Source organism: Delphinapterus leucas, chromosome 8, assembly GCF_059928025.1.
Source record: "Delphinapterus leucas isolate spDelLeu-1000000601 "Yukka" chromosome 8, BTC_Dleu_Yukka2, whole genome shotgun sequence".
Lineage (NCBI taxonomy): Eukaryota > Metazoa > Chordata > Mammalia > Artiodactyla > Monodontidae > Delphinapterus > Delphinapterus leucas.
Window position 1 is genome coordinate 8,456,408 of NC_143136.1, and position 71,236 is coordinate 8,527,643.

Below are 71,236 nucleotides of genomic sequence, written 5' to 3' on the forward strand. Positions count from 1 at the left end.
CCAGTCCTAATTACCCTCCTTGTGACAAAGACTGCTGGGAACTCAAAATGCCTGACAGAGGTGTCAGGAGGCAGAGTGACAGGCCAACCACAGAGGAAGTCACCAGAAACCCAGAGTCGACATCCTCTTCTCGAGAGCTTGTTAAAAAAAAAACACAAGGGTTTCCCTGGTGGCGCAGGGGTTGAGAGTCCGCCTGCCGATGCAGGGGACACGGGTTCGTGCCCCAGTCCGGGAAGATCCCACATGCCGCGGAGCGGCTGGGCCCGTGAGTCATGGCCACTGAGCCTGCGCATCCGGAGCCTGTGCTCCGCAGCGGGAGAGGCCACAGCGGAAACAAATGTTTCGTAGTGGAGCTCGGAGGGGGTCCTGGGCAGTCACCAAGATGGATCATTTGAGGATGTCGGCCTGGGCTGTCCATGGCTTCTGAAGAGGACCCAGGAAGCTCACGGTCACATACCTGCCTGTGATCTCCCTCATTAGGCTCCGCTCTCCAGGTTTTGTAGATTCCGGAATTCTCTCTGGCTGGGAAATTTGATCACTTGGAGTTTTAGGTTTAGGTGAAGATTTTTTTTTTCCTGGTAGAGCAGTCTAAATCCTGTCTTGAATTAACTCCTAATTACTCGATTAGAAATTAAGATATTGTTTCTTCAAAACAAAGTTTTTATTCTTCAGAAATGACATTCCACTAATTAGCTTCTTAAAATCACTTACCCCCTAATTTACCTCACGACCCTACATAGTTTTCTGCCACATGCACTTCTCAATGACTCTAGGACAGACCTTCCCAACCTTTAGTCTTATACTGGGAGCAGGTGGGTCGGAGACACCCATGCCACTGTGGTGCTTGTTATACGTGGCTTCATCTTACTGAGAAGTTGGTTAGGTACAATACAATGTAAGAAGCAAGGTGTAATGTAATGTAACATAAGACACCTTTGTGTGCGTCTGGCTGTGTGTTTGATGATGTGCACATAACTTTACAGTGGCGAGCTGGAGGTGGCTCTCATCCATCACCAATCGTGCGCATTTCTTGTCAACTCCACATTCACTGACATCACATTAGTAGCTTGACATCAGTGATGGTGGGAGTATTTATACCAGGAAAATTGGCAAATCAGGCCCTTCTGTAGGGTGGCCTGGGCGGTGGGGAGAGTAGTGCTTAAAAAATGTTTGGAAGAAACAAGAAACCCAAAATAGTTACCTCTGCAGGGTGGGATTGGAGAGCAAGGGTAGCAGAGAGAGTTTCTTTTTTGCTTTTCGAATTTTTTGTCATGTGCATCACTATTTTTTTAAAAGAGAATTTTCTTTCTTTTTTAACAATAAAGACTTCCTACAGTGTTTATTAATCCCATACCATCAGCTGGAAACTGTCTGGGCTGAGCTGTCTGGTTGAGGAAGAGATCAGAGCCTGGAGATGTGTCATCACAGTGGCCTCAGTGGAGCAACATCCTGGGGAATGGAGGAGAGGCAGGGCCCTGAGGATGGACAGTGTGGAGTGCACAGTCCTTCTAGAGCTTCATGCCAAGTCTGAGAGGGGACCCAAAGTAATGACAGGCCCACAGCCAAGATGTCAGGCCAAAATTCGGGTCATCAAATCCTAAGGATCAGAAAAATGGGTGTGAAGATAAGCCACCCCAGATGGTGCAGCTCCAGGGAGGATGGGGGAGGCGGAGACCTGGTAAAAAAGGATACAAGGTTCACAGGAGGAGCTTTTAGATTATGGGGCTGAGGGGCAACTTTTTAGGTCATTCCCAAGACCACTTCTCCTGCAGCTTAAGTTAAAAGGGGACATCAGCTCTGCCCAGGAGGGAAGGAAGGCAAACTGGGGCAGTGAGGAAACAAGTAGAGACAGGTTCCTCGACACTGGGGAAGAGGCTCCCACAGCTCCCTGGGGGAAGCTGCGGTAAACAAGTTCCAGGGAATGAAGCACAGCTCCAGGCGGATTCCAGGAACCTCGTCACACTGCAAAAAGGCCCCTAGAGGCCCCGGTCAGTGTCAGGAGGCGGGGTGGGGGAGTGGACGTTCCCACTGGAGGATTTTGCAGTGGCTTGGAAATTCTGAGCAGAGATAATGGAGGCCCCAGGTGCAAGGATGGGCCACAGGCAGGAAAATCCATCCGAGATGCAGCAAGAGGCAGGACCTGGTGGGCAGCCCTAGAAAAAGCTGGCAGGACCCTGCTGATGGGGGAACTTGAGGCAGCATCCCATCCTTCCCTGAGGGCCGGATACTTGGGAAAGGAGGCTCTCAGGAAACTGAGCACAAGGGGGCCATACATTGACTGCGATGGCCAGGAAATTAGGAGAGGGGCAGTGGGTGGATGGAGTGGGCTGCTCCCCGTGGCAACACCCGAATGCCACCGTCTGTGCCCTCCATGTTCCTGAGACATTTCCAAACTCCACCTGAGAGTGTGGGCAGGCAGCCCCTTTTGAAGTCTTCTCAAGTAGGTCTGCCACTAGTTACAAGGGAATTGAATATCCCACCTTATAAACACCTAAGGGTGGCAACAAGGACTAACAGGGCCACTACTTGGCCCCCTTTCTTTTTCTATTTTATTTACTTTATTTTATTTAATTAATTTATTTTTGGGTGCGTTGGGTCTTCGTTGCTGCCCACGGGCTTTCTCTAGTTGTGGCAAGAGGGGGCTACTCTTCGTTGCGGTGCACAGGCTTCTCATTGCAGTGGCTTCTCTTGTTGTGGAGCAAAGGCTCTAGGCATGCAGGCTTCAGTAGTTGTGGCTTGCGGGCTCCAGAGCGCAGGCTCAGTATTTGTGGCGCACAGGCTTATTGCTCCGTGGCATGTGGGATCTTCCCAGACCAGCGCTTGAACCCATGTCCCCTGCATTGGCAGGCAGATTCTTTATTTTTATTTTTTTTTGCGGTACGCAGGTCTCTCACTGTAGTGGCCTCTTCCCGTTGCGGAGCACAGGCTCCGGACGCGCAGGCTCAGCGGCCATGGCTCACGGGCTCAGCCGCTCCGCGGCATGTGGGATCTTCCCAGACCGGGGCACGAACCCGTGTCCCCTGCATCGGCAGGCGGACTCTCAACCACTGCGCCACCAGGGAAGTCCCTGGCCCTTTCTTTTTAACTTGCTGCTAAAGACCTTCATTTTTTGTTTTTAAAATTAATTTATTTAATTTTTGGCTGTGTTGGGTCTTCGTTGCTGTGTGCGGGCTTTCTCTAGTTGCGGCGAGCAGAGGCCACTCTTTGTTGCAGTGTGCGGGCTTCTCACTGCAGTGGCTTCTCTTGTTGCGGAGCACGGGCTTCAGTAGTTGCTGCACCTGGGCTCAGTAGTTGCAGCATGCGGGCCCTAGAGCGCTCAGGCTTCAGTAGTTGTGGCACACGAGCTCAGTAGTTGTGGCTCACGGGCTTTAGAGTGCAGGCCCAGTAGTTGTGGCACACGGGCTTAGTTGCTCCGTGGCATGTGGGATCTTCCCGGACCAGGGCTCGAACCCATGTCCCCTGCATTGGCCGGCAGATTCTCAACCACTGCATCACCAGGGAAGTCCCTTAAATTTATTTTTAATTAATTTATTTTTTTGGCTGCGCCATGAGGCTCATGGGATCTTAGTTCTCCGACTAGGGACTCAACCCAGGCCCTCGGCAGTGAGAGCACGGAGTCCTAACCGCTGGACCACCAGGGAATTCCCAAGACCTTCATTTTTTTAGATAAATTAGATGCATAAATCTCTTATCACTGGCACAGGGTGTTCCCTATCTCCTTCCGTACTGCTGAGAGCTGAGCAACCTTAAAATGCCGCTGAACCTACTGATTAATTACCATCAGCCCCAAAAGCCCCACATCAATTGCAGGTAAACTAAGTCAGTTTCTGCTGACATTCTCTGTCAACATGCTGAATGCTGAGTTCCCATGGGCATCACTAAATCATAATATCCAACAGCTTCATCTCTCTGGGGGCATATTTCATAGTTAACTCATCCCCCAAAGCCTGTCAAGAGGGGAGGCTGGCAATCCATCAGGAGATAATCAGAGGAAGACCTGCCTAGCCTCCGTCACTCACTTAACCAACATTGAGACTTGTGGCTGCTGTGTGCTGTGCTGAGCTCTAAGGATACAGAGAGGGCCTGGCCCTAAGTGGAAGAGCGGATGGGCCCATGACAGCCATGCCACCACCAGGCTGTAGGCCCCAAGGACAGCCCTGTGCTGTATTTGTGACTGTATCTCTTGCACCTAACAGGAGGCCTAACACTTGGTAGGTGCTCAATACATAATTAGAAATGAATAATATGACATAATGCCTCTGACAACAAACATTTGGGAAATCAGGAGGAAGCAGTTAATTCTGCTAGGGAACTGAAGAAGGCTTCACAGTAGAGGCCACAGGACCAAGCTGGTCCTTGAGTGTAGGAGTCAACAGGCAGAAAAGGGAGAAGGGCAGTCCGGGAAGAGGGTAGTGAATGGGAGGGCATGGTGTCCCAGGAGGTCAGGCAGGATGAAGAAGGATCTTGAACTAAAGGTAGGTCCAGACCCTACAGACTCTATGCTCTGGTCATAGATTCTACTGTTCCATAAGACAAATTCTGCTTAGAATCAGGAGCCACATGGCCTCTTCAGAAACATTACTTTCCTTTTGTCCAGTGGTGGAAACATGCTGGGTTTTCTTTATCACCTTGACTACCAGGAAGCTCCTGAAGTGCTGGGTTCCTTATACTTTTTCGTGCCCCTTAACAGTCCCATGGAGGACTCTTCACCCAGTAGATCATGTGTTAGTTCTCTGTTGCTGTATAACAACATAAACACAAACATAGCATCTTAAGACAGTACATATTTACTATTCAGTTTCTCACAGGAGTCTGAGCTCCTCTGCAGGGCTTCTGTGAAGGTGTTGGCCAGGGCTGAGGTCGCATCTGAGGCTTGACGGGAAGAATCTGCTTGCAAGCTCACGTGGTTGTTGGCAGAATTCAGTTCTTTACAGGTGTCAGTTCTTGCTTGGTGTCAGCTGGTATCTCAGTATCTTACCCTCTCTATAGGCAGTCCACAACATGGCAGCTCACTTCTTCAAAGCCAGCAAGGAAGAAGGTATCCTAGCAAGACGGTTGTTACAATCTTGTGTAACATAATCACATGCACACAATCACACCTCTCATCACCTTTGCCCTATTTTATTGGTTAGAACAAGTCCCACACGTACATGCCGCCCTCCCACATTCAGGGCATGAACCAGGAAGAAGGATTATGGAGCTACCTCCGATCTGTCCACCACAAGTCCTCATCAGATAGTAACCATTCGTTAATTGAACTGCTCCTTTTGGCAATTAAGGGTGTCATGTCACACAGACATACATACTGTTTTCCCAAGAAGACAGTGAAGTGAGCGTTTGTTCTGCTAAGAATGCTCCCCCTGCCTCCATGGCATCTCCTACAATGTTGGGCACGGACAAATTGATAAATATGAAATGACGAAACATTATAGGATTCACATTACTGCTGGAAAGACCTAGACTTTTCCCCCAGCAAGGTGATTATCTGATTGTCATAAATTTCTCAATTGACACACATAACTAAAAAAACTCATAAAACAAATTTAACTTCATAAAGTGGGAACTAGGTCAGACATTCCTGTTATGAATGTGGCCCTTCCCTGAAAAAATATCTCCTAACCCCCAGCAACTATTGTTTTCCCCTACGTTAGAGATGAGCTACGTATATTAATACTGTTTCCCGATTCTGTTAGGGCAAAATTTCACTAGCACAGTATGAGAGCCTAGGCTCTGAGATCAGGTGACCTGGGTTGGCATCAAGTTTAGCCACTGACTGTGTGACCTTGGACAAGTCGCTTAACATCCAATAACGATAGCAAATGTTTGTTTAGTATCTGCTATATGCCAGGCTCTTTACATACATGAAATTCATATAAATTCATTTAACCCATATAACCATTCTGGGGGGTAGGCACCATTATTAACCCCAGATTATAGATGGGAAAACTGAGGGATAATGGTTAAAACCAGGGCCTAAGATTCTCAACCTAAGCAAGAACATGGAGATTGAAGGGTCAGTGGTGGACAAGACAACTGAGGACAAAGGAAAAGCAAACAGAATGCTAGTGCTACAGGATTCTCTTTCTAACCTGCTGTCCCCACTGCCGACCCCCGCCAAGGACAGGTAGAAATCCTGTGGTGCAGGGCAAGGGGGCTCTGCCTCAGCTTCTGGAACTTTCTACCAACTCCACAAGGGCAAGGAAGGAGCCCAGGGACCAAGACTTCCTGGTACCGGGATGACTAGTGGGTAGGGGTGGGCAAAGTTCAGCCTCTGACAGTAGAGAAGAGGGGAAGGGGCTGGACAGAGGGAAAGAGCGGGCACAGCAGACAAAGACAAACCTGGAGAAAGCACCCTTGCAGAACAGCTGGGCTCCCCCTTGTCTGCTTAGGAAACAAGATAATGCACCAGGGAGGGGGGAAAGGAGTTGGCACTCAAAGGACTCTGGGGACGCTCCCTCTGGCTTTTGGCCTTCATGGATCTGGGGGTCCCTTACCCTGCACCCTTCTGCCACCCTTATCCCCTGATCTGTAGCCATGTGAGGCTGCCTCCTGCGGGGATGTGGGGAGGGGACCAGCCAGGGAGGCCAAAAACCCCACAGAGCCAGACACCCTCTTAATCCAGGACCACTTCCGCTGCCCAGACGCCCCCTCACCCCTGTACCCCAGCCTGGAGGCCACGCTGGGAGTCTGGCTTCTCTGGCAGGGCTTAGCAAGCCTCACTCGGAAGCAAACACCGTGTTTCTTACACTTTTCCCGCCAACATGTCAGGGTAATAGCTGGAAGGCTCCGCTGGTTCGCAGACACATACGAAATGAACGCAGCTCAGTGCAGGATCGGGCTGCAGACACACAGTCCCCACGGGGCACATGGAGGCTGCGTGCCTGTCCTCACTCCCTCGAACCCCACCCATCTCCCACCTCCCCTTTTCTGCCTATCTCCCCTTCCTTCCGGGGGGCGGGGAGGGGACGCCAGGAGCACAGAGTCCCCCGCGCTCTGGAGCGCGTACTGCCCGCGAGTGTGCCCATTTTCCCGTGGGGGCGGGCGCGTCTCTGCCCGGTAGCGGCCGGCGCGCGGGGGGACGGCGATCACACATGGCGACCTCAGGCTGTGACGGACCGTGTGCGCGCCCCTGGGTGCCCCTCTGCGCCGCCTGCCCCTTGGGAGAAATGTGAGGCCCTAACACAAGCTGGAGGCAGAGGCGGCCCGGCTCTGCAGACACCTGACCCTCGCCCCCCAACGTGAAGCCGGGGAGGGACTCGGGGCGCCAAGAGCGCCTCAAGAAGCGCGGCAGCGCCAAGACTGACGGTCAACTTTGCGCCCAAATACGGGGCTCATGGGCTGGGGGCCTTGGAGACGGGGACAGGACGGACGGAGCGGTGGGTCTGGAGAGAGCTCGGCTCCCTACAGGGGATCTCGGGGGCCGCAGCTCGGCCGGGGCGCCTGAGGCCGGGGGCGGGGAGGCGGCTCCACAGTGCTCCAGTTGAGCCCTGGAAAAACCCCGGCGCGCGGGAGAGAGGCGGACCAGCTCGCAGGGACGGCTGGGGATGGCGGGAACAAAGACGGCCCGGGGCCGGATGCAGTCATGGAAAAACCCATCGGGGCGCCGAGGCGGGGGCGGGGGCGGGGGCGGCAGGGAGGGGCGGAGCGCGCCCAGCAGCCCTGCCACCTTCGCCGGCCGGCTCGGGCGGGGCTGCTCTCGGACCCTGCCCCGGAGCGCTCCTCGCGGGCGGAGGGGAGGCCCGGGAAAACAGAAAATGCCAGGCGGGAAGGGGAGGCCAGGGGACCGAGAACCAGAAGCGCCCTGGCTCCGGGTGCTGCGCGCCAGCCTGCCAGCCAACACACCCCGTGCTCTCGGCCGGGACGGGAGGGTGGCGAGGCTGGTGCGCGCCGGGTACACGCGGCGCTGCGCACGGCCACTTCGCAGCTGCGGCAGCGGGTGATGGCCGGCCCCTAGGGGGCGCTCACAGACTCCCCCCCACCCGGCAATGGCGCGGACGCGTGTGTGGCGGCTCACACGCTCTGTACACATATGATCACTTACACGCCCGTGCTGCCAGACACGCGAGCTTCCCTAGCTCCCAGGACAGAGGGAAGGAAAGCGTCCTACCGAAGGGGGGCGGATTAGATGCTCGTTAGGCGGTGTCCAGGGCAGGTGACAGAACCTCAGGAGCTGGGGAAGAGGACCGTAGAAGAAGCCGAGGTTAGGGTCCCCCCTTCCCCCTACATTACAGGTGCGTGCCCAGGTCCCGTCTCAGGGCTGGAGTTTCCTTCCCGTTCAGGACGCTTCCCGCCCTGTCCTGGTCTTAGGAACCCGCCTGGAGACCGGGAGGCATACTTTTTTTTCCTCTTTAGAAAAGGAAAGTGTTGGCGCAAGTTGGACTCAGTGACTCCTGAGGCCTTTTCCAGTTATGACTTATTATGAAGAAGGAACTGGACCCAGAGGCCATAAAAGGAGTTGGTGGGAGCTGAGAAAAAACCTTGGTGCCTGGTTTGGCCCCAGCCACAGGCTCAAATGTCCACTTGTTTATTTGTGCTTCTGCCTGCTGTGGGGTGCCAGGGGGCAAAAGCTGAACCCATGGGGTCCCTGGCGTGGGGAGGGGATGTAAAATAGGACATACTTCTGGGGGCCCAGAGCCAGATTCTGGAGCAGAAGAGACCTCAGATTCTGCCTGAATGGGGAGGCTGCTCGGCTGGGGTGGCAGTTGAGGGTTCTTGAAGGCCAGAGGGCAATGAAGCAGGAGCCCACCACCTCAAAAAGTTCAAGTTCAAGAAGGCTGCCTTTATGAGGCCTGGCTGTTGTAATTGTGGGAATACAGTTGTGGTAGGATTTCTAGTCACCTCTCAGAACACAAGGTCAATAGAAGCAGGTACACCAACGACAGGACAGGGTCAAATGAGCTGGCATCTACCTGTGGTCCCCTTGGGAACTGAGGTTGGAATCAAATGACCCAGCTCGACCTCTACCTAACTTCCTGGTTTGGGGGATCTTATCTAACATCTTTGGGCCTCAAATTCCTCATCTGTAAAGTGGGAACAAGAGCTTCTCCATAGGGGTGTATTGGGATTGAAAGTGGTATAAGTACCCCTTCCATCTGCCTTCCCTCCTTTCCCAGTTCTCAAAGTCCTGGTGCTTGTTCACTAGGACTTCTTCCAAGTCCTAGTTTCCACACAGCAGGTGGGGTCCAGTGGGACGAAGGCTGGGGAGCAGCGCCCCCTGGTGGTCGATATCAGGAGCGCTCGGTTATTCCGTGAGGACACATCCGGGCTAACCTGCTTAGTGCCTGACGGTCTCTCGCAAGTTAGAGCCTTCGTGGGCTGATCCTGGGGCTCCACTTAGGGAGGCTTTTCCTTCTTGCCTCAGTTACCCCCTTGAGCAAGCAGAGAGAATTCTGCTTCCCCACATCATCTCCCCTCTCACAGTCCAGCTTCTCCATCTTTAACAGGCTTCTCTCACTTCTGCCCCGGAGGAATCCATTTGGCATTTATACTGTGCTTTACAGCTTACACAGCACTTTGACACACATTACTCGTCCCTGAGGTGTGCCGTTTCTGGGTGGTGACGGCACTAGATGGATAGAGGATGTTGGTTTGGAGCGTGGCTCCAGCACAGCGGGCTGATTTGGATCCTGCCTCTTCCGTCCAGCTGTGTAACCAGGGTGCCGTTCAAAACCTTGAATAACCAGTGGGACAGTCAGCGACCAATCAGAACAGACCCTGCCCTAAACACCAGGTACAGCCAAATGTGTGTACCTGCTGAAGATTCTGGAATAATCTCAACCGCACGGGGCCTCGGCTTCTCTATCTGCAGTATGGACACGATGATCCTAATAGTACCACGTTATAGGGCTGTTGTGGAGACTAAAGTAGTTATTGGCTGTAAAAGGTTGAGAAACCAGTGTCTGGCACATAGAAAGCACCCGAGAGTTAGCTTTATTACTGGTCCAGTCTCAGACTCAGTGACTCAGGGTGATCACCACTCTTAAGGGAGACTCCCCAGGTGAGCCCTCTATATGCACCCGAGCTCGCCTCCTGCCTCACTTCCGACTTCTCACACCTCCTCGTCTAGCCCTCTAGTTATTCTACTCGCCAGAAGTGCTTCTCAAACTTTACCATATATCTGAATTTCTGGGATATCTTGTTAAATTACAGATTATGATTGAGGAGGTGTGCGTGGGGTCTGGGATTGCATATTTCCTACTAGCTCCCAAGTGCTACTGATGCTGGTCTGAGAAGCAAGACTCCCAGAGATCACTGCAGAAACAGAAGTGTCAGCTAATTGCTATCTGTAAATATTTATTGAGCACCTACTCAGTGCAAAGCCATGCAAGGATCCAAACAGTCCAAGGGCTGGGTTCCAACCTCAAGCAGCAGACACGTTATCTCACACAACTACAGGTTAAAACTATCAGGCCGAAGGGTTAACATGTGCCCAACAGTAGGCGATGCATGTGGTGAATTCATTCTCTTCGCTGTAGCCAGAGGGATGCTTTAAACAGGTGAAGATCTTGGCTTTGGCCAAGGCATTTTCTTTTCTTCAGCAGAGGGGATCTCCAGAGAGGGCTGACAGCTGAGGGTCCTTGTGTCTGCAGCCTGTACTCCCAGCACGGGGGCACCCTACTCCTTCAGGGCTGCAGGGGACCTGGATGGTGCAGCACAGTGCCCACATGGGGGGACTCACTTTGGCAGGAGGGTAGGATTCAGAGAGGCTGGCAGAGGGAGCGGGGAGTCCAGCAGGGGCATTTGCAGGCCCTGATCCCAGGGTGGAGATGAAGCAGAGGGGCTGAGGCAGAAGTTCTCTCCCTTGGTTCCCTGAGGACAGAGTGGGATGAATCATGGGTGTGATGTAGACCTCAGGAGGCCACAAACACATCCTTGACTTCTGTTCTTGTATCCTGTTTTAGTGTTTACCAGTGCCAAATTATCATCAGTCAGCTGCTACACTTCGTACTTCATCGTCTTACGTAGATGACCCTCAGGTATTTTTTCAAGAGCAAGTGTTCTTCAGCTGAAAATAGAGAATCAAACATCCAGCATTTGCAGAAACGAGCATTTCTGGAACTGTTCTGTGGTTTTGGTCCTTTGATAAGAAAGCACTGGGGGACTTCCCTGGTGGCGCAGTGGTTAAGAATCCCCCTGCCAATGCAGGGGATACGGGTTCGAGCCCTGGTCCGGGAAGATCCCACATGCCGCGGAGCAACAAAGCCTGTGTGCCACAACTACTGAGCCTGCGCTCTAGAGCCCGCAAGCCACAACTACTGAAGCCCACGTGCTTAGAGCCCGTGCTCCACAACAAGAGAAGCCACCGCAATGAGAAGCCTCTGCACCACAACGAAGAGTAGCTCCCGCTCGCCGCAACTAGAGAAAACCCGCACGTGCAATGAAGACCCAATGCAGCCAAAAATAAATAAGTAAATAAATAAATTTATTTAAAAAAAAAAAAGAAAGCACTGGGTACATCTCCCCCCCCCCCCGCCACCCCATGTAATATCTTGTGGGGCTCTTTGAGGACCCTCTAGATGCCCACATTGTGTTGAATGGATGGTTAGGACAGCGGTCCTGGAAGCAGCCAGCGGCAGTGTGGGGAGAGGCCAACAGATGGACCATGAGAGAGGGAAGAGATGGGCTGTGCCCGGGAAGGAGGCTTGCTTGGTGTCTAGGACACACCAGCTGGCCTGGTTTTGTGAGCCTGCTATCTGTGCAGTCCCACAGGGCTCCGTGCTTGGTTTTATGCTTTGCTGTCCCTGTCCTGACATTCTTAATACTTTTTGAAGAAGGGGCCTTGCATTTTCATTTTCCACTTGGGCCCCATAAATTATGTAGCTGGTTCTGCTCCACAGCTTTGGTTCCTAGGCCCAGGGGCCATTCCCGAGGGGTCATCTGGGACACCAGGGAACCTGGGCGGTGGGGAGGTGGGCCTGGGTGAATCCTTGAACAGGTCCTATGTGTGAATCTGGGATCATGGAGCCTGCTTCACCCAGAGGGGAGGAGAAGATGAGGGCTGCAGGCTTTCTCAACTGAGAATCAGGCTGTGGAGATTCACTGCCCGCGAAAGCCAGCCCTGCGGCTGCTCTTTCAGAGATGCCAGATGCCTCCTGCCCTCTGAGCCCCCAGTCAGCTGTCAGACTGTTGACAAGAGACGTGAAGATTCACAGGGAAGGAGCAGATGCCTCGCTTGATGGGACAGGCAGAGTGTGCCCTGGCTCCTGGGTCAACAGCTGGTCTGGATGTCGATGCTTGGCTTGTTCTCTGTGGCCTGGGTTCATAAATCCATGTCCCTGAGTCCAGCCTGGCTTGGCCCATTGGACAGGGGGAGGTGGTAGTGTCTCCCTGGAGACAGATTGTGAGAGGCTTGGGTGTTACCGTTTTGACGGGTGCCATAACGAAGGAGGAGCCTGAGAGGCCTGGATAGACTGCGTCACTTAAGTCCCAAGACCCAGTTACAGTGCTGAGTTCTGAGGGGTCCCCCAGGCGGGCCTGGGCCAGCTCTCAGGCCCAAATTTAGGTCACTGCTTTGTCTTTACGCACCTGCTACTCTGTCTGCTCCTGTCGTGCCTTGTCCCCCACCTTCTGCCGCTCCAGGTTTGAACCTTATCCTCTCTCCTCTGTGACTGACGCCACCTGCCTCAGTTTACCCATGTGCTTGTCACTTTCACTCTCTTGCAGTTTACTCTCAGTGGGCAGCACTGGGGCCCGTTTCCTACCTTGTCCCACCGTCATTTTTGAACAAGGGGCCCCTCATTTTATTTTTGCATTGTGGCCCCCAAATTATGGAGCCGGTCTGCTGATCGGCTCACCAGGGCTCGAGATCAGAACCTGACAAGGGGTTCTGAGTGCTGGAAGCGTCTCGCAACTCTGAAAGGGGAGCGAACGTCCACAGTCCCATGGAGAGGCCGCGCTGAGAGCCCGCTGTGTGCCAGTGAGGGTGACAGTGCGGGCCGGGATGCTACAAACAGAAGCGCTTTACTTCAAGGAGTTTACCCAGCAGGGCGTTTATAAGTAGGACAAAGCCTGGCGGTCCAGGGGCCACCCGGGCAGGAGCGGGGGGGAAAAAACCCGAGCGGCAGGGAGCGGAGTTGGGGAGTCCGGCTTTGGGCGCACACCCCGCCCCGCCTGGGTCGCCAGTCTCCGAGAGCTGAAAGGGCCTCTGTGTTCCGTCTCCCGCCTGCCCGCGGGCCAGGAGCGCATTTCCTCAGCTGCGCCAGACCCCGGAGGCTCCGCAGACCCTCTGGGGACAGACACAAATAGTTCCGGGCCCAGCTGCCTGGTCAGTTACCTTGGGAACCAAACTCAATCGCCTGACGTCACTGGGCCGTTGCGCAGCAACCGGCAAAGACTCTCTCTGCAGCTCTCCCAGTCTCCGCGGTGAGGTAGCCGTCGCCATGGAGACGGCGGGGCTGGGCAGGGCGGTGGATGACCCCGCCCGGCCGCACGGTCCTCGTCGCCCCTCGCCCTCCTGGCCGCACCCTCCGTTCCGATCCGGTGCTGCTCCTCCCCGCGACGGAAGGGGACCAGCCCCAGACGAGGAAACAGCGCCGCCTGGCCTCGGGCCGGCCGGCGAGGGCCCCGTGGCGGCCTGAGTGAGCCCCGCGGCCAGCCGGGGTTTCTCCCCCAGAGAAGGGCCTTTGTTCGCCGTCGCCCATCTGACTGACCCCTTTTTGCTTCGTGTTTCTCACCAGGCGCCAGCCTGGGTTCCTGCTCTGGAAACAAGGAGCAGGTGGCAGCACGGGGCGTTTCCATTCCCCTCCCCTCCAGCCGCCTAGGACATCTCAGCCGCGCTAGGCCATCTGCCTTGGCGGAGGACACACTGGGCCCTGCTCACGCCACTCTGCTCCCATCCTTGGTTCCCTCCTCCACTCCTGCGCCTTCCCCTGGCGTCTGTGCCGAGGCATTCACTTCCGTGCCTGCTGTGCTGGGTGCGGTTTGGCCAGGCCACCCCTGGGTGGGGGGAGTGGGGAGGGAGGGACCTACCTGAGCACTTCGCGGAGTTTCTGGCATGGGTGTCGTTCCGAGGCTGCTGCATCTCCCTGCCCATCTCCATTTCACACCGTAGCAGATTATAAAGTGCTGAATCCCCAAGTGCAGACTGGGAGATGAGGCCCAGAATCGTTCAGGGGCCATCAAAAACTGCATTTTGACAAGCACTCATAAAATACAGGTGGTCAGAAACAAAACCATGTGTTTTAGGTGAATCCTATTTTCTCATTGATTGATATTTAAAATTCAGAGATCCAAAGGAATAATTTTCAATCCATGGAGCTGGAGGGAGAACACTTCACAATGCCTCAGATCTTTCCAAAGCACATGGTTAAGGGAAAGTTCTGATTGTGGGCAGAACATTCACAGACAAACTCATATGTAGCGGTGGGCGCTCTGCAGGGCTTAGAACCTAAGACTGGGCTCTGTGTGGTCTTGTGCAAAGAGCTGATCTCATCCGGAGTGCCAGCCTGGTTTTGTGGGAAAAGTGACTATTATTTACCGGGAGGGCTTTCAGATGCAGGTGCGGAGGGAGGTCAGGGCTGTGCCACCTGCTGTGGGGAACCCAGGCGGGCCAGGAGAGGACACGTTGCCTGGCTCCCTCGTTTTGTCTCTGGGAGGGGCGTGGCTCAGGGTGCCCAGAACTGCCTGCTCAGAGAGGTACCACAGGCACTGGCTGAGGAAGGCCTTTCCAACATGTGATCCAGCCTGGGCCAACCAGAGTCCTTCCCCTTGGGAAATATCAGACTGGAGCAGGGAACCAGACCTTTCCTCTTGGTCTGGAAAGCGCAAGGTTGTGGGCCCAGAGCCTCCAGGAACCTCATTCCCCACGAGAAGCAGAAGCTTGGGGGAGGGGCAGAGTTGCCATGGAGGCAGAGGACATAACAATGGAGGCGTTCTGCTAGCTTTGAGTCCCTGACACCAGGCATTTTGAAAGCCGGTTCCTTCTCAGCCCTTCTCTGCCCAGTCCACCAAATCCATGGGTTTTTGTCACTTTCCGTTAAGAGACTCCTGCCCAATATACAGACAATGCAGAAAACCACAAGGAAGGAAGAAAACTAACGTGTCACATGCCTACTGTTAAATGCTATTTTTTGTTTTTTGTTTTTTTATATGCGTTCTTGACCACAGCATCCCTGTGAGGCATTTTGTAGATGAGGAAATGGTCCATCTTCTAGGACCGCAGTGCCCACTTGAGGACTCCACAGGGAGGGCCAGTGCAAGTTCAGTGGATACTGCCCATCCAAAGACTCCTCGGCCAAGCCCTACCCTTGAAGCCACAGTGTTCCTCTGCTATCTCCCAGGACTTGTCGGTTTCCTTCTGTTAGCCATGCCCCAGCCAGGCTCAGAGGTTAGGATGTTGTGCCTGTCCCATGGCTCTTAGGTCAGCCTAAATGTTTCTTTAAGCAGAACCTCTGCTTACTGGCCAATCTCTCAGTGGCAGAACATACAACCAAAACGACTGTTGTTGATCCTAGAGAAACGCTGGTGGCTGTCAGGTGTTAACCCTAACATATAAACCAGAAGGGGTGCGGAGGCACCAGCTTTGTTGGGGTGAATTTATAACTTGGTTGTGCCTCAATTCTCAACACCAAAGAGTACCCTACACACAGCCACCCTGTTATTCTGACGACCGCTCATTCTTTTTCCCCTTACACACCACCTCTGTCTCTACTGACTGCCTCTCCCCAATTGTTCAATAGTTGTTCAGTTTTTATTCATCCAACACGGTGGGCTCACAGGCTCGTGATGGGCTGGGTCACCCCCACTTGCTCATTGCTCCTGTGTCTCATGAATTGCTTCCTCTTGCCTATAAAACGGGGCATTTCTCCAAGCTCCTGCCTCTGGGCCTTTGCTTTCTCGCTCTGGCGAGAGCTGAGGTGCACCCACTTCTCTCCAAGTTGGATTCCTCAGCCCTGAGTGCACAGCCCTGACCTTTGGCCCAGGTACAGTAGCACCTGGCTACCTGCAGGTCCCACCTGCAGAGAAGATGCATTGTCAGGCATATTTGACAACACAATTGTTAATCCCACCGCAAAGAGGAAGGCCAGGAACAAGCAGGGAAATTCCGTTCTTAGTACACAGCTCCACGGAACCCTTCTGTCCTAATAATCACAATGATCGCTGACACTTATATTGCACTCAACTATGTGCCAGGAACCTTTCCAAGCACCTGACTCATTTAATCCTCACAGCAGCCTGACGCGGTAGGTGTACTGTCATTTGACGGATGAGGAAACCAAAGCACGGGGGGATGAAAGTAACACAGCTAGAAGGAGGTAGAGCCAGGATTCAAGGTAGCCTGACCCCCAAAGCCATGCTCTTCACAACTCTATTGGCTTTCACACACAAAATGTTGTCGGTCCAGCAGCCCTTCCTGTGGGGAACCCCCATTTCTGGACTGACCCTGGCCTCAGAGGTGGACATGAGACCCAGGCCAGGTAACGAGGTATTTCACTCCCACAGCCTCAGTGATTGGTTCAGCAGAGAGCATGGGAGCCAAGCCAGGCCTGGCAGTGTCCTCACCTGGGAGTCTCCTGCCAGATCCAGTGGAAACAAGGGCCTCTCTCTTTCCAGGAAGGTGGCTGAGTGCCTGAAAATGGAGCCAGCACAGAGGGGCTGAACTGGAAAGACAGAGCCCTGAGGACACGGCTGAGCCCTGGGTCCAGACACGCCCGCACTTGGCAGTTGTGCTAGTTGGCTCAGCCCTTCCCCTGACCTGGGTTGAGCCTGGTTTCAATCTTTCATTCACCTTTGCAGTCTCAGTATCTAGCAGTGCCTGGCGTATAGTGGCACTTACCTGGTTCAGAAAATATTTGTTGAAAGCATTTGAGGTCCACTCTGGCAGCTCTGTCTCCCGCGCTCTGCTCTGGGCTCCAGGCAGGTTGAGCTGCTCAGCCGCCCTCCCCCACCAAGCCCCCATCACGCCTGCCTCGACTTTTGCTGTCCATGCCTCTGTCAGGGACACCATCTCTCCTCTCTTTTTAGGTCTGACTCAAGGAGGCCCTGATACTGGGATCTGAACTGACAATCTCCCTCCTCTGAATTCTTTGCTTTCACTACATGGGGACAGTTCACGTCTCATCTACAGAAAGTGGCAGCTCCTTGAGGGAAGGGGATAGACACACCTGGTTGTCTTCTTGTCCCCTTGGGGCCTGGCATCAGACTTCCTCACAGGAGCCATCTGCCGGGTAGGGGTGGTAGGGTAGTAGACGCATGCCTCTGGGGATCAGGCAGGCGACTCAGTACTGACATAGGCCAGGTAGTTCCCTCTAAAGTAGGCAGCTCAGCTGCCAGTTGCCCAGAAGAAATAAGGCCCCTAGGTTTCTCAAGAGAAGCAGAAATCCATGTTTTTATTTAAAATCTCCTGGCTTTTAAATGTTAGCAACTAATTCCCAATTTAAGAAACACTGTGTAGGGGGACTTCCCTGGAGGTCCAGTGGTTAAGACTCTGCTCTCCCAATGCAGGGGGCCCAGGTTTGATCCGTGGTCAGGGAACTAGATCCCGCATGCTGCAACTAAAGAGCCCACATGCCGCAACGAAGATCCCGCAAGCGGCGACAAAGATCCTGCGTGCCGCAACTAAGACCCGGGGCAGCCAAATAAATATATAAATAAATATTAAAAAGAAAAGAAACACTGTGTAGGGCAAATCCATCAGTGGGCTGGTTTCAGCCAAGGTCTCCCATTTGGAGACTCTGCTGGGAATGAGGGATGGATGAATGAAGGAATCCACAGCCAGGGCTGCAGCATGAAGGTGTGTGGGTTGTGATCTGTATAAGGCACCCAGCCAAGGGCAGGAGTCGGGGCTGACGTCCAGCCAGATCTTCACTCACCAAGTCATGTGGCTGGCATGGCACTGTGTCAAGCCAGAGGGTGTGCTGCTGGCTTTCCACAACTCCTGAAGCCCGCGCGCCCTAGAGCCCGTGTGCCACAACTACTGAACCCATGTGCTGCAACTACGGAAGCCCATGCGTCTAGAGCCCGTGCTCCGAAACAAAAGAAGTCACCGCAATGAGAAGCTCGCACACCGCAACGAAGAGTAACCCCTGCTCGTCACAACTAGAGGAAGCCATGCACAGCAACAAAGACCCAACACAGCCAAAAAAAAAACCACGGAAAGAGACCCTGGTCTAGGGTGACCAACTTATCCTGGTTTTTGCCTGGGGTTTTCTTGGTTTTAAATCTGAAAGTCCCATATCCCAGGAACCCCAGGCAAACCGGGGTGGTTGGTCACCCTACATAGATCCCTGAATCCCACTGTGTCCCCAGCCTGCTGGAGGATAATAATCATGGCAGCTGAAGTGTGTGAGCTTACTAAGTGCCAGACATCATGCCTTAGGACCTGTGTTGTTTCCCTTACATCCCATAACATCTTCATGGTGTGGGCTCGTTATTTGTTCTACAGAGGAGAGTTGCAGGTTCAGAGGGTGGAGGGATTGGCCCGTGGCCAGCTACCACGCTGGGGTCTGAGCCCACACTGGTCTCATTCCTGGCTCTCAACCCCACACTCTCAATCCCACGATCAGAGAGCCTGGCTGGGCGCCCTGAGCCTGCTAAGCCAGTAGGCCCTGGGGAAAGACCAGATCTTACTTCCTCAGAAATGCACTTACCTGGTTAGAGGTCCAGCCAAGATCAATTTTTTCAGGTCTGAGCCCTGCAATGCCTGGCCTCCCAGGCCTGCCCAGGCCCTTCTCTTTCTGCACTTTGACCCCCAGCCCATGAATGGGACAACCCGAGAAGCCCTCAGGGGACACCTTTCTGTTTCCAGAACACCCTAGCCCCCTCCTGTCCCTCCACCCTGTGCCCGCTGCACAGACAAGGTATGAGGCTGGCGCTTGGAGAATAAACGCTCGCCAGTGATTTATTGCCCGGTCTGGGGAGAGCCGTCCAGGGTAGGGATGCGTGAGAGAGTAGGGCATGTGTGCTCCCGGGGTCTCGGGAGGCTGCAGAGCGCGGGGCCTCGTCCAAGTTGGGGCCGGCATGGGCCTGGTGTGGGGCGAGGTGGCTGGTTAGGTAGTGCATGGCCGAGAGGATGCCCTCTACGGTCCTCCGCTCCACTGGTTCCAGCATGTGGGTGATGGAGTGCAGGGCCGACTGGTCCCCACTGCCAGCCCAGAGGATGAGGCAGAGCTGGCACTCCCCAGGATGCTGGAGATGGAGCGCAGGCTGGGCCCCCGTGTTGTGCAGCACGTCTGTCACGGAGCCGTGGCCGGAGGCCAGGGTGCCTGTGGCCATGCCCATGGCAGTATCAGACCACACCAGGATGTCTGCCAGGGAGCTGATGGACCCCTCACCCCCGCCCAGCAAGCTGGTCATGGAGCGCACGTAGTTGTTCTCACTGGCTGTGGAGTCCAGGGCGCTCCTCTCCACGGCTGCCACTCGGGGGCCCGGCGAGGCAGGGGCTGATGGCAAGGCATCAGTGCCAGGGTTCAAGGCCTCCTGACCCTCAGGTTTCTCCTCAACAGCTTCTGCAGTGTCAGCAGCCCGAGTGTCAAGCTGGTCATTGGCATCTGCTGTGCTCACGACGGGCTGAGCCTCTGCATTTTGCGGGGACTGTACCGCAGCGCTTGGGGTAGATGGAGCTAGTTCCTGTTCCCTGTCTGGGACGCCTGCCGCTTGTGGTGTCTCTTCCTTAATCAGGGAGTAAAGTTGGAAAATCTGAGGATTCTGAGTCGTACTCGACTCTTGCACCAGCACTTTTTGCACTAGGTTCTGGAAGCCCCTGGACCTTTGCAGGGCACCTGGGGCCAGGGGGGCAAGCAGCGCTGTGGGCTCCTGGGCTCCTGGGCATGCCCCGCGGCAGCCTCATGCTTGTCCTTATCCCCAGACGCTGACGTGGCCCCCAAGGTGGCTGGCTTGGAAGCCTGACCTACATCCTGCTGTTCAGCCGATGCTGCAGTGTCGTGAGCCGTTGGGACATCTGCAAGGAGGGGGACCTGACTTTGGGACCGCACTGTTGGGATGTCTGTACACCTGCTGTCACCATGTGTGGGGATGCTGGAGGCTCTGGCCTCTCCCGAGGGCATGGTGGTCATCTAGGCCCTCTGTCACTTGTGCTGGTTGAGGGAGTGGCCATGGCCCCACTGGGCTGAGTTGTCCAGGTGGTGAGGTCACAGGGGGCTGTTGAAGCTGGCGATGTCACAGGCACCTGCAGAGCAAGGGTCCTGCGCCTCCGGAGTGGCTGCCCTAGCAGGCTGAGTCTATGGGACTATTCGTAGCCAAGTCTGCGGGTATCTAAGGAGAGAGAGGCAAATGTCTTGGAAAAGCATGGAGGTTATATACAGGTACAGGGCCCACAAGGAATCCGGATGGCTGTGACTCTGATGAAAGAGAATGGGATGCAGGTGTTGATTTATAATAAATGTTATAAGGGACAACTCCCAGCACCTCTCTGTCCACGCTGGTGACTGATTTGGCCAGTCTTTCTGCAGAGACAGTTTCGCAGCAGTGGTGAGTAGGAACAAGTGAAGGCTAAGGGCCTGGGCAGCTCCCAGCCCTGACTGTCTTTGGTTGTGGGGAGCTACAGACTGAATGTTTGTGTCCCACCCCAAAATTTATATGTTGAAAGCTAATCCGCAACGTAATAGTATTTGGAGGTGGGGCCTTTGGGAAGTGATTAAGTCATAAGGATAGAGCCCTCATGAATGGGATTAACACCCTTATAAAAGGGACAACACAGAGCTCCCTGGCCCCCTCCTCCATGTGAAATACAGCGAGAAGACTGCTATCTTTTAACCGGGAAGCAGGTCCTCACTGGACACTGAATCTGCAGCCCAAATGAGCTAAGACAGAGTTTTACCCTGTGACTCAGGATAAACAGTCTCCATCTTCTCCCTGTTTAACTAGGCTGGGAGGGCAGAGAACAACAAAAGATCTGTAAACCCTCGAGTATTCTTCGGAAACCTGTAGACCCAGATAAACCTACTTGTGCTCTTCGTTAAGAAGGTGGTTGGAGTGAAGTTTCTAGTCTGTTGTGTCTGTGCTTCCCTTGGGGGTTATCAGCTAACATTTCGTGCCTGCTTATCACGGGCAGGAGAAGGAGCTAAACATCTAATCCTTCCAACTACCCCGTCGTCTCTAGGTAGGTGTGGATCCATTATTATGTCCATTTTATACATGGGGAAGCTTAGCCTCAGAGGGAATAAGTGACTTATTCAAAGGCACACTATTAGTAAGCACTGAATCTGGGATTTGAACCTTGTCTGGCTTCAGAAGTCAAGCTCTCCAGCACTATTTTACACCCAGAAGGGATATTAAAATATTGAATGACTGGTGTGCTAAGGATACTGGCTAATGCAGAGAGAGGCCTGCCATAATCCCGCCACATCAGTAGGTAACAGTTGCTGTCACTTCTCCCAGCACCAGGCTCAATGCTCAATAAGCATTTCTTCTCCCCATGTATACTCTGTGGCCATCTCAGAGGTCACAGGCAAACCCAATTTTGTTGGGGTGGGACAACCCTGTACTTTGTGAAAGAATCATGGAGAAGACTGCTCGTTGCTCATTTGAGTAGCCCTTCTTCTTTAGGATCAGAAACCCAGTTTTATTCAGGGTGGCTATGTGCTTTGACAAAGAATATACTTCCCAGTCTCTCTTGCAGCTAGCTAAGATCTTCTGGCCGATGAGATGTAAGCAGAAAGTATTGAGAGGAACTTTAGAAAGGGTCCTTCAAAGATCAGAACACCTTTTTGCTCTTTCCCCTTTGTCATCCTGTTATCAAGAATGTGAAGGCTGGAGCACCAGCAGCCATCTTGATACATGAGGTAACCTTGAGGTTGCAGGGACACACGAAGTGCCACACAATTTGTGGAGCACAAAGATAGAAGGAATCTGGGCCCCATGGTTAGAGATGCCACACCAGGCACCAGACTCTTGCTGTCCTCCAGAATTCCTTTACATGAGGGAAAATAATCACATATATGCTCAAACTATTGTTCTTTTGGGTCTTCTATTATATGCAGCTAAAGTTAATCCTTATCCAGTTCCCAGTTATGAGATTCCTGTCAGGTGGTTGTTCAGTGTTTTTTTTGGATATCTTCTTGTCCTAAAAATCAAGGTCGGCATATTCCATTGAGTACCTGGCACTGTACAGGTGTTATTCTCCCACTTTTCAGGTGAGGAAACTGAGACTTAGAGAAACTAAGTACACAGCAAGTTCTTGATGTCACCTAATGGACAGCCTGTGACCCGCTACAACCATCAGGCACTCTTTTTTTTTTTTGGCAGTACGCGGGCCTCTCACTGTTGTGGCCCTTCCCGTTGCGGAGCACAGGCTCCGGACACGCAGGCTCAGCGGCCATGGCTTCACAGGCCCAGCCGCTCCACGGCATGTGGGATCTTCCCGGACCGGGGCACGAACCGGTGTCCCCTGCATCAGCAGGCGGGCTCTCAACCACTGCGCCACCAGCGAAGCCCCATCAGGCACTCTTCATAGGCACTTAAGTCAAACTCCTTGTCCTCACCTGCCATTTGGAATTCGGCTTTTGATTCTACATGTTGCACTTTACACTTACCCTTGTTAAGTTTCACATGTCTTAAAAATCTGTGCTGAGGAAAGACAGAGGAGAATAAAGAGGGATTCATGTCAGAAAGCAGAGAGGATTATTAAAATTTGGGGACAAAAATATTGTCTGTTTATAAATAAATATTAAATAATATTGGTGTAGAACATAATGTATATTCTGTTGTTACCTGAAATATACATATATACACACAGTTATAAAAGAAACTATATCTAAAAGAGCTTTTTTCTTAGTTCAGTTCAAAAATTGCCAGCCTTTGTTACGTAGCGTTTGGAAGAGGAAATTCGTCTCAAAAAATTTGTCTTTGATTTCTTTTCAACTCCTGTCTCATAGAGACAATGACGCTCCTATTAAATAGACATTCTTATTTTAGGGTAAACCCAGCTTATGGAGTATTATGTCACTGTATAAAGCTTACATAGACACATGGCAAAATGCTTGTATATAATGTCACCCTAAACACAGGATATAATATTTAATGTGCACTGTGTAGATGTGTTAGTACTCTCAGCTGGAAGGAACGGAAATCAACTCAAACTGGTGTGAGCAAAAATAGTCCAAATAAAGAAATTTCTTGGTTCACAGAAACCTAAAGTCTAAGGGAAAGTTTCTGCGCAGAGTTCAGTGATGCTGTCAAGATTCAGTCTTCTCTCTCCCTCTCTTGGTTCTCCTTTCTCACCGATGTCTAGAGTTTTGGGAAGATTCCTCCGGGCGCAGGCTGCTAGCAGCTTCAGGCCAGTGCAGACACCTTGGTCCTCACTAGTTACGGCAGACCTCAGGCCCTGAGTCTCATGGGTTCCCGTGGCCTTCTCTGAAGAAATCTATACAGCTTGGGACCAAACCCTGGTTGGTCAGGCCTGGAATGGGGCATGGGGTCAGCTCCACTGAAACATAAGGCCTGTAAGTGGTAGTCAAGTTGGTCCCCAAAGGAAATTGGGGTGCTGTTACCAAAAGAAGGCAAAATGGATGCTGGGCAGGAAACACAGACAAAACCTGCTCCATGATGAGTACAGATATTTAAAGAAAATCTATTTATTGGGGAAAAGCATGGCAGGAAATAAAGCCCAGAAGAGATTCTGATTATTGTAACAAATCAGAAAATACATATAAGCAAAAATAAGTAAATAACGGAGTTCCCTGGTGGTCCAGTGGTTAAGACTGCATGCTTCCACTGCAGGGGGCGTGGGTTCGATCCCTTGTCGGGGGACTAATATCCCACATAATGCGTGGCCAAAAAAATATTAAAGAAAAAATGTAAATAACAGTAAAAATAAAAATCACCCTAAGTAATACGGTGGACCGAATGAGTGAGAAGCCTGTTACCCCAGCACACTCACATTTATACACACACACACACACACACTCACACACACATTCATATACACTCCCATCCTTCTAACACATGGAAATGCTGGGTAATAACGCAGCCCACAGTGGGTTAAATGGATAGCTAAGCTACAAAACATGGGAGGTTCCCAGGCTCCAGAAAGGATAGAAGGACTGGGCTGGATGTAGGGTGAGGTCAGGGGTCGAGGACTTTCTAATGTCCTTGTCAGGACTGCCGCTGTGGCCCTGGGCAGGCCTCCCCATCAGTGGGGCGGGCTCCTACAAAGCTCTGCCCATGAGCCAGAGACAATCAAGGCTGCCTGCTCAGCCCAGCTCTGAGTGGGCGTTAAACTCACACCATAGGAGGAAGCTTCTACCTGACGTGTGTCCGGGCGTCCTGCAGTCAGTGCAGGACAGGCCAACCCAGCACATCTCTTCCCAACTCCACACTCAGTGACGGTAGATTGGTAGCTTAACATCTGCCCGGGGGGGATTTTTAAAAATTTTTTATTGGAGTATAGTTGATTTACAGTGTTGCGTTAGTTTCAGGTGTACGGCAAAGTGAATCAGTTATATATATATCTCCATTCTTTTTCAGATTCTTTTCCCATATAGGTTATTACAGAATATTGAGTAGAGTTCCCTGTCCTATACAGTAGGTCTCTGTTAGTTATCTATTTTATACATACTTTACATGTATTTTATACTATATTTTATATATAGTGTGTATATGTTAATCTCAATCTCCCAATCCATTACTTTCCTGGGTGGGATTATTTACACCACAGAAAGTGGCTACAAATCCGGGCTTTGTTTCTCTGCAGTAAATTGGTTGTTTACCCGCATCCCCACTGTACCTGATTACGCTCTGTTTCCCCGACAGGGAGGCTGTCTGCCCTGCCTTCTGATGGGAGCTACACTTAGGATTCCTTTCAAGGCCACGCTCCATGATTCCCCAGAGTCCCACACAGCAAGGCAACTGGTGTGGAGCTGGAGCTGAGCTGCCCGGGTTCAAATCCTGCTGTTGCTATACCTAGCTGTGTAACCTATGGCAAGTTACTTAACACCTGTTCCTCGGTTCCCCCATCTGGGAAATGGGGATAATAAGAGTCCTTACCTGTGGTATAATGAAAAATATATACTTGCTCCTTGTCCTAGGTTTCTGGCACAGAGCTCCTGAAACCTTTGGAATATCCCGATAGGAGTGACTTGTGTTATTCATAACTTTTGACCATACCTGAGTTTATGCTAATGAGGTGACTAAGTAGCTTCAGGATGGGATCTGGTCACCAGAGGAGCCAGTCATGTAGTTACAGGGTTGGAACTTTCAGCCCCATCCCCACAACTCTGAGCAGGGAGAGGGGCTGGAGGTGGAGTGAATTAATCATCAATGATTGAGTCAATCCTACCTACATAATGAAACTTTAAAAAAAATTTATTTAATTTATTTATTTTTGGCTGCGCTGGGTCTTTGTTGCTGCGCGTGGGCTTTCTCTAGTTGCATCGAGCGGGGGCTACTCTTTGTTGTGGTGTGCGGGCTTCTCACTGCAGTGGCTTTTCGTTGCGGAGCACGGGCTCTAGGCACGCGGGCTTCAGTAGTTGCAACACGCGGGCTCAGTAGTTGTGGCACACAGGCTTAGTTGCTCCACGGCATGTGGGATCTTCCCAGACCAGGGATCGAACCTGTGACCCCTGCATTGGCAAGCGGATTCTTAACCACTGAGCCACCAGGGAAGTCCCCATAATGAAACTTTGATAAAAAACAACACGATGGGGCTTCCCTGGTGGCGCAGTGGTTAAGAATCTGCCTGCTGATGCAGGGGACGCGGGTTCGTGCCCCGGTCCGGGAAGATCCCACATGCCGCGGAGCGGCTGGGCCCGTGAGCCATGGCTGCTGGGCCTGCGCGTCCGGAGCCTGTGCTCCGCAACGGGAGAGGCCACAACAGTGAGAGGCCCACGTACCGCAAAAAAAAAAAAAAAAAAAACAACAAGACCAAGGAAGGTCCTGGTTTGGTGAACACATCCGTGCACAGCGAGTGTGAGCATCCTGACTCCACAGGGACAGGAGCTCCCACACTCGGGAGCCTTCCTGACCTCACCCTATGCACCTTCATCTGGCTGTTCATTTGTGTTTTTTGTAATAAATCTAGTCCTAAGTGCAACGTTTTCCTAAGTTCTGTGAGTCGTTCTATTGAACCTGAGGTGGGCCTGGCAGAAGTGCAGTAGTCTGGGGACCCCGTTTGCAGCTGGTGCCTGAAATGGGGGCAGTCTCGCAGGATTGAGCCCCTAACACATGGGGTCAGTGTTGACTCTGGTTAGTGTCAGAACTGAACTGAATTCGTGGCCATCCAGTTGGGGTCGGCCCAACAGCACTGGTGCCCGAATGTGGGGAGGTAACAGAGATACAGCTCTTGGGCAGTACGGTCTGGGGAGTGTTAGACAGCGTGCATGATGGCAGTGATGCCTTCTGTTTTCGACAAGCTGCTTGCTGTCAGGGGCTCATGGGTCATTTGCCCTTTCAAGGGTCTCTTCACCAAGTGAGCCCAAGATTCCCTTGGAGGGGACAACTGCCTACGGTGACCCCCAAGTCATTTCCCAGACTTCACTCACTAGAAATTCAGCCCCTGCCCCATGAGTAATGTTATTGTAGTTGCTGCAGTGAATGAATAATTCACTTGCTGGTGGGGCACCCGCAAGAGTGCTCCAGGGCAATGGCCCTTTCACCAGGTTCCCGGGGGATTCTGGCAGTGTCTCCCAGTGCCTGTCCCCTTTGAGACTGGCTCGCCCTAGACCCTCTGCTGCACTAGCATGTGGGTGATGGGAAGCATCGATCTGGAGTACCCATAGTTAGGAGGATGCATAGTGGGGTTGAGGGTCCGGCCCCAGTCCAGCTCTGAGATTGGGTCCTGATGGTCTAAGCCATTTCCCTGAGGGGTCACTGGATCAGGCACAGGCCTTCCTGCAATGCTGGCCATGGAGTCATGAGAGCCAGTGATCTGCCAGGACCTCTGGGAGGTTCTCATTAAGAGACACAGGAAGGGGCTTCCCTGGTGGCGCAGTGGTTGAGAGTCCACCTGCCGATGCAGGGGACGCGGGTTCGTGCCCTGGTCCGGGAAGATCCCACGTGCCGTGGAGCGGCTGGACCCGTGAGCCATGGTCGCTGAGCCTGCGCGTCCGGAGTCTGTGCTCCACAACGGGAGAGGCCACAACAGTGAGAGGCCCGCGTACCGCAAAAAAAAAAAGAGACACAGGAAGATGTGGTCCTGCTCTGCTCTTGTACGTGAACATATTTAGTTGGGCCTCTTAGGACCACGAGGGCACCTGGCCTGAGAAAAATCCTCACACAGAGAATGGTAGAGTCGGGATCAAAGGAAAGTAGGGCAAAGCGTTGATCAAACTGTACCTGCAGTCACTCAGCCACCAGATTTCCTGTGATGGGAGGTGATTTGTTTCCAAGTTGTTTCAGCAAATTGAGTCAGAGCTTTCCATTACAAACAACCGAAGGTACCTTAAGGAATAGCAGCCTATTCCTTAAGGTAAGTCATCCAGGGCACTTGAGCCATGGAGGCCCCACCATCCTATCCCTTCAGAGCACCCTGGATCCTCTGACCACGATGGCCACTGCTCCTGTGTCACCTCCCTCGTGCCTGGGCTTCAAACCTCTCCATCGTAAGCAGAAATCACTCCACAGGGTCCCTCCTACACCCTCCCTTGGATTCCTCCCTGGCACTGGCACTCAGCTAAAGCTGTCACAGTGGAGGAAGCACTGCAGGGCTTCTCATCAAAAGAAGCAAAAATTGGGACTTCCCTGGTGGTCCAGTGGCTAAGACCCTGCGTTCCCAAAGCAGGGGACCAGGCTTTGATCCCTGTCAGGGAACTAGATCCCACATGCATGCCTCAACTAAAGATTCCGCATGCCACAACCAAGACCCAGCACAGCCAGATAAATAAATAAATATTTAAAACAACCACAAAAAAAGCAAAAGTTGTTTTTTCTCCCCTAGAGTCTACACTAATGAGCAGATGGGAATTCCCTGGCAGTCCAGTGGTTAGGACTCTGTGCTTTCACTGCTGTGGGCCTGGGGTTCAATCCCTGGTTGGGGAACTAAGATCCTGCAAGCCTTGCTGCAGGGGCAAAAAAACAAACAAACAAAAAAAACAGAGAGAGAGAGATACACTAATGAGCAGAAAGCTATAAACAAATCCAGCCAATGGGCATCTGTAGTGGGATGAATTGTGACCCCACCCCCCAAAAGATGTCTATATCTTAACCTCTGGAGCCTTTGAATGTGATCTTATTTGGAAGAGTCTTTGCAGACATAATTTATGGTCTTGAGATCATCTGGAATTAGGGTGGCTCCTAAGTCCAATGATTAGTGTCTTTATAAGAGAGGAGGAGTGTCTTAATTGTGTTTTCTTAGATTCTGTGTGTCTATTTGGCATCCATTCATCACCAGGCCAAACTATCGACCAAAGAATTTACCTCTCTCCTGCAAGTCAGCTTGCCTGGGACTCTCCTCTCCTAGCAGGCGGGCTGATTCAAAGCCTCTTATCTGACTCTCACACAGCAAGCCCATGTTGCCCCTTCCCTAAGTCATCCCAGGGCCAGGTACCAGGCAGCTATAGACCACCCCTGCAGCCGAAAGCCCGCTGGAATTATTCACACCAGCCAATCCTAAACTGTTAACTCTGCCTCGCCTTCCGCACAGGAACTCCAGTAAAGGCTCTGCCCGGGGCTTCCCCTCACTCCTTGCCTTCTGCGTGCCGACACGCTGACATTTCCAGTGTGTCCTGTGTGGTGGGGCAGGCCCCTTCCCTCAGGACGTGTAATACATTCTTCTTTCAATGACGTGGACCTCTCGGTGTCACCATTCAGTCACTTCCGTAAATTCAAATCCCGTGGGTATGAATGACACAATGAGGGAGAAGGAGAAGGGAGAGGACGCAGATACAGGGAAGAGGGCCACGTGAAGATGGAGGCAGAGAAAGTCAAGGAAGGCCTGGCGACCCCAGAAAGGAAGAGGCCCTCGCCCGGAGCCTTCGGGGGGAATGCGGCCCGGCTGACACCTTGATTTCAGACTTGGGCCCTCCGAAACTATGAGAGAATAACCCTCTGTGGTTGTCAGGCACGCAGTACTGTTACCCCATTATACAGATGAGGAAACTGCAGCTCAGACAGGGGAAGAGCTGGGGTGTGAGCCAGGCTTTCTGGCCCAAGCCCACGCTCTTAACCACTGCATGATCGTGACATTGAGGAGCCACCGCCCCGGTCTGCTCTGAACAGAGCAGGTCAGAACTTTGTTCCCACAAATCTGTGTGATCATATCTGGGGCAGCACCCCTCACCCACTGCCCCTGTACCTGATGTTGCCACTGGCTTTCTTGCTTGCTTGCTTGCTTTTTATAAAATCACCTTTATTTATTTGGCTGCGCCGGGTCTTAGTTGTGGCAAGCAGGCTCTAGTTCCCTGACCAGGGATGGAACTCAGGCCCTCTGCATTGGGAGCGCTCAGTCTTAACCACTGGACCCCCAGGGACGTCCCCTACTGGCTTTCTACACTTGCGGTAATGAGCACGCGTTAGCATGGTCACTGCTCTAGCTGCTGCCACCTTGTGGTGGCCACTGGGATTGGGCCAGCCTTCCGCAGCTGCTCCCCAGCCTTCCGCAGCTGCTCCCGGGAGCGTGTGCCTGGAGTCTTCCGGAGCCCTGCAGCCCTGCGTACACATGTACCCCGGAGCCCTGTGCAGGATGAGCGTGGTGCCCCTGGCCTCTGCCCGCCAGTGAGACCATTTGGGCCTGAGTCTTTGACGGCTGCTCCTCGGGCGGGGTGCTCCGTGCCAGCTCTCACTCCCAGGGCAGCCCCTCTAAGGGGAGACTCCAGATTCTGTGTCTTCCCAGAGCTCCGGCTTCCTCCATTCAAGACAGTTAAGGACTCAGTGCAACCTGGGCTCCGTTAGCAGGTGGCATGGGATTCTACTTAGAAGCTACACTGGATTCGCTTGGGAGAAGCAGGTTAATAAGGCCCATGGGGTGGGGGCTGAGACCCCAAAGACATTCTCAAATGACAAAGGATGTTGCTACCCTGCTTTCTAGGAGGTGGATGCTGTTACCCAGAGAGGAGAGCCTGAGTCTGGAAAGAGCTGGGCTTGGGCCAGGGGCCCTACAGCCCAGCTGCTCTGCGGGAGAGAAGGGGTAAGGCGTTGGAGGTTCCTCGGCTGCAGTGAGAAGGGGAGAAAGGTCAGGTCTCTCTGGAGGTGGAGCGGATGAGGCTTGGGGTGAACAGAAATATCTAGAGGGAATTTTTAAATTGTTTGTGTTGAGGTCTCCAAGGTAAAGCCCTCACCTCCACATCAAAAATCCCACCTTGTTTGCTAGTGGTTTTGTGTGAATTCTGGCAGCCAGGGAACTGCAGCCCCGGGGAAGGGTTTTCTCCTGTAGGTTGACTTGGAGCAGACTGCCCTGGGGACAGTGCAGGACACTGTGGAGGGCTGAGTTACAAAATGGCGCTGGGACAATTGGTTAACTGCTGGAAAAACATTGGGTTAGTTTCTCAGTTTCACTTAAAGAGGTAAATACAAAGAAAGGAAGACAGAGAGAGAGGTCATAAGTAAACTGAAAATACTTGATTTGGGGAAGAAGTACTTTCTTTTTTTTTTTTTTTTAAATTTTATTTATTTATTTATTTTTGGCTGTGTTGGGTCTTCATTGCTGCACCGGGCTTTCTCTAGTTGCGGTGTGCAGGGGCTACTCTTCGTTGCAGTGCGCGGACTTCTCATTGCGGTGGCTTCTCTTGTTGCGGAGCACGGGGTCTAGGTGCACGAGCTTCAGTCGTTGTGGCTCGCGGGCTCTAGCGCGCAGGCCCAGTAGTTGTGGCTCACGGGCTTAGTTGCTCCACAGCATATGGGATCTTCTCGGACCAGGGATCGAACCCGTGTTCCCCGCACTGGCAGGTGGATTCTTAACCACTGCACCACCAGGGAAGTCCCAAGAAGTACTTTCTAAATATAAAAGCCAGTAAAGAAATTCCAAGGTGGAAAAATCGACGTAGGTCAAAAAACAATCTAAAAATTTTAAGAACCACAAACGGAAAAAAAGTTTGCTACAGATACCACAGAGGGTTATATAAAGATCCCAAACAGATTGATAAGACACCATTGTATTCCAAATAACACAGACCATTCACCAAAGAAACGTAAATAGCTAATAACCATGGGACAGTATTCAAAAGTACTAGTGGTCGAAGAAATACAATATAAAGAAAACAAGGTAGGGACTTCCCTGGTGGTCCAGTGGTTAAGACTCCACGCTCCCAATGCAGGGGGCCCAGGTTCGATCTCTGGTCAGGTAACTAGACCCCGCATGCCACAACTAAAGATCCCACACGCGGCAACTAAGATCCTTCCTGCCGCAGCAAAACCCGGCGCAGACAAATAAATATAAAAAAACCCCCAAACAAACAAGGTATCTTTTGGTAGTGGGATTATAAGTGACTTAAATTTTTTTTTTTTTTTGGCCAACTGCATTTTCTGGTGTTTCTCTAGTAACATTTAGTACTTGCATTAAGAAAAGATTCTAAAAGTTAAAAGCACATGGTTCGGCTAAATAACAAATGAGCAGCCAGTATCAGAGGCTTTCAGTTGTGGTGGGTCATGAGCAAGTTTTTTCTTTCAAGCTTTTGTGCATTTTAAAATTTGTACAATTCACTTGACCTTTCAACAAAGAGTAAACATTACTTGATGCATTAGAACAAATTTGCAAGTTAAAGTAAATTCCTTCTCCCTAACCTTCCAGAAGCCTGGGCCCTGTATGCAAATAGGATTCCTGGGGCCACCCAAACACCCACTCTGAGTGGGAAGGCAACTGACCTGAGAGGGCATCTCTCCCACCTCCATCTCCAAAACAAAGGGGTGCTTCAGCCCCCCACACACCACACACTCCCCCCTTGGACTGCCCCAGCCCTTTGGATGCCTTTTCTAGTCCAGCCCCCCTCTTCAGGGTCCACCCTGGTGTCTCCCCACCCTCAGGTTTGGCCTGCTGGCTGCTATGAGAGGACACAAGCCCCTCAGAGGCCTGGTTGGTGGCAGTGCAGTGGCCTAAGGGACTCTGGGGCAGACCAGCATCGAGAGGCTGGAATTCAAACCATTATCCCTCTGCCCATGTGTCCTTCCATCCATCCTTCTTATATTACTCCTGGGTGTCTGTACTTCAGAATGTGACTATATTAGGAGATTGGGCCTTTAAAGAGGTCATTAAGTTAGCAGGGGATCATTAGGGTGAGCCTTAACTCAATATGACGGGTGTCCTTTTAAGAAGAGGAAATGTGGACCCAGACACACATACTGGGAGAACGCCATGCGAATGTGAAGACAGCCATCCACAAACCAAGGAGAGCAGCTGGGGACAGTGCCTTTCTTCACAACCCTCAGATGGAGTAAACACTGCCAACATCTTGATTTCTGACTTTTGCCTCCAGAACTGTGAGAAAACACGCTTCTGTTGTTTAAGCGCCCCCAAATCTGTGTACTGTGTTCTGGCAGCCTGAGCGGCTGGATACAGTGCTCTCGAGCACAGGATTCGACCCTCGAATAGAATCACAAAGAGGTAAAAGACAGGTGTCTACCTGCAGAAAATGTACCATCCCATATGTGAGACAAGTCACAAATCTGTTGTCACAACGTGGCCTGGTGTGCCCAATGCACATTCCGCAAAGTGTGTGAGTTCCCAGGATTTGGAAGGACTAAACAGGGCCGCTAGAGGCCAAACCATGGCGGTGGGGCCACGGGGTTTTGCCCTCAGGTTCCCCAGCTCCCTCCCAGCTCCTGAGATCTGCTAGTCACCTATGGTGTGTCGGGGGGGCGGTGGTAGGGTGGGCGCTGGCGTGGGTGCAGAGCCTTGGGCACCCCCTGCTCGCAGCTGTGACTCTGCACGGAGCCAGCTTTGCTCCGTCCCTGGGTCATCCTGCGGATGGTTGACCCGTTTGGATGGTCTGTGCGTCCCAGGGCTGGGACTCACTGCTGTTCCTTCTCTCCTCCCACCAGGGCCCCCTCAACACAAGAAAGAGTGGGGAGAGGGGTTCTTCCACCTCAGGTGGGTTTCCAGAAAGTTATTTCTCTAAGGAAGTTACTCACTGAGCCTTAGCTCTGAACTAGAGGTTTTAACATCCTTAGTCAGGAAGGAACAATTTGGAGAAGTGATGAAAGGTTTGGGCCCTTCCCCAGAAAACTGCACATGCACAGGTGCCCTGAGCCCCACCTCTAAGATTGGAGCTGTGTCTGGTTTTTGCATTCCAGGGACCAGCAGACCCCTAAAATTCACCTGCCAAGTGGCTTGTAGGTCCAGAGTTGTGCACAAGTGGAGAGGAGGGTGGTCAGGGATGCAATCCAGGTGGAAGACACCAAGGCAGCAAGAGGACGCCCTGTGGGGAAGCAGTGGGAACACCCTGGCTCATCCCAGAAGGAAGGCCCTCCCTGGAGGCAGAAGGTGTCACTTTCTCCTGGAGGACGAGGAAGTGGTGGCGGGTTCTGGGCAGGAGACAGGCATGGAGGAAGTGGGCTTTGGAAAGGTTTGGGGAGGAAGCCTCTAGAAGCACAGCCCTGTAAGAGCCTGTCTGCCACATTGCTGCGTGAATGAGCACTGCGTTGTGCAAACATTCCCCAGAAAGACAGGCTCTGTCTTCCAGAACAAAGCAGGAAAGGCAGAGCCGGAGGCCCAGTCGGGTTTGTGCTTAAACAACAGAAAGGAAAGTCTCCACCTGTCCCAGACAGGAATGTATTCACGGAGGACGGTCAGCAAGGAGTTTAGGAAACGAGGATTTGGTGCGCCAGCGTTATCAAGGGGAGAGCGTGATGCATCCCCTGGAGGGGAGGGACCGCCAGCTTGCGGGTACCTAGACGGGTCCCACTCGCCCCGACTCCATGTCCACACTCAGCCAGCTACCTTGGGTGTCCCTTAGCTTCTGTAGTGGATTGAACTGTGGCCCCCAAAAGACACGTCCACTTGCAACCTCAGAATGTTACCTTATTTAGAATTTGCAGATATAATTAAGTTAAGGATCTCTTGATGAGATCATCCTGGATTTAGGGTGGGCCCTAAATCCAAAGACTGGGTCCTTATAAGACCAAGTGGAAGATGTTAAGAACAAGACACAGAGGGGGAGGCCATGTGAAGATGGAGGGGAGATGGGAGAGAGAACACTAAGGGTCCCCAGCAGCGAGCAGAGGCTAGGAGAGAGGCATGGAACAGATTCTCCCTCAGGGCCTCTAGAAGGAACCCATTCCTGCTGACACCTTGATTTCTAACTTTAGGTTTCTAGAACTGTGAGAGAATAAGTTCATCAAGTTTGTGGTAGTTTGTTATGACAATCCTAGAAATAAGTACACCTTCCCATGGTGATCATAGGTGTTGGGGAAGGATCTCATGTTTAAATAAATTTGGGAAACACTGTGTTAAACTAGAAGTTTCTTTGCTGAGGAACTTCTCAGAGCCTTTAATAGGCTACAGAGCCCTATGAATTTTCAAGGAGGGGGATCAGTATTGAACACACATTTCCCAAACGTATTTAACCAAGGAACACTTGTGTATTAGTCAGCTTGGGCTGTCGTAATAGAATACCACAGACTGAGTGGCTTAAACGACAGACATTTGTTTTCTACAGTCTGGAGGCTCCAAGTCCAAGATCAAGGTGTCAGCAAGGTTGGCTCTGGTGAGGTCTCTTTTCCTGGCTTGCAGATGGCTGCCTTCTCACTGTGTCCTCACATGGTCTCCTCTCTGTGCATACACGCAGAGAGAGAGAGAGAGAGAGAGAGTGCTGTAGTGTCTCTTCCTTTTCTTGTAAGGACATGAGTCCTAATGGACTAGGGTCCTATGCTTTTGACCTCATTTAACCTCGATTACCTCTGTAAAGGTATCTCTAAGTACAGTCACATTAGAGCTTCAATATATGAATTTCCGGGAGTGGAGGGGACACAATTTAGTCCAAACATCTTACTTCGTGAGACTGGTTTTCCCCCAGATCTGGGGAGATGTGGATTTAATTGCCTTGAACTTGAGCCCAGGGATACAGGGTGGCAGGGAGCACTGTCAGTTGGCAGGTGGCTGTCATTCATCCCTGCCTGTATAAGGATGTCCTTGGTATGACAGGAGAGGAGAAAGAAGATGTGGTAGATAATTTCTGAAGGTCACAACATTTTGCAGCTCCTCCTGTCAAAAGAAGGAGTCTATTTTCTCTAGCCCCTGAATCAGGGCTTGGCCATGTGACTTGCATTAGTCAAGGGGATAGTAGGAAACATGACACAAGCAGAAGCTTTAACGGTGTTTGTGCATTGGGGCTTGGCTTCTCTTACTCCTTTTGGAGCCCAGCTGCCAAGCGAAGAAGCCTGGCCGGCTCGATAATGAGATTCATGTGGCCCAGTTGCCTTTATCACCCCAGCCAAATGCCAGACATGTGAGTGGGGCTGTCTGGGATCTGGACCTTTCAGCCCCCAGCCCACCTGCCTACTGACTGCAGCCACGTAGTGTACCCAGGTGAGACCAGCAGAAGAACTACCCAGGGGACTGCCCTGGTGGCGCAGTGGTTAAGAATCCGCCTGCCAGTGCAGGGGACACGGATTCGAGCCCTGGTCCGGGAAGATCCCACATGCCGTGGAGCAACTAAGCCCGTGTGCCACAACTACTGAGCCCACGTGTGACAACTACTGAAACCCGTGCACCCAGAGCCCGTGCTCCGCAACAAGAGAAGCCACCGCAATGAGAAGCCCACGCACCGCAACGAAGAGCAGCCCCTGCTCTCCACAACTAGAGAGAAGCCCGCGCGCAGCAACGAAGACCCAACGCAGCCATAAATAAATAAATAAATAAATACTCCCCCCCCCGCAAAGAACTACCCAGCTGAGCCCAGCCCAAATAATAATAATAATAAATAATAACAACAATAACATTTTCTTTAAACTTCTTGGTTTTGAGGTGTTTTCTTTCATAGCAGTAAAGCCACCTTAGAAAAGAAATATGACTGTCACTGCTTTATAAGGAATAGCCTTCTCAGGGCACTGCTCCCTGTACCAGGTTAACCTTCTCAGTACTGTGGGGAAGCATCTTTACCACCAGTCTTGCTATTAAAGTTTTCTAGTCTTATCAGCATGATGAATATCAGGTGAAAAATCTTAAACGGACACACCACAAAAACAGGATGTGAGTTTTATTAGTTCAGTCCCTGAAATTAGCCATGGACTGGCTACAGAGAAATCGGAAACATGTTTCAGATGATGGAATGTATCAAACATGTAAAAACTGACCTATCTTGAATGTTCTTGAATATCCCACTGGAAGGAGTTGGTGAAAAACATAGGTTTGCTTGCAAAACAATTTCCTCTTGAGAAATGGCACCATCTTCTGAAAATCAAGCTGAAACGACTGCCGTGGTTAGTCTTGGTGTCTTGGGAGAGTCAGGGGCAGGGGAATCGGGGAGAGAAAGCAGTGGATGTGCGGCAGCTCCCAGGTGCCATCTCTGCTTGAGCTGGCTCTCTGCTGCCACCCAGTGCTGATTCTGCGGCATTGCAGGAGGCTCTCCATCCCTTATTCAGGCCCCTGGCTCCGCAGGCGGCACCTCTCCCAGCCATGTGACAGCATGAGGAAGAGGTCTGTGCTCCACACCTCACTCCTACCCCCACTCTAAAAGCTACACATTCACTGTTACTCCACAAGGTGTCCAGTGACAGGAGAATACGGATCATTACCAACCATTGCCTATTCTGGGGCAATTTTATTTTGGGGTCCCACTCACATTATATTAGATACACTAAGGCCATCCAAATTCCACATCAAATGTGAGTTCCATATAATCACAGAAGGCTTGACTTTCATTGAAGTTGAGGGTTCTTTTCCCCCCAGCGGTCAAATACACATAACACAAAATTTACCATTTGAACCATTTGAAAGTGTACAATTTAGCGGCATTAAGTACATTCACAACATAATATGACTATCACCACAATCCAGTTCCAGAACTTTTTCATCACCTCAAATGGCAACTTGTACCCATTAAGCAGTCACTGCACTGAACTTTTTGATGCGTGGTTACAATTTTTAGACATTTAAACATTTATTAACTTTTATTATTAACATTTACTAACCCAGAAATCACACTTTTATTTTTATATTTGGAGCCAAATAATCTGTTTTTAAAAAGTTGCACATATTCTCATAGGACATTAAAAGCTGCTAGGTTTGGGCTTCCCTGGTGGCGCAGTGGTCGGGAGTCCGCCTGCCGATGCAGGGGACACGGGTTCGTGCCCCGGTCTGGGAGGATCCCACATGCCGCGGAGCGGCTAGGTCCGTGAGCCATGGCCGCTGAACCTGCGCGTCTGGAGCCTGTGCTCTGCAACGGGAGAGGCCACAGCAGTGGGAAGCCCGCGTACCGCAAAAAAAAAAAAAAAAGCTGCTAGGTTTAAGCCTGTGCATGGGGTGCCTGGGTATAAGGAGACCATGAGAAGTCTCCCTCCACTCCCACCTCTGTGCCCCTCCAGGACCTACTGGGACCCTGAGCCCTCCTGCCTTCCCAGGGCTCCCTGCCCTCCATACCGCCGTTGGCTATGGATTCTTTTAAACATACCTGTACTATTTATCTAAATTATAAAAGCGTGACACATCATTATGGATGAGTTGGAAAGTGCAGATGAGCATAAAGGAGAATAACCACCCTTCCTAATTCTACCACCCTGAGATAATCACTGTTAACATTTAGGTGTCTTCCCCCCCCCACCCAATCCTTTTGTTTCTAGGCAAAATTACCACCCAACTTACCTCAAGCAATATATACAAGATATATTTTTATTTACAAAGTTGGGATCCTGTACTTTCAGTTTGAAACTTTGCCTTTGTTCCCTTATTAAAAATGATACTTTGAGAAATTTCCTATATTCTTAAATTTAATATTAATAGCTGAATATATTTAAATATAAATTTTAATTGAAAATATAACTACATTTAATAGCTGCATTACCATCATTAAGACACACCATACTTTATTTAGCCAGGCACCTCTTGTAGGATGGTTTTAGTCAGTTTTCACTAGGTATAGCTGCAGTAACAACGCATCCCCACATCTCAGTAGCTCATGGCCATCAAGGCTCGTTTCTTGGCCCTCTTACATTTCCTTCACAGCTTGGCTGTGGCTTGGCACCTTTTGGCTGTGGGTCAGCTGTGACTGTAATTCTCCTTTGTTCAAGCTGAAGGAACAGCCCCCGGGGGGACATGTCAGCCTTGTGGCAGAGGACAAGAGCAAGCGAGCGGGTGGAAAAAAGCAATGGCTCTTAAAGTCTCTGCTCTGATGTGCTACAGGTCCTGTCTACACACAGGCCGTTTGCAAACGCAGTCATGGGGTCAAGGCCAAAGTCAGTGGGGCTGGGCGAATAGTTCTTCTCCAGGAGGCACCACAGGTCACACGGCAGTGGGTGGGGTTGTATGATACTCTTTCAGGACGGGAGAGTGAATAATTGGAAATAATAATACAATTGTCTACAGATGTTTCCATTTTTAAACTATTAAAGTGTTTTGGGCTCTTTTTTAGTGATATTAAAAGAGATATGCAATTTTTAATGCAATTTTAAAAATTAAACTTTCATTTTAACCAAGGTTGCACAGGTACATGTTTTTAAAAGTCAAATAATTCTTTAAGGCTTACAAAAAACAACCCCCCCCAAAATAGCAGCTTCCTTCCAGCCAAATTCCCACACCTCAACAAATTGAAAGAGAACTTTTCCCTGGTCTTATTACGTGCCAGGAATTGTGCTAAATAATTTACCCAGGTTATCTCAACTTGATCCATACAACCACCTCAGGAGGTAAATATATTTTTTTATCTCTCTAGTAGAGAAGAAATTTAGGCTGCAGAAGCAATTTCTTTGGCCTAAGGGGCCACTTGCCAGCAGGGGGCAGATCTGCCATTGGAACCCAGGTTGCCCGAGACGCCAGAATCCCGGGAGCCAGACTTCCGCATAAGCGCTTCTCAAGGCGCGGTCCTCACCCGCAGCATCCGCCTCTCCTGGGACCTTGTTAGAAATGCACATTTCTTGGGCCCCACCGCACCCCTGCTGGCTCAGAAACTCTGGGGTTACAATCAACAGTTCGGTGACTCTGATGGGTACAGAAGACTGCCAGCTGGTCTCCACGCTGATCCTCCCCACGCCGGCTTCAGTCATTTGGGGCTATTAAAAACGTTGCTTTGCAGGCAGACTTAGGAGCCCCTGGCCATCCGTGGTCCTCCCCACTGCGCCCGCTTCCCCCCAACACACACACCTCCACCTCCAGCCAGACGCAGAGCCGAGTGAGGAGGGTGCCCCTCTTTCCCCTTTGGGGGGCGAAGGTGTGCATGTGTGGCTTGGGGGCCTGGCTGGTTGCTCGGGGAGGTCTCTGCAGCCCTAACCTGGACTCAGAGCTGCCTGATGTCTGGTCTGGAACCAGATAGAGGCGTCTTTGCACTTTTCATCTAGGAAATAAGTGGAAAAAAACCAAACCAACCAAGCCTATGAATGTCAGAAATCTCCAAAACAAGTTCATCGCTGAGCTTTAGAGCATATAACGCTCAGACTACTTGCTTAGTTTCTGCCCCCAGCCCCCATGCTGATGGGTTTCACCTCAGCCCTTTGCAGGGGCACCCTCTCCCACTCCATTGCCTCCGCACACCATTCCACAGAGCTGAGGCCAGGGTGGGAGAGAAGAGGGTCGAGAACCCACCCTGTGTCTGCAAGACTCCTTTTGTCTCTCTGTTGAACCCTGGAGGGTGGCTGCTCCCCACAGCTTGGGGCTGCCCTTGGGCTTGGTCTCTTACCTGATGCTGCCCCGGGGCCCTCGTCCTGGGGGCACCTGGCTAGTGGCATCCCTCTCTTGGTCTTGCCGCTCCCCAGGGGCACTGCCGGGACACAGGAGATGGGAGCCCCTCTGCCCTCAGACCCACTGACCTCCTCTCTCCCCTCCCCTCTCTGCCCATCTCTCCCTCCCGTCCTCTAATTGGGGGAGGGGGAAACCTTGCCCTCTTTATAGCTGTTACTCTGCCCTTCTTCCCTTTTACTTCCTCAGCAAACCCTCCAGGTTCTGCTAAGAAGGGCCTTCAGGAGAGAAGGGGCCCTGCCCGAGCGGGTCCCCAGGGGTGGAGTGGAAGGGCCCACAAGGGAGATAGTTTGAAGGCTGAATCAACAGGATCTGGTGGCTGATGGATGGTGAGCGCAGGGAGAGGTCAAAGCCCAGCCATGCTGGAAGAACAGGCCTAGTCCCCAGAGATGGAGATGTGAACAATTTGTTCATGTTAAAGACGATGGAAGCACCAGACAGTGGACAGGTCCGGAAGGCCATTTAGAAGGGCTGAGCCTGGATTCTGTCCACGGAGGGTATGGGAGACCTTGGTAAGGACCACTGCTAGGGAGTGAGGTGGCGATCATGCACAGGGAGGGCAGAGGATCAGCTGGCAAGGTGGAGATGGATTTATTTAGGGGACTGAGGTAGAGGAGGATGGAACGTTTACAAACAGCTACTGGGGACCAGCTGGCCCACAGCCCCACCACAGGCCAAGCAGAGCAGTCAGCAGAAAAGGGAAGCAGGCAGGCCTGAGAATCAGGCATCAGTGTATCCAGTGGGCCTGGTGCATAATAGGTGCTCAGTATGTGTGTTTCTGACTGGAGTGTATTAGTTTCCTGCCGCTGCCATAACAAAGTACCAGAGGCTGGGTGGCTTAAACAACAGATGTTAAATTTCTCACAGTTCTGAGGTCTGGAAGCACAAGATCAAGGTGTCATCAGGGTTGGTTTCTTCTGAGGCCTCTCCCCTTGGCTTGCAGATGGCCATCTTCTCACTGTGTCTTTGGCACAGCCTTCCCTCTGTGTCCTAATCTCATCTTCTTATAAGGACACCAGTCATATTGGATTAGGGCCCACCCCAATGATCTCATTTAACCTTAATTATGTCTTTAAATATCCTATCTCCATACATAGTCATGCTAACTGGAGGTTAGGATTTCAACACATGAATTTTGTGGGGACACCATTCAGTTTGTAACAGGGAGCAACTACATACAGTTGCGGAGATAAAATATACACACTGAAGTAATGGACAAAATGGTGCACAATTGTTAAATTGTGTGCTAGAGAGGAACAAGAAAATAAGACTGTATATAAGAAATGACTAAAAGTTCTAGAGAACCGACTCCCTCTTGCGAGAGCACCAGAATCGCAACTAACTGCTGAACAATTATCGACAGGAAGACGCTGGAACTCACCAAAAAAGATACCCCACATCCAAAGACAAAGGAGAAGCCACAATGGGATGATAGGAGGGGCGCAATCACAATAAAATCAAATCCCATAACTGCTGGGTGGGTGACTCACAAACTGGAGAACACTTATACCACAGAAGTCCACCGACTGGAGTGAAGGTTCTGAGCCCCACGTCAGGCTTCCCAACCTGGGGGTCCGGCAATGGGAGGAGGAATTCCTAGAGAGTCAGACTTTGAAGTCTAGCGGGATTTGATTGCAGGACTTTGACAGGACTGGGGGAAACAGAGACTCCACTCTTGGAGGGCACACACAAAGCAGTGTGCACATCGGGACCCCAGGGGAAGAAGCAGTGGCCCCATAGGAGACTGAACCAGACCTACCTGCTAGTGTTGGAGGGTCTCCTGCAGAGGTGGGGGGTGGCTGTGTCTCACTGTGAGGACAAGGACACTGGCAGCAGAAGTTCTGGGAAGTACTCCTTGGTGTGAGCCCTCCCAGAGTCTGCCGTTAGCCCCACCAAAGAGCCCGGATAGGCTCCAGTGTCGGGTTGACTCAGGCCAAACAACCAACAGGGAGGGAACCCAGCCCACCCCCACCTCCCATCAGCAGACAAGTGGATTAAAGTTTTACTGAGCTCTGCCCACAACAGCCAGCTCTACCCACCACCAGTCCCTCCCATCAGGAAACTTGCACAAGCCTCTTAGATAGCCTCATCCACCAGAGGGCAGACAGCAGAAGCAAGAAGAACTACAATCCTGCAGCCTGTGGAGCAAAAACCACATTCACAGAAAGATAGACAAGGTGAAAAGGCAGAGGGCTATGTACCAGATGAAGGAACAAGATAAAACCCCAGAAAAACAACTAAATGAAGTGGAGATAGGCAACCTTCCAGAAAAAAGATTCAGAATAATGACAGTGAAGATGATCCAGGACCTCGGAAAAGAATGGAGGCAAAGATCAAGAAGATGCAAGACATGTTTAACAAAGACCTAGAAGAATTAAAGAACAAACAAACAGAGATGAACAATACAATAACTGAAATGAAAGCTACACTAGAAGGAATCAACAGCAGAATAACTGAGGCAGAAGAACGGATAAGTGACCTGGAAAACAGAAAGGTGGAACTCAGTGGTGCAGAACAGAGTAAAGAAAAAAGAATGAAAAGAAATGAAGACAGCCTAAGAGACCTCTGGGACAACATTAAACGCAACAACCTTCACATTATAGGGGTCCCAGAAGGAGAAGAGAGAGAGAAAGGACCCGAGAAAATATTTGAAGAGATTATAGTCGAAAACTTCCCTAATATGGGAAAGGAAACAGGCACCCAAGTCCAGGAAGCGCAGAGAGTCCCATACAGGATAAACCCAAGGAGAAACATGCTGAGACACATAGTAATCAAATTGGCGAAAATTAAAGCAAAGAAAAACTATTAAAAGCAAGGGAAAAACAACAAATAAGGTACAAGGGAACTCCCATAAGGTTAACAGCTGATTTCTCAGCAGAAACTCTACAAGCCAGAAGGGAGTGGCATGACATATTTAAAGTGATGAAAGGGAAGAACCTACAACCAAGATTACTCTACCCAGCAAGGATCTCATTCAGATTCGATGGAGAAATCAAAAGCTTTACAGACAAGCAAAAGCTAAGAAAATTCAGCACCACCAAACCAGCTCTACAACAAATGGTAAAGGAACTTCTCTAAGTGGGAAACACAAGAGAAGAAAAGGACCTACAAAAACAAACCCCAAACAATTAAGAAAATGGTAATAGGAGCATACATATTGATAAGTACCTTAAACGTGAATAGATTAAATGTTCCAACCAAAAGACAAAGGCTTGCTGAATGGATACAAAAACAAGACCCAAATATATGCTGTCTACAAGAGACCCACTTCAGACCTAGGTACACATACAGACTGAAAGTGAGGGGATGGAAAAAGATATTCCATGCAAATGGAAATCAAAAGAAAGCTGGAGTAGCAATACTCATATTAGATAAAATAGACTTTAAAACAAAGACTATTACAAGAGACAAGGAAGGACACTACATAATGATCAAGGGATCAATCCAAGAAGAAGATATAACAATTATAAGTATATATGCACCCAGCATAGGAGCACCTCAATACATAAGGAAAATGCTAACAGCTATAAAAGAGGAAATAGACAGTAACACAGTAATAGTGGGGGACTTTAACACCTCACTTATGCCAATGGACAGATCATCCAGACAGAAAATTAATAAGGAAGCATAAGCTTTAAATGACACAACAGACCAGATAGATTTAATTGATATTTATAGGACATTCCATCCAAAAACAGCAGGTTACACTTTCTTCTCAAGTGCGCACGGAACATTCTCCAGGATAGATCACATCTTGGGTCACAAATCAAGCCTCAGTAAATTTAAGAAAATTGAAGTCATATCAAGCATCTTTTCTGACCACAACACTATGAGATTAGAAATCAGTTACAGGGAAAAAAACGTAAAAAGCACAAAAACAAGGAGGCTAAACAATACGTTACTTAAAAAACCAAGAGATCACAGAAGAAATCAAAGAGGAAATCAAAAAATACCTAGAGACAAATGATAATGAAAACACGACGATCCAAAACCTATGGGATGCAGCAAAAGCAGTTCTAAGAGGGAAGTTTATAGCAAACAATCCTACCTCAAGAAACAACAAACACCTCAAATAAACAACCTAATCTTACACCTAAAGGAACTAGAGAAAGAAGAACAAACAAAACCCAAAGTTAGTAGAAGGAAAGAAATTATAAAGATCAGAGCAGAAATAAATGAAATAGAAACAAAGAAAACAGTAGCAAAGATCAATAAAACCAAAAGCTGGTTCTTTGAGAAGATACACAAAATTGATAAACCATTAGCCAGACTCATCAAGAAAAAGAGGGAGAGGACTCAAATCAATAGAATTAGAAATGAAAAAGGAGTTTCTGTAAAAGATGTCAGTAAAAGAAGTTACAACAGACACCACAGAAATACAGAGCATCCTAAGAGACTACTACGAGCAACTCTATGCCAATAAAATGGACAACCTGGAAGAAATGGACAAATTCTTAGAAAGGTATAACCTTCCAAGACAACCAGGAAGAAATAGAAAATATGAACAGACCAATCACAAGTAATGAAATTGAAACTGTGATTAAAAATCTTCCAGGGGCTTCCCTGGTGGTGCAGTGGTTGAGAGTCTGCCTGCCGATGCAGGGGACACGGGTTCGTGCCCCGGTCCGGGAAGATCCCACATGCCATGGAGCGGTTGGGCCCGTGAGCCATGGCCGCTGAGCCTGTGCGTCCGGAGCCTGTGCTCTGCAACGAGAGGGGCCACAACAGTGAGAGGCCCGCGTACCGCAAAAGAAAAAAAAATATCTACAAACAACAAATGCTGGAGAGGGTGTCGAGAAAAGGGAACCCTCTTGCACTGTTGGTGGGAATGTAAACTGATACAGCCACTATGGAGAAAAGAATGGAGGTTCCTTAAAAGACTAAAATAGAATTACCATATGACCCAGCAATCCCACTACTGGGCATTTACCCAGAGAAAACCATAATTCAAAAAGGCACATGCACCCCAATGTTCATTGCAGCACTATTCACAATAGCCAGGTCATGGAAGCAACCTAAATGCCCATCGACAGATGAATGGATAAAGAAGATGTGGTACATGCATACAATGGAGTATTACTCAGCCGTAAAAAGGAACCAAATTGAGTCATTTGTAGAGACGTGGATGGATCTAGAGACTGTCATACAGAGTGAAGTACGTCAGAAAGAGAAAAACAAATATCTTATATTAACGCATATATGTGGAACCTAGAAAAACGGTACAGATGAACCAGTTTGCAGGGCAGAAATAGAGGCACAGATGTAAACAACATACATATGGACACAAAGGGGGGAAAGTGGTGGGTGGGGGTGGTGGTGGGATGAATTGGGAGATTGGGACTGACATATATACACTAATATGTATAAAATAGATAACTAATAAGAACCTGCTCGGGCTTCCCTGGTGGCGCAGTGGTTGAGAGTCCGCCTGCCGATGCAGGGGACACGGGTTTGTGACCCGGTCCGGGAAGATCCCACATGCCGCCGAGCGGCTGGGCCCGTGAGCCATGGCCGCTGAGCCTGCGCGTCCGGAGCCTGTGCTCCGCAACGGGAGAGGCCACAACAGTGAGAGGCCTACGTACCGCAAAAAAAAAAAAAAAAAAAAAAAAAAGAACCTGCTCTATAAAGAAATAAATAAAATAAAATACAACAACAACAAAAAAAAAGATCCCGCATTCTGCATGGCATGGCCAAAAAGAATTTTCTCATAAGTCCCACTCAACAATTTCTATTGAACAGTATCTCCTGTTTGGGAAATGTAATTATTTAGCTGGATACATACTGTATAAAGGGTCACTTGGAAAAGCAAAGAAACTAGGATCTGGGAGTGAGGAAAGAGCGAGAAAGGAGAATGGATATTAGGTGGGCAGCTTGCGTCTCTGTTGCAGGTCCCAACCCAAATCCCCTCTATCTCTTACAGTCCGGCCTCCACCTAGCAGTCAGAGCAATTGTTTTTTTGCTTAAATTTTAAGGCAGTACCTTTACAGAGTGGAAAAAAAAAAAAATCTAGCAGTGTAGCTGATACTGCTAGGTACTGCTAGATACTGTACTGATACTGCTAGTGTAGCTGATACTATAGTAAAAAATGTCCCTCTCTCACCCCTACTCCCCACTCCCTCAGTCCAGAAACAATCTCTGAATTTTCAACATGTGAACCAGACCATAGCATTTTCCTACTGAAGACCCTTCCCTGGATCCCAGAGTCTGCTCTCAGGCCCTGCCCTCCTTTCTGCCCTCAGCTCACGCGGCTCTCCTCCTGGCTCATAGCGGGAGGTCCTCTGGCTTCCAGTCAGTTGCTGAGGGCACTGCCCGACAGCACTTCCCCTGTTGTTCTGTCCGCCTGGAACACTCTTCAGGGCTCATTTCAGTTCCATCTTGTTTGGCAGCAAGTTTTTCTCTTTAGGTCCAACCCTGTTCAAGGTATCCAAGTCCTGTACCCTCCAGTGAGGGGCCCAAACCCCTGCACAGCTGAATTCCATGGCTGTACTGTCAACAACCAAGGGACATGATGGGGCTGGTCCAGGGCACTGTGGGAAGGGGGTAAGGGCTCCTGACCAAACATGGATGAGCTTAGGAGCTGAGGGATCATTCATTTATTGAATATGTATCAGGGGAATTCCCTGGTGGTCCAGTGGTTAGGACCCAGTGCTTCCACTGCAATGGGTATTGGTTCGATCTCTGGTCAGGGAATTAAGATCCTATAAGCTGTGTGGCATGGCCAAAAAAAAAAAAGAATACGTATCAGGTGCTGTCTCCTATGACCTGGTATTGGGAAGATACAAGAGAATGAGATGAGCATGTTCTCCTGGGCCCTCTAGACAGATCGAGGAGGCGCAATAAACAAGAAGACGAACAAATAAGATCGTTCCAGGCTGTAATAAGTTCCATGAAGGGCATAAACAGGGGATGTAGCAGAAGGTTTGGGAGTAGAGGAGGGCATGCCAGAATGTGTGGTCAGGGAAGCCACCTCAGAGCTCTGAGGATGAGAAGATGCCAGGGAAAGAGCCAGGGGAAGCTAGGACGAGCAGAGCAAGCAGCATGTGCAAAGGCCCTGAGGTGGCAGAGAGTGGTCTGGCCAAGCACAGGGAAGCAGAAGGTGAACAGAGTTAGGCAAGGCTGAGCTGCAGGCTGACTTAAGCTGGGGTTTATTCTAGGAGCCTTGGGAGGATTTTCAGGAGGACAGTGACATGATCAAGCTGGCTATGGGACCTGAACTTCATGAGTCCTTTGAGTGGTTTCTGTAATTTTCCGTTTGCAGCGCTGTCTTGGGATAGCATTATGGGGGTTATTTTTGGTTTTCTGGCCAGCTTGGTTAAACCAACAGCAGGATGCATTTTATGAGTGCAGAGCAGCAGGGCAAGTCTCAGCAAATCTCCTACCTGCTTTTCTATGACCTTGGGGGTTGTCTCCCCAGGAGTGACACTCGTGCCCCCTGAATGGTGTACCCTTATCTTTGACATCCCGCCACTCAGCACCTCTCCGTCTTGCCTTCCACTGAGAGTAGATACATCAATCAGGGCTCTCTAGAAAAACAGAACCAATAGGAGATAGGTGATAGATAAATAGATAGGTAGGTAAGTAGATAGATGGATGGATGGATAGATAGATAGATAGATAGATAGATGGATAATGAAACCTTTGAGCCAACCTGGGCTCTTTGGCTCTGTTGCTCTGGGCAACTCTGTGTATGTTGGGAATATTAACATCCACCAACTATCTTTTGCTTGACGATGAAGGCATTTGACTCGGGCTGAGCATGTCTGAATTTGGGAAGGAATAAAGTTCTGGGCACCTGGTTCCCAATCTGGGCCTGGAGGCTGGAGTGAGAAGCCTGGTTGAGCCCAAACCTCTCCCCTCTGCTGTTTGACTCTCAGCCTTTGCTCAGTGGCTGTTGGTAAAGTTCACTGCCAAAGTAACCTGAGACTCGCTGGGCAGGAGATGCCTCACCACAATGGTCCCTTTGCCTGGGGGACCTCAAGAGGTGTTCCTGTCTCCCTAATTGCAAATCTTGGCTGTGCAATCTTTGCTTTTTCTTAATCAGATACCTCAAGATCACACTCGAAGGGTCTGACCCTTCCCACAGAGTCTGTTGAACTCTGACCCCACAGCCTTTCATAACCTCCTGCTTCTCTGTCTTGGTGGTTTGTGTGGTCAGATAACGCCCAGCCACAGAGACAGGAAAAATAAGCCCAAGGGGAAATGAACACGTCCCACATATCCCATCTCGGATAAAGCGCTGAGGCAGGCCCTGGTTGTTTAATGGTCCCACCACTGTTCCCAGGCCTGAAAGTGTGTGTGTGTGTGTGTGTGTGTGTGTTAGCATGTGTGCAAATCACACCAGGCTCACGTCACGCATGCTGTGGGGATGGCCAGCTCTGTGACTATTTTGGACTTTGGTTCAAGCCTTTGCCCTGGACAGTCAGCCAGTGGGCAGTCCCCCCAGCTGAGATCCGTATGGATGGGGCTCAGAATCAGCCCCACCCCGGATGACCTTGACTCTCAACCTGAAGAACATGCTCGCTTTCGTTTGGGTTCCCTCAAAAGTGAACCTTGAGACAAGAATTGGGTTAAGTAGTTTATTTGAGATGTGATCCCCAAAAGCGTGGGGTGGAGGAGTGAGACAATGATGAGAGGAAAGAAAATCCAGTGTTTATTAACAGACCAGCTCTGGCTTTGGGCAACTAGTGTTCACTCCTACTGGGGACCCTCTGAGAGGCTCTGTGGAACATGCCTCAGAGGTGCTCCACCAGGGGGAAAGGAAGCTGTGGTGTATTCGTCATCTGTTTTTTTTTAAAATAAGTTTTATTACGATATAACTGTCAGGACTTCCCTGGTGGCGCAGTGGTTAAGAATCCGCCTGCCAATGCAGGGGACACGGGTTCGAGTCCTGGGCTGGGAAGATCCCACATGCCGCAGAGCAACTAAGCCCGTGTGCCACAACTACTGAGCCTGTGCTCTAGAGCCCTTGAGGCACAACTACTGAGCCTGTGTGCTACAACTACTGAAGCCCACGTGCCTAAAGCCCGTGCTCCGTAACAAGAGAAGCCACCGCAATGAGAAGCCCGTGCACCACAATGAAGAGTAGCCCCTGCTCACCACAGCTAGAGAAAGCCTGCACGCAGCAATGAAGACCCAACGCAGCCAAAAATATAAATAAATAAATAAATTTATTAATTAAATATAAAAATGATATAACTGCCATACCATACAATTCACCCATTAAAAGTATACAATTCAATGTTTTTTTTGTATATTTACAGACATGTGCAACCATCACCAACCATAGTCAATTTTAGAAGACTTTCATAGCCTCAGAAAGAAATCCCACACGTTTAACTGTCACCCCTATCCACCACCACCCCACCTCAACCTAAGCAGCCACTAATCTACTTTCTGTATCTATAGATTTGCCTATTCTGGCCATTTCATATGAATAGAATCATATAATACACGGATTTTTGTGACCAGCTTCTATCACTTTTCAAGGTTCAGTCAAGCTATAGCATGTACTTCTTTGATTTTTATGGCCGAATAATATTCCATTGTATGAATATACCACATTTTGTTTCTCCATTTGTCCATTGATGGACATTTGGGTTGTTTCCACCTTTTGACTATCATGAATAATGCTGTAGCATGTATCTGTACTTCTTTCCTTTTTATGGCCGAATAATATTCCATTGTATGGATATACCACATTTTGTTTCTCCATTTGTCCATTGATGGACATTTGGGTTGTTTCCACCTTTTGACTCTCATGAATAATGCTGCTATAAACATTTGTGTACAAGTTTTTGTGTAAACAAATGTTTTCATTTCTCTTGGGAATATACATAGGAGTGGAATTGCTGAATCATATGTAACTCTATATTCAATCATTTGAGGAACCACCTAACTGTTTTCCAAGGTGGCTGTTCTGTTTTACATTCCTACCAGGAGTGTATGAGACTATCAGTTAGCTATTGCTGCATAACAAATTACTCCAGAACTTAGCAGCTTAAAAAAATAAACATTTACATAACACACTTTTTTCAAGGGTCAGGAATCCAGGAGCAGCTGAATTGGTGGTTCTGGCTCAGGGTTCTAGCTACTGTCTCTCATGAGACTGGAATTATCTGAAGGTTTGACTGGGACTGGAGGATCCCCTTCCAAGGGGGCTCGCTTGCTTGCCTGACAAGTTAGTGCTGGTTGTTGGCAGGAGTCCTTAGTTCCTCACCCCATACACCTTCTCCTGTGCTGCTTCAGTATCCTCATAACATGGCAGGTGGCTTCCACCAAGAGCAAGTGATCCAAAAGACAGAAGGGCAGAAGCCTCAATGCTTTTATGATCTAGCCTTGGATGTCACACACCATCATTTCTGCAGTTGCATAGTTCAACCCTACTCAGTGTGGGAGGGAGCTACACAGGGTGTGAATACCAGGAAGCGAGGCTCATTGGAGGCCATCTTGGAAGCTGCCTACCATGTGGGGCATTTATCCATCCATTCCCATCCCTCCATAGGAGGGTTGTTTCTGGGGAGTTAAGTCCCTGGCACTTTTGGCCTAAACCAGAAAACCCTGAAGACACTACCATGCTAAAGAACACCCTCAGGCAGAGAGAGAGGTTCAGGAAACTGTCACTGTGTATGAGCTGTATTTGTAGATGTTTACAGGAGATAAGGGCAGGGTGCTGACTTCACCTGTCATAGTGGTCAGACCCGTCCCACGTCAGGTCTCCTGTGTCCTCCTTCCTTGCTGAAAGGCCCACCACCACCCAACACTTGCCCTCGTGCTAACATCCCTCCCCTCCCCTGCCTGTGCATTCTTATCTGTTCCTCCCTTACTTGGTCAACAGCTGTTTCAGCAGATTCCACAGACTTCTTTAACTATTTATTTGATTTTTGTTTGTTTTATGATTATACAAGCGATACACATTGCTGAAAATACAAACAACACAAAAATATATTACTTAGGAAGTAGAAGTCCCTTATAATCCCACTCTCTAGAAACGATCACTGTTGCCTGATTGTTGTATGTTCTTCAACAATTTCCTGAGCATAAAAACCTACCCTAGTTTTTTTTTAAAAAAACAACAACCTAGTAATATACATGCCTGGGATCCAACCCTTCCTGCTGCTATGTTTCTTACAGGCTCTTCTTGGCAACATATCTTGTCTGGGTGCCTTTCTAGGGCAACATGTGTAGATCAGCCTCCATCTTTCACATGCATGCACAGTGCAAATTAATATGCGTGTTCCACCATTTATTGTGCCCATTCCCTATTGACAGAGATAGCAGATGTCTTTGGGGTCCCCTGTCTCCTCCCCTTGGCCTGACTCTGATTTCAGCCTCAGCTGGGGAGGGAGGGTCCCTGCTCAGGCACATGCTTTGCATCTTCCTCTTTCTACTCCAAGACCTTCTCCGGCACACAGGAGCCCTCTGGACTCTTGTACAAACACAGTCAGGAAGTACAGGGGGAGCTAAGAGCTCCGGAGAGTGTCAATTAGAAACCAGCTGTCTGGTCCTACAGGCAGATGACTCTGGGAGACATACAGGGTACTCTGCTTTCAGGAGCTAAGATAAAGAAAATTTAAGTTGTCTCCAATTTTTCATTATTACAGACAAAGTTATAACTCGTACCCTCTTACACTTATCTCTGTATTTTAGCTACTATTCTTTCCCATAAATTTTTGGAGGTAAAGTTGCAGGGCCAAAGGGATAAATCTCAATACTTTGGTAGCTATTGCCAATTTGTCCTCCAGAAATGCTGTAATACTCAACCATGGCGAGGGAGCCTGTTTCCCTCTATCTTGGAGGCTGAGTGCAGTGAGGAGGGTGTCCTGCATGCTTCTCAGCTAGAGGAGGGGAGGGGGCAGGGACAGCTCAGAGCTAGACTTGAGTGGGTGAGGAGGGGTTGGCAAGATTGGTTACATACTGAGGGGGGTCCGCCTAGTAAGCCAATATGCTGAAAATAACAGAAGGCACATTTCTCGCTGTCAGGGAGGGATAGTAAAGGATGAATGCTGTGGCGTTGGATTGGAATTAGGGGTACTGATGTCCGTTCATGTTTTTCAATGTTTATGGCTAGATATACAAATAAATATTGATGTGTGCATATATGTATGTTATGTTTATCTACATGTATATTTATGTTTATACATGTATTCCCTAGTTGGGCTTCCTGAGAGGGCCTGGGGACAGCAACACTCTAGTAGTAATGAGCATACATGCCACCCAGATCTTGGTTTCTAAACTGCAGTCTCTGCTAAAAAGAACCAGAGCTCCTTGGAAAATGGCTGATTCCAGACTGGTGCAGGGAAATACATGATGAGCCTGGAATATCTGACTGTGCCAGAAAACACAGAAATATTTATGATGAAGACATGTGAAAAGGATATAGCAGGCAACTTGAAGAGGTTCCCACTGGCCAAATCTGGGACAATTTAAACATGATAAATAATGATAATGGATTATTATTCATTGAATACAGTAAGAAATCCTGAGTCCACAGGGATATAAATAGTGAGAGGAAAATTTTTTATCTTACTAATCAATGAAGGAATGATAGAATTAGAATTACCATTTGGCAACCAATAATTAATTCATCTAAGAATCATAAATGAATGCTAAAATTAGTGGGTAAGAGTCTGATGAGAAATGGGATATTTACACAATCTCAAAGTATCCTCCACAAAATACAAACTAATCCCAAAAGGAAACGTAGTAGCTTTCCAGAGGAGAAACCTGGCAGGTACCACCTTAATCAAGGGAATACAATTACCATTTTCAGTAACAGCGCCAATCAAAGCTGGGTGCTACCTCATAGGATGCGATGAAAAGGGCAGATCTCCCTTTCTATGATATTCCCGCCCAAAATGTATAACCTGAATGTACCGTAAGGAGACATCAGCAAGCCCTAATTGAGAGAAATCCTACTAAATAACTGGCTTGTAATCTTAAAAAATGTCGAGGTCACGAAGTCAAGGGATGATTGAGGAACTGTTCCAGACTGGGACAACTGGCAGAACCTGAAAGGGTTTGTGGATTAGCTGGCAGTAATGCCTCAGTGCAGTTCCTGTGGTTGATGGCTGTGTTGTGGTGATGCAGGAGAGGCTCCCCGTTTGCAGGAAACATGTACTAAAGTATTTAGGGAGACTGAGCTTCAGGCCCACAACTTACTTTCAAAAGGTTGAGGACAAAAAGGTTTTTGTACTTTTTTTTTTTTTTTACCCCAGCTGCACCGTGCAGCTTGCAGGATCCTAGTTCCCCGACCAGGGATCGAACCCGCAACCTCAGCAGTGAAAGCGTGGAGCCCTAACCACTGGACAGCCAGGGAATTCCCTTTTTGTACTATTCTTTTTTTTTTTTTTTGCGGTATGCGGTCCTCTCACTGTTGCGGTCTCTCCCGTCGCGGAGCACAGGCTCCGGCCGCACAGGCTCAGAGGCCATGGCTCACGGGCCCAGCCGCTCCGCGGCATGTGGGATCTTCCCGGACCGGGGCACGAACCCGTGTCTCCTGCATCGGCAGGCGGACTCTCAACCACCGCGCCACCAGGGAAGCCCTTTGTACTATTCTTGCAAAATTTTTCTGGAATGTATTTTGTCATTAAAAATGCCACATGTACCCCGGAGTCTGTAAGAATTATTTCACCCTCACAGCAGCTGGGGAAAGATGGTTAATGAGGCCCTGCAGCTCACACAGGCAGTCGGGGCAGCAGGGGTTTCAGCCAGGCTTGTGCTGTCCTTTTAGGTCATTCAATGAGGGATGCGGTTGGTCAAGATCAGGGCTTTGCACGGGGAGTGAGAAGTAGGGAGAAATAGAGAGGATGGCGTCCTCCCCACGGAAGCAATACTAAAGCCTGTAAGTGCCCACAGGCCCACGCTGTTAGGCATGACGCATCCCCCGCCGACACAGGGACCACACAGGGGATGGGATCTGGGTCCAGGATCCTGGCCAGAAGCCCCTGGTGGCCAGGAAGGCCCCATACTGGGCCTGGGCAGAGGTTGCCCTTCCATCCCAACCACTGCACCAGGACCAGGAGTGGGGGACCATAGGGCAGAAGGCCCTGTACCTGGGGGCGAGGAGAAGGGAGCAGAGCAGGCTGGTGTTGTGGCTCCTGGCTCCTCGCACAGGGCCTGGGATCCTGGGTGCGTGGTAGGGGTGACACAGTGGAGGGTGTGACAGTTGGGGATGACAAAGTAGCAGCAATACGGAGGGGGCCTTGGGGGCAACAGGGCATGTGACCAGCTGCAGTGCATCTCTGTGTCCAAGTCTTCCCCACCTGTCCTTGGAAGGCTTCTGACCAGGCTAGGCCTGACCCTAATGAAGGGCTTGGCCAGAGACAAGATACCAGGATTAAGCAAGGAACTGCATTTTAAAATAAAAAAATATATATATATCTACATATATAATTATTATAAGAGAAACGAATGTTGACTGTTGAAAAAAATCTGTTTAACGGAAAACATAAAGAATTACCTCCCCTCCTCTTACCCTAATCCACTCCCCAGAGAGAACCCCTGGCAACTTCAGAGCTGAGGGCTGCTGGGTTATAATATCCGTCTCAAGGCAGCTGGGAGGAGAACTGACATTGTCTACTTGAGGACAGGCTGTTTACAAGTCCGCCATGTTTTTAGTCCAAATGGACCAAAAAGGATTTCAACTTTCAGTTCCTGGATGTGGCTCCCTCAAATAGGAGTGTGAACTGGTCCTTCCAACTTTGCATAACTGGAATCTCTTATCTTCTTTGCAGACACGTGTTCTCCTGGGCGTAGTTTTCCAAAAAGGTTTTGTTGATACTTGTGAGCCTGTTGGGACAAGCCACCCTACCCCTAATGCCAGGCTCCGCTGTGCTCATTTGAGCGCCAGCCCCTCTCTCTGATGCTGGTGCATTTGAAGAGGCCTTGGACCCCTGGGTGGCAGAGACTTGTGTGCTTTGTTTTGGTTGCTTGGCAACTGTGCGTCTGCCAGGGGCTGTGGATGCCCCTCTGGGCGGGGCATCTGCCTTCCTCCACTCCAGAAGGCTTGAAGGCTCACCTGTCCCAAAGAGTGAGAGTGCTGGGGTAGGATCCAACTTCACAGCATCCGGGGCGTCACCCCGGGGCAGGGGTCCATCAGGTGTCTCAAAGAAGTAGGGACATGATCCTGGACTGGGGCCCGTGTCCAGGGGACACGGGGCCGCACCACCAGCACTTTCACCTGCAAGGGGTCTTCAGCTACCTAATGGTCTTCAGGAAACCCTGCCTAAATTAGCCAGAGCCAGTTTTGCTATTTGCAAACCAAGATCCTCATCTGGTACAGGAGCCCACCATCACCTGCGATAAGAATTTCAGCAGCAGCATTTCTGGCACGCCGCCTTCAAGCGCACAGACTCCTGGGCTTCTTTAACTTTGGGCCAACTGTACCCACACTGATGCCTAAACCCCAACACACACTCTCCGTGTCCCTGTGTTTTGTGCCCTTCGCCATGTCTAACGATTGCTGGTGGATACAGCCAGCACTTTTCACTTACCTTGCGATAACCCTGGAAAGACTCACACACATGCACAAACAGTTGTCACTTTTTCACTGCTTTTAGGTTCTTTAATTTATTTTCTCCAATTTCATGTTATTTCCTTTGTAATCCTGAGCCTCTTTTTGCTAGCACTTTGAATACTGCTTTTGTATCTATTGGCTTGAAAGCAGTCTGCCTTGGGAATGGCAATACTTGGGAAGAAGGGTAAAGTGGTAATCAGACCAGCTGGAAGTGGTCTGCTCTCTATAATCACAAAGTGCTGAGTGGAAAGATGTTATTCTTGCCAGGCTGACTGTTCCTTCTACCCTCACCCCTTGGTATGCCACTGCCTATGGGAAGGTAGAATTAATAATATTCATGGAACACTTTGAAACTAAACCAGAACTGAAGTATTAAGTGGTAAAGGGGCATTATGTTTGCAACTGGCACAGAGTCCAGAAGAATTGCATACACGCATACCCATACACACAGAAAAGGATTTAAGAAATGTAAAATTTTAACACTTGGTGAATCAGTGTCAAGGGTGTATAGGAATTCTTGGTTGTATTCTTTCAACTTTTCTGGAAGTGTGAAATTGTGCCAATATCAAAAGCTGAGAGACTGGGGTCGCTCAGAACCAGCTCATGGCCCTTCGGCGGCAAGGGGCCGGACGGTCCCAAGTGGGCCTCTTCATGGGCAGGAGAGGCGGAGGTCTCCGAGGTCCAGCTGCAGGGCCTGGCCTGCCCATGCTCCCCACAGCTTTGTGCTCTCCTTCCCTCCCACTGGGGCCAGCTCTCCCGCCCCAGCTTGCTGGGGACCTTCCCCCACAACCTGCTGAGTGAAGCTCCTCTGTCTTCTGGCTCCCATACCAGCCCCGACTCCTGGCAGTTTTCTGGTATCTCCCAGAGAATTCTGAGCAGAGTTATGACCACTATTTCTTGAGTGTGTCAGACCAAAGTGTTTTAACCCACGTTATCCAGCTGAATCCTCACAGCACCCTGACAGACAGGTGCTGTTCTTGCTGGTTCACAGACCAGGAAGCTGGGGTCTGGCGTGCACAGTGTCTGGCAGAGCAGGGATTCTCATCCAGGCCCCACAGTCCCCTGCCTTCCTTTACTGTCTCTCTTCTTGGGAGTAGGCCAGTTTCTGTGAGCAGAACCAGGTATGGGGGCTCGGCAGTACGGATGACCACACAAGCTGAGGTGCATCCCAGCCCCCCACCACCTTGTGGCTTACTGAGGTGCATCCCAGCCCCCCACCACCTTGTGGGACCCAGACCTTTCCTCCTCTCTCCTGGCCATGGCCTGGCTCCGAGCCAGCCGAGCAGAGCCAGGTCGGAAGGGCTCTGACCTGGGAAAGTGCCCAGGTCAGCACAGCGACTCTCCTGCTCGGATGTTTGCTGTTCCCAGCTCTCCGTATTTGCTACGCCCGATTACTGGTGGGTCCTGGGCTGTCCCCCTTGCCCAGGCTGCAGAACTGCCCCTCCGTCCCATCCAGCGCCCCAGTGTCCCCAAGCTCACCTCATCCTCCTTGGCTCATGCCCGAAGGCAGTAAAGCAGGGCGGGGTGGGGTTTCTGGACCTCCCAGGAGTCAGCAGGGTGGAGAGGGCTATGGGGTTCATCACGTGCCTCAGGCCCAGTGAGCCCTGTACATGCTCCGGGACCTGGGAGGTGTGCCCACCGGCTCCTGGAGGTCCCAGTGGCACACGCTTGGCAGTTTTGCTGTCGTGTGGAGTTGGGCCCCTAGCACCCAAGTCTGGGTAGATGTCCACCGGCTAAGCTCAGGAGACTGAGGTATACATCCAGAAAACCTGGCACCCATCTAGGCCAGGCCTCAGCCTTGTGGGAGTCCCCGGACGGACACGGCCCTGGGGAAGCCACCTCAGGATGGAGAGGGAGGCAGTAGATGTCATGGGGTTCTGATGGGACATGCTGCCGTGGTGCTCTCAAGCTCCAGCCCGGAGGCTGGGACCCCCAGGGTCCTCGCACTGGTCAGTGCTACAGCCATGATGGCCACTGGGCCTCTTCTTTTGGGGGGCTTCCCTTTCAGCATGACATGGTGTTTGCCGGCGGCTAATGCTGTGAATGATGCAGGCAGCTGTAGGAATTCCTAACAGGCGGGAGCCATTCTCCCTCTGTAAGACAGAGGTAAGGTCCTTCCCCATCCTTTCCTGGGCTCTGAGCGCCTCCAAAGGGTCCACAGTGGGTTTCGGGCCCTCAGAGTCTGTACAAAGTGGTCACAGTGGTGTGCGTGGGTGTGTTCCATTGAGGGGGGTAGGGGTCGACAAGGCTCATCACGTGCCAAGTGCGGTCTGTGACCCCATGGTGGGCTGTCTTCCCCTCACTGCTCAACTGATGTGATGGCGGCCCCGATCTTGAAGTTTCCATCCAGCCAGGCTCATGCATCTGAGGCTGAGTAGTTAAGTCTCAGGGACACCCCAGAATCCTTTCCCCCAGGGACATGGGCACGGTGTGTCCTTGTGCTGCCTGCAACCTCTCTGTGCCTGGGGCTGTGTTTACATGTGGAGTTCCTGGGAAGGCAGCGAGGCGGACAGGGTCTAACTCCCAGTCTCCAAGACCCGGACAGTGACTCACGGGGAGGGGGTGGGGCAGCGAGAGTCTGAGGGAAGAAGGTTTTGCCTCCAGTTAACATTAAATAGAGATAATCCCACCCCACGTTCTTGAGTGCTGGCCCTGTGCCAGCCCTGGGCTGAATCTTTGCAGTCTGCGTCTCACAGCGTGCACACAGCAGTGGTAAGGATGGTTACACGTCCTACAAGGCCCAGAGGGGCTGAGTCTCTTCCCTCTACACAGCTCACAGCAGCCTTCTTGGGGCCTGGGGCTTTATACTTAACCCTTCTGGTGCTTCTCACAGCGAGATTCTGGGGCCTGGGTCTCTCTGGAGGGTGTGTGTATCAAAAACGAGGATTTCTGGATCTCGCCCAGACTAAGTAAATCAAACCTTGGGAAGAGGCCCAGGAGCCAGCATTTCAGCCTGTGAGATCCACGCTTCTAAGCTCCCTAGCAAGTTCCTGATGAAATAACTTTAGCTAAGGAGCTGGTTGGAGGAGGCGGGCCAGGCAGGGAAGGTACTCCCTGCTGGGTTGAACAAGTGCACAGTTTGGGGGAGAGGAGGAGACCTCTTCCCTCTCTACAGTCTCCTCCCTCCTGTGGACCCCCTGCGGTAGGGAGAGAGGAGCAGGGGGAACATTTGAATGGTTGAGAGGTATTTGGGGTATTTGGGCTGGGAGAACATAGTGACAGGGGACCAGGAAGGCAAGTGGGATGGGGAGGTACGAAACCAGACTAGACTTCGGTGTTCTTTTTCAGAAGGGAGTGGGGGGCCCTACAGAAGGTTTTCAAGAAGAGGAATGCCGCGGCTTCCCTGGTGGCGCAGTGGTTGAGAGTACGCCTGCCGATGCAGGGGACACGGGTTCATGCCCCGGTCCGGGAAGATCCCACATGCCGCGGAGCGGATGGGCCCATGAGCCATGGCCGCTGAGCCTGCGCGTGCTCCGCAGCGGGAGAGGCCACAACAATGAGAGGCCTGCGTACCGGCGGGGGGGGCGGGGGGGGGCGGAACAAAAAACAAAAAACACGAAGAGGAATGCCATGGTTGGGGTTTCAGGAAGATGACTGGGCTGTGGGAGCCCAGACCAGAGGAAGAATGGAGGTTCCGGCAGCAGTCCTGTGGGGGGCTGAGTACTGGACCCGGGGGCTGGAGGACCCGAAGGGAGAGAGCGTTAAGGGAGAGGGCGTGGAGACTGCGATCCTGGGACTGAGATAGACGGGGAGGAATCCCATGTGAAGCCTAGGAGGGGGGGTGAGACCTTTAGGGGCTTGTTGACTTGGAGGGGCTGAAAACACGAAGAGGAATGCCATGGTTGGGGTTTCAGGAAGATGACTGGGCTGTGGGAGCCCAGACCAGAGGAAGAATGGAGGTTCCGGCAGCAGTCCTGTGGGGGGCTGAGTACTGGACCCGGGGGCTGGAGGACCCGAAGGGAGAGAGCGTTAAGGGAGAGGGCGTGGAGACTGCGATCCTGGGACTGAGATAGACGGGGAGGAATCCCATGTGAAGCCTAGGAGGGGGGGTGAGACCTTTAGGGGCTTGTTGACTTGGAGGGGCTGGTGGGACCTCCTTGGAGGTGCATTTGAAACGTGGGGCAGGAGGAGGTGGGATCTGGAGGGACACCGTAATAAGGGATTAAGCTAAGAGTCAGCACGCTGGACCGCAGGGACATGGTGTGAGATCCAGATCATTCGAACTTCATCTCTCTGAGGCTCAGTTTTCTCATCTGTAAAATGGGTTGTTGTGAGGGCTCTATGAGGTAAGGGTGTTCCTGGAAGCGCCCCATCAGACACTTGGAAACACAGTCGCTACGGTTTGGGTGGCTGCGGGGGGCCCCAGACGAGCGTGTCTGGGTTCAGCGGCCGGGTGTGCTGCAGGGGCACCACTGCCCCCTGTTGGCGGTCCTGGCCAGAGCGTCCCCGACCTCTGACAGGCGGGGCGACCCGGCGGGCTGCTAGTGCGCTGGCCGCCCTCAGTCTGCACGTCGGCTCGCTCTGGCGCCGCGTCTGTCCGTCGATAGATCCGCGGACGCCCGCCCCACGCTCGGCGGGTGGGCTCCCGGCCCCTGGATCTCGAGGGGCGCAGACTGCATGGTAGGTGAACGGGATGCCGGCGTGGGCACGGGCGCGGCTGGAAGAGCGCGGGCAGGGTCTCCCCAGGGCTGTAGGGATCGGAGGGCGCGTCGGGACGCCCCCCTCCCCGGGGCACTCGCAGCCTTCTAGGGTATTTCTGTCTTTTTGTCGGCCACGCACGCCGCGGGGCTGGGGGCTCCGGTGCAGCGACCTTTCTCGGGGCAGTAGGGAACCTCTCTCGAACCTGGGTTGGCGCCTGCGCATTCCCAGCTCATCTCCTCTGTCCCCGCCCGGCTCCCGCAACAGCCGGCGTAGGGAGTGCGGGTGCGGCGGGCGCGGGCGGAGCGTTTGAGTGGATGAAGATGCCCCCCGATTCCAAAGTGCGGGGATTAGGTGTAAGAGAGGCAGGGAGGCTGGGGGAGGCTTCTGGGTGGAGACTTCGGTGAGGAGAAAGATACTCAGGATTAAGAATACTTGGGATCTAGGAGAGAGACGGACCTGAAAAAGAAAGTCGAGTGGTAGGTGCGCAGGTACATGGGCCACGGGAGCCCCAAACCCCCATCTGAGGACAGGAAATGGAGCTGAAAAAAGAATCCAGGGAGAGGATCCAGGAGCCGAGCCTGAAAATCCGCAGTTGCTCCGAAGGGAGGGGAGGTGGTGGTGGCGGGCTTGGGGAATAGGCTCAGAAGGGCAGCTCTTGATCTTTCGCACCAAGACACATGCCCAGTGGAATCCCGTTCAACCCCTGCCCCATGTCCCTTAGACTGTCCTTCCCTTGCCAGGTGGGAAATAAGGATCATGTCACTATGCATTGAAGTTGAGCACCTGAAATGTGTCAGGCACACTCCTGAGAACTTTATTCTTTCATTTAATCTTCCCAGAAACTATGAGGTAGGCTCTACTTACCCATTTTACAGGTGAGGAGACTGAGGCACAGTGAGGGCATGTCACAGAAGAGGATAGCAGAGCTAGCATTTGACCCCAGGCCAGTCTGTTTAGTTCCATGGCCTGGTTCCTTAACTACTATATCTGGTGGACTGGCAAAGAGATGGGAGCTGGAGAAAGGAGAGGGAACCCCAGAGCTGGCAGTGTCAAGGGTGTCAAATATTCCTACTTCAAACAGTTCAGGTGATAGAAAACAGAAACAAGAACCAACTTTTGGATCAGCATCATAGTTTTTGGCCCTTTCACTGCCTTGCTTGATCCCCACAGTGACTCAGTCCTCACAGTGAGGTGATGTAATCAGGCCCTTCTGTGCGTCAGGCAGGCCCTGTGTTAATACCTTTCATGTCTTAAATTCCTGGATCCTTGTAATATGGGAACAGCCACAGAGAGGTCACCATGCAAATAGTCCCACAGTTCGAAACTGGGGAGGCTGGATTTGAATCCAGGCAGCTGTTTCCAGAGACCTTGCTCTTAAAGACCATGTGATACTGTGCATTGTGCCCATTTTACAGATGCCCAAACTGAGTGTCTCTCCCAAAGTCCATGACTTGAAAGGGGAGAGACCCAAAGGGTGACTGCTGATGGCATAGCCCATGCTTGAGAGTCTCCATCACTGTTCAAAGGTTTCAGTAGATCGTGAAATTTAAAATTGAAGTCCCACTTTTTATCATTTTAAAGATATACTTGTTCTTGTTTTTTTTGGCCACACCGCGCGGCATGTGGGATCTTATTGCCCCAACCAGGGATTGAACCCGTGCCTCCTGCAGTGGAAGCACACGGTCTTAACCACTGGACTGCCAGGGAAGTCCCTAAGATGTACATTTTTAAGATGAAATTGTGATGCATCTTACAACGGATGGCGGTGTTTTTCCTTCTCAGCGGCACATGATATATCGGCCTTCTTGGTGTTGATGGCATCTTTGGTTTGACGACTAACAACAGAACCAGATTCCCTGAGTGACTTTTCTGGGTGTCTCTCTCTCTTCTGTTCCACAGGCTCCTCTCTGCCTCAATTGCTCCACCCTCCCTGGAGACAGGTCCCTGGGTACAAGGAGCCCGGTGCCCTGCAATGGCAGCAGGGCCCTGGGGCCCTTTGACCCCCAGGACTTGAACCTGACTGATGAGGAGCTCAGGCTCAAGTACCTGGGGCCCCAGCAGACGGAGCTGTTCGTGCCCATCTGTGTCACGTACCTGTTGATCTTCGTGGTGGGCGCCGTGGGCAACACGCTGACCTGCATGGTCATCCTGCGCCACAGGACCATGCGCACGCCCACCAACTACTACCTCTTCAGCCTGGCCGTGTCGGACCTGCTGGTGCTGCTTCTGGGTCTGCCCCTGGAGCTCTACGAGATGTGGCGCAACTACCCTTTCCTGCTGGGCCCCGGTGGCTGCTACTTCCGCACGCTGCTCTTCGAGACTGTCTGCCTGGCCTCGGTGCTCAACGTCACCGCCCTGAGCATAGGGCGCTACGTGGCCGTGGTGCACCCGCTGCAGGTCAGGTCCGTAGTGACTCACGCCCACGTGCGCCGTGTGCTCGGGGCCATCTGGGGTCTTGCCCTGCTCTGCTCTCTGCCCAACACCAGCCTGCACGGCATTCGGCAGCTGGACGTGCCCTGCCGGGGCACGGTGCCCGACTCGGCCGTGTGCACCTTGGTCCACCGGAGAGCCCTCTACAACCTGGTCGTGCAGGTCACCGCGCTGCTCTTCTTCTGCCTGCCCATGGCCACCATCAGCGTGCTCTACCTGCTCATCGGGCTGCGGCTGCGGCGTGACCAGCTGCTGATCCGCAGGCAGGAGGCTAAGGGCAGGGCCAGGACTAGCAACGGCCGCAGGCTCCAGCTGCTGCAGGATAGGGGTCGGACACAGGTGACCAAGATGTTGTGTAAGTGTTGCTGCTGGGAAGAGGGGCGGAGCCAGGCACTGGGCATGGGGCTGGGGCTTCCAGGGGCCTGGGGGAAAGGGCCGAGTGTTTCGGTTTAGGATGGAGGCTGAGTGTGAGGTGTGGAGTAAGCCCCCCGCCCCCCACTCCCCCCGTGTGTGTGTGCATGCACTGCATGTGTGTATAGTCTTCTAGATTACCCTTGAGAAAGTGACACCGGAGGTAAATGCTAATGGTTCATGGCGGGATCAGCTACATAATTTGTGGGGCCCAATGCAAAATGAAAATTCAGGGTCCCCTGTTAAAAAATCATTAAGAATGTCAAGACAACAATAGTAGAGCAGCTGTCTTTTTTTAAAATAATTAATTAATCAATTAATTAATTATATTTATTTTTGGCTGCGTTGGGTCTTCATTGCTGCACGCGGGCTTTCTCTAGTTGCGGCGAGCGGGGGCCACTCCTCGTTGTGGTGTGGGGGCTTCTCATTGCGGTGGCTTCTCTTGTTGCGGAACATGGCCTCAAGGCGCGTGGGCTTCAGTAAGCTGCAGCGCACAGGCTCAGTAGCTGTGACTCTCGGGCTCTAGAGCGCAGGCTCAGAAGTTGTGGCGCACGGGCTTAGGTGCTCCATGGCATGTGGGATCTTCCCAGACCAGGGCTTGAACCCATGTCCCCTGCATTGGCAGGCGGATTCTTAACCACTGTGCCACCAGGGAAATCCCAGAGCTGCTGTCTTGAAGGTTTAAAGGTCAGGGCTCTGTGCAAACGCACAGGTGGCACCCATGAAGCCAGCCCTTGCTCATGGAACCAACCACAGACAGGGCAGAGGCGTGCGGCTGGGCTCCAGGATGACAGAGCTGTTCATGGGCTCTGGACCCTCCAGATCTCTCATCTTTGCTCCCAAATATGTTTTGGTTCTGTCCTTCCCTAAGTAGCCTGGGAGGCAGGACCACAGGCACAGAGTTCCCCTTTCCTGAGGAACTAATTGTCCTCTTCCCTTAGTGGCTATGGAAAATCCCAGGGAAGGATTCTGATTGGTGGGCTTGGGTCATGGCCTGCCACCGGGCCAGAGTGGCAGGATGCTGAGGTAAGCAGCCCTCACAGACCCACATGGGGATCCGGGGGGAGCAAAGTTCCCAAAAGAAGGGGAACAGGGTGCTGGAAAGGCAAGATGGTGAATTTCCTGCACACCATGTCTGTGGTTCCCTGGGGACCAGAGGAAGGATCATGATCTAAAAGAGGTGGTTGGAGGCATGTTTGTGAGGGTCTGTGCACAGAGCACAGGAGAATCAGGGCAGAAGTGTGGATTGGGGCCGACCAGGGCACACCCGGCTGGCTTGAGGCTCTGGAGCTTACTGTGGCCTAGGCCTGGTGCTTTTTCAAAAACAGTGGCCCTGGGGAAACCAGGCAAACTGATGCTAAGCCAGTCATTGATTCCCTCCCCATCCTGCCCTGTCCCACAGAGCCTGAATCAGGTAGGTGGGGTGAGCCAGGGCAGGACAGGGCTGGTGAGACCTTGGTCAAAGCCATGGGATTATGGCCAGCTAACTGGGAACTGCCCCATTCCCAGAGAGAGACTCACTCCTCTCCCCCCCAAGAACAGTGTCCCAGAGCCTATGGTCACTTGTACAGCCCCCTAAGATGGGACTGACCTGGAGCTCTGTGCTTGCCTCCTGCACTACAGACCACCTGCCCGGGTCTGCCTCTGCTGCCTTCTACTGCCCTGCCTACCCGGGCTGAGTCTGCTCATCTGGGATGGCTCTCGCCCTGGGAAAGTGGGGTGTTTCCTTAAGTCTGCCTTGCTTGCTGGCCTGGGGCTCTGGCTTTCTTCTCTCCCTCCTGCTCCTGTCTTCTCTTTCTGAGGGCCTACTGTGCATCAGGCTGTGTGCTGGGGATGTAAGCAATGTTCTGATTGAAACCCGGGATTAAGAGGAAAACCACGCTGGAATGTAAGGGGGAGGACACTGCAGGGGAAGGATTGCGAGCTGGAGATGCAAACATGAGAAACAAGAAACAAAAATCAACACAGACCTGATAGCAAAGACCCAGGGAGGGTAGGGTGAAAACCAGGGCTGGAGGGAAGTTCCGGAGAAAGAGTGAAGGATTGGCTGGCCTGGCCTGCCTTTTACTGGGGCTTGGGGTGGGGCTGTCGAGGAAAGGGGAGGTAATGCAGGGCAGGATATTCAGGGGCACCCAGGAGAGCTGGGGGCTGGGGCTGGGAAGGCTTCTAGGGCCAAGACAGGCGAGTGCGTGGGGGCGGGGGTGTTTGTCTCGCTCTCCCTGTAGCTCCCTGGCTACTGCTGTCTGACCACGGGCCTCATCCTCCTGTTTCTGCTTATGCATGAGCGGGCATGGCCCCTGAGTGGCACCCAGAGTGGGCCTTAGCCGCACTGTGTCACGCTGGGGCTCAGCATACACAGCTGTCACTTAGGTCCAGTTCCACGGTGAGAGAATCGGACCAGGCCAGTTTGGCCCGCGTGTCCACACCGGGTCCAGGGCGCACGCCCACTGCCCAGTCGGTGACAGTGGCGAGAGCAGCCTCTCTTATAGGGGTGTGGCCAGGACAGGCAAACTTCCAGAAACCTCCAGATGGACAGTGGGTGTGGGTGGCTGGTGGGAGGGGAGAGGAGAGAACAGGCTCCCTTTCTGCCCACAGTTGTCCTGGTCGTGGTGTTTGGGATCTGCTGGGCCCCGTTCCACATCGACCGCCTCATGTGGAGCCTTGTGTCCCACTGGACCGAGGGCCTGCACCTGGCCTTCCAGTACGTGCACGTCGTCTCCGGCGTCTTCTTCTACTTTAGCTCGGCCGCCAACCCTGTGCTCTACAGCCTCATGTCCAGCCGCTTCCGGGACACCTTCCGGGAGGCCCTGTGCCTGGGGGCCCGGTGCCGCCGCCACGGATCCCGCCGCAGCTCTCACAGCCTCAGCAGGGTGACCACGGGCAGCACCCTGTATGACATGGGCTCCCCCCGCAGCAGGGTCCAGCCCCTGGCTGAGAATGATGGCCCAGAGGGGTGGCAAGAGACGGACCCCTCCCGAGAGGAGCCTCAGGCAGCTTCACCCTGAGGGGCCAGAGGGCCACGCCCAGCTTTGGGGACCACACCTGCCTCCTCTGCAGCATGTCTTTGTGGCCTGTCCCCCTTCGTGCCCCATCCCCACTTCAGCCTAGAAACCCTGACCAGCACCTCAGTGATCCTGCCCCACCCATGGATCAGAAGGACTGTAAGGTTGCTGTCTGTCCTCCAGACTCTCAGGTCCCCAGTTCCAGCCCTTCCCCTGGAAGGGGAACATCGTGGTCGGATAACTGCGCACCGCAAGACTCTATCTGGGGACCCCCCCCCACCCCCAGCCCGTTTCTGAAGTGTTTCCGTGGCGCCCTTCCTTTCCTTCCCATTTCTTGCAGAGCTTCTGCAAGATCTGGCCCATTCTGTCCCTCTCTAGCTCTTGGCCTGCACCTGGGATTCTGACCCGACCCCCTCCCTGGCCCCCAGTCGGCTTGTTTTGCTCTGGGAGCTCCACCCGGTGGAGCCACTAGGCGGCAGGTGTGTCAGGGATCCAGGAGACCTGGCTCCGGTCTCAGCTGAGCCACCGGTCACCTGGTCCCGGCATCAAGCAAACTGCCTCGCCTTACAAGCCTCGGGCCCTGCTTGCAAAATGAAAGGGGCCATGACATTCTAGAGTGTCGCGCTTTGGCACTTTAGCTGTGGTTTTCTGTGTGCGTGCCTAAGTCCCTGCTTGTAACAAAACAGATACCCTCAGATTAGCAAGGCGGAAATTACTCTTTACATCCTCACTAACCCCCAACCCTTACTCCCTCCCTGATCTCTACAAGCCCCCCACCCCACCCCCTCGAGAGCCACTCAGGGAACATGCTTTGCTTGTCCTAGAGCAAGTGAGGCTTGGCACCGACCAAGGGACTGTGTGTGAGCAAAGGCCCCTGCCTGCCTCTGTCTTCACCTCCTCACAGGTTGGCTTGGGGGCCTGAGGTGAGCAGAGAATTGGGCCTGACTGGCCAGAGAATCTCTGGGGGCAAGAGACATGGGCCAACCAAGGGCAACGAGTGACTCCGCGAGAACTGCTTGGGACTCAGTGAGGTGAGAAGAGAGACACGTGAGTCCTGAAACGAAGCTCCATCCCGAGTCCCTGTGGGTAACTGGGTGCTCAGTCAGGACCCAGTTAATGGCCAGAACTTGTCCTGCTGCAGCCCCTGACCTGTCCTCCTCCTAAGAGGGGACTGCAGCAGAAGGAGCCCTGGCCTCCTTTGCGGGGAGCTGCAGGACACCCAGGGTGCTACAGGTTCTCCCTGCAGACTCTCCACAGCTCAGGCCCCAGGTCCCCTGACTGCAAAGTGGAGAAGATTGTACAAAAGTGTCCTGGAGTTTTTGAAATTCAGTTGTAAAAATAATACATACTCATTTTAGAAAAATTGGAAAGTACAAATGAGCAAAAATGAAAACAATTTAAAATAATTAAAACCCACCCTTGCTAGGGGATGGGGGGAGGGGGGAATAGAGAGTTGTTTAATGGGTACAGAGTTTCAGTTTTTTAAGATGAAAAAGTTCTGGAGATTGGTGGCAAAACAATGTGAATATGCTTGAACAATATTGAATTGTACACCTAAATGGTTAAGATTTAAATTTTATATGTATTTTACTACAGTTTTTTTTAAAGAAAGGGTTAAGTCTAAAGGAAAATAAAAAATTTAAAAGCCACCCATAGCTTTACTTTCCAGGGTAACCACCACATATAAGACAGGATGGGGGGATCTGAGAAAGGAGCTTGTGAAAAGAGGCTGTGCAGAGCTACGAGTGCCCAATGGCACCTCTGAAATGAGCTCCCAGGCGGCCTTGGGGTGTCGGTGGGGGAAGCAGCTGAGGCCAGACTTCAGGCTGGAGCCTGCTGTTGTCCCCAAAGACAAACTGGACTCCCCGGAGCCTCTCTTAAGTGACAGAGACGACATGCTCCTGAGGCTCTGGTCAGTATTTATGAAGGGGCTACTATGGGCAGAGAAGCAGCGGGCAGGTTGGGGAAGCGGGGGATGTGAGTTATCAGAAGGCCTGGGCTCTGTAAATTTGATGTCTCTCAGGTGTCTCCACGGCATGTCAGTGGATAGGTCTCGCTTGTCATGAGTCACTGGTTACCATGGAAAGTGGAAGCAGCAGCTGTGGGCTCAGACCTGGAGAAGAAAGGATGGAGGTGGAAAGGCCAGCCAGCAAGATCCCACTCTGTCCTGGAAGCAGCATCGCCTGCAGCCCGCTCTTCTGCACTGGTCGGGGGGGAGGGGGGCGGGCAGCAGCGTTCCTGAGTGCTCAGTGCTACTCCCAGGACAGGAGTCCTGGCTCGTCTGGGACTCGGGTCACCTCTCGTCCTAGCTCTGGCTGCAGTCACACAGATCTCTCCTCCTCCCATGTTCGAGAGTTTGGGCCCGCTCTACTTCCCGTCTACTCCACTCCTGCCATTACCCTGGGCGATGCTGAAGTCCCCGTGGATGGCCCACCGCTGCCCTGGTATCAGCTCCTGATCTCTCCTGCAGCTCTGGAGACTCTCCTCCACCATGGCCTTTTGGCCCCTTGGTAACATCCTGACTCCCAGAACCTCTGGGCGTTTTTCCATTTCTGGAAGTGTGAGCTCTTTGACCATGATTGCCTCCTTCCGGCTCTGCTGCTTTATAAATGATACATTTATTCTTTAACCTCATCTAACCTTCCCAGTTCTCGACCACTCTGCTTTCTCCCCATCCATCAGCTTCCTCTCATCTTCACTTCCTTTCTGATGGGTCCTAGATCCCATGGTCCATCACACACAACCCTCTCTGCCAGTATTTCTGAGAGCGAAGGGGAACATACTGGGATCACCCTTTCCTTCTCAGAAAAAAGGCTTATTTTCTTTGGGAACTCACCAAGATGAGTCTCATCAACAAACAAAGCTGCATTTGCCCACCCTTCCTTCTGTGAAGTACCTGCTCAGGAAATATAAAGTGTGCAACACTTCACATCTATTCTTACATAGTCAGATGGCGTTTCCAAATCAATCCTGACACCTGGGAGCCCATCTCATTTTGTACACTTCTTGGTGTCTCCCTTTTCCCCATCCTTGTCTTCTAGTGGGTCCACCGAGTCTTCTTTGTTCCATGTCTTCCCTGTAGAGAGGAGTTGCCTTTTTGGAGGGCTTCCTAGTATTTGCACTCCCTTCCCATTGAGGGGGATCCCTGTGTGTGTGACTCTTGGTTTGAGACCAAGCCCAGGCTCCTACCACAGAAGCTGAAAGGGTTCTGGACACCGCATCACTGACACCACTGTGTGACCCAGGACTTGCACTCAGGCAGCTGGATGGTCTGACCTGGGACTTCCACTGGGAGTGATACTAAGACCCATGACAACAGGGGCAGACGTGTCCAGGGCAGCAGTGCTAACAGCAGCATCCCATCCAGGCTGCTCCCGGGGCCCCTGCTGCCCAGTCTGCCTTGGCTTCTGCCCATTTTCTCTGCCGGTTTTTCAGCCTTCTTGTTGTTCTGAGCTACTAAGAGCCTTTCAATAAATTCCTTTTTTGCTTAAGTTGGCCAGAGTTGTTTGCTGCTGTTTGCAACCAAGAACCTTAACAGATCCATCTACCACTGCTGTGAAGGTTACACATTCTGTTTGTTCTACTAGTGGTTGTCTTTACATATTTCTAAGATGAACAGATATTATCATTGTTTTGAAACCCCAAACTACAGTCTGTAATACTTAATCATTCTCCTCTCTCACTCTGTTTTTAAAACTTTTTTTAAGAGGCAAGAACGATGAGGACAGACTTAAGGAATTTGATCCTAGAAACACACTTACATTTTTCTAACAGTGTAATCCTCTTCAGCACAAGGACTTTAGTGTGCTTCTTCTGCCAAAGCAGTAGGGTATAAAGGTGGTGAGCAGGGACTCGAGTCAGGCTGCCTGGGTTCAAATCCTGACTCAAAAGTCAGACTGGCCTTAGGCCAAAGTCAGACTGGACTGAAAGGTACTGACATTTCTAAACAAAGGATGAGCAACCTGCCTGCACACAAATAAGAGACTCAGAGGCCAACACTGAGCGCTGCATCCTTCCAAACAGTGTCCAGGTTCCTAAGTCTACGAGGTTTAGTTTGAGGATGGTAGTTACTGAGGTAAATGTCCCTTTGTGTGGCCTCTTTAAATGCAACACCCCAACTTCACCTTCTTTCAAGCTTCTGCACAAGGCAGGGCAGGACAACTGGGGGGCTGTTTAGGAATAAAGGCCACGGCCCAGGTGAGGGACAGTGGGGATCCAGGGAAGGCCGTACCTGGCTGGGTAAGAGTGCCCTGGCTCAGGAGAGGTGGCCACAGGCTAGAGCTAGGCTGGAGGGCCTGGAAGCTGCTGCCACATTCTCTGGAACATCTACAAGAGTACCTGGGGTCTTTTAATCTAATATTCAAGTAGCTTCGTCAGCTCTGAGCAGTGTGGGCATTATTCATTCAGCTGACATGTACTGAGTACCACGTGCCAGGAACTGTACAAGGCTCGGAGCGGGGGCATACAAGTGTTCTGACAGCAGCAAGTCTGGGGGCACAGAAGAGAGGCAGCTGCCCCAGTGGAGGGAAGGTTTCCAGGAGGAGGCGATGCTGCTCAAAGTTCTGGGAGAAGGGGTTGGACTGGCCTCTGAGCTTTGGCCAGGGAAGGGCGGAGCAGCTATAATGACAGTTCCACCAAAACTGAATCCAGGGGAGGGGGACCCTAAAGGAAACAGGGGCCGTCAGGAGGAGGAATGGACACTGGACAGGCAAAAACAATAGCAAAGCAGACTGCGGTCCAAGTTCTTTGCTCTCATTCTCTGGACTTCCCTGGTTGCTCTTCCTGGAATTTGCACTTGGAACCTTCCCTCCAGTCTTCTTGTCTGTCTGGCCTTCATGCATAGGTAGGATGTGTTTCCATTTTAGTAAATTTGAAGAAACAAAAAAATGAAGTATACAAATAAACTACTTTTATTCCCAACACCTAAATTAACCACTATTAACATTTTGGCAATTTGATCCCTGTCATTTCCCACACATACACCCTCCACTCATTAATGAATAATACATTGTTTTCAATTGTTTCCTTTATGAGAGAACTGCCTTGAACCGTCTGGTACAATATCCATGGTTACGATGGACGGATGAAGCTGACAATACCCAAACTGTGAGATCAAGTTTACCATCACTTAAAAGTGGGGACTTAACCAGACATTAAGTGCCTCCTAGAAGGATGTAACAAGTACACAAAACCAACCATAAGTCTTGCAAAAAAAAAACTGAAGCTGAATGTAAGGAAGCCTCCAGATCTAACTGGAAGTTTACAAGATCACTGCGGATGGAGGAGCGTGTTCAAGACATCTCAGCGGTGTAAGCCAAATCTAGCATAAGGACAAATTCTATAAGACAAATGGCTTGGTTTCTTCAACAGATAAATGGTATTTAAAAGGGGGTTTCTATTACAAAATAAAAAAGATTTAAAAGATGTATCAACCAAATGTAATGCATGGAAATGTTTGAATCCTAATTCAAACATGCTAACAGTGGTTGAGTGTCCACCTGCCGATGCAGGGGACACGGGTTCATGCCCCGG

At 51.3% G+C, this 71,236-nt stretch overlaps 2 protein-coding genes across 2 annotated transcripts; one reads left to right on the top strand and one right to left on the bottom strand.

The window, feature by feature from the left end:
- Positions 1–7,306: 7,306 nt before the first annotated feature.
- On the bottom strand, positions 7,307–20,016 carry TEX44 (testis expressed 44). The gene is given in 8 exon segments (XM_089916077.1): positions 7,307–7,924; positions 13,464–13,697; positions 16,501–16,567; positions 17,103–17,196; positions 18,903–19,073; positions 19,076–19,151; positions 19,153–19,754; positions 19,757–20,016. Coding segments are annotated over 8 exon segments (2,118 nt in total). The 5' UTR covers positions 20,013–20,016.
- Positions 20,017–59,501: 39,485 nt separating this feature from the next.
- Positions 59,502–67,353, top strand: NMUR1 (neuromedin U receptor 1). The gene is given in 5 exon segments (XM_022567956.2): positions 59,502–59,506; positions 59,553–59,737; positions 59,740–59,840; positions 61,761–62,646; positions 65,298–67,353. Coding segments are annotated over 5 exon segments (1,587 nt in total). The 3' UTR covers positions 65,708–67,353.
- The last annotated feature ends 3,883 nt before the right edge of the window (positions 67,354–71,236 follow it).